This window comes from Clytia hemisphaerica, unplaced genomic scaffold (genome assembly GCF_902728285.1).
Source record: "Clytia hemisphaerica strain Z4C2 unplaced genomic scaffold, Clytia hemisphaerica genome assembly, whole genome shotgun sequence".
NCBI classification, from domain to species: domain Eukaryota; kingdom Metazoa; phylum Cnidaria; class Hydrozoa; order Leptothecata; family Clytiidae; genus Clytia; species Clytia hemisphaerica.
The window spans coordinates 1431923-1492870 of NW_027103633.1; the positions used below are offsets into that span (position 1 = coordinate 1431923).

The window sequence follows — 60948 nt, forward strand, 5'->3', positions numbered from 1 at the left end:
AAGCTTGTAGATTCCTTTGTCTGGGACGGAGTCTTCACAGGAAGGTAGAGTCTTTGATGAGTAGGAATTGGTGAAGAATGATAGCTTGATCTGTTTTGAGAAGTCTGGCAGGTGTGCACTCCTCAAACATCTTGCTTTGAACCGATTGAGGATGTCCTTGTTTTGCTGATCTTCCTTGTGGTCTTCACAGACGAGTACGTGACGCTTCATTGGATACATTTGATGACTGGGATGAGGGCATACAAATTCTCGTTGACACTTTCCATTCTTGTGCTTCTCTGATGTTGCATCTGCACCTGGAAGGAGGCATTGTGTGCAGAAGCCTTTGGCTTTGATAGATGATAGACGAGCAGCTGGTGTGCTTTCGACAAACTTGAGACAGGTGTAATATTGAATGATCTTCATACCATTTGGACCGTTGGATTGACGATGTTGATCAGGTGTTGGCGATTCCCCACAGAGTTGACAATTGTTTTGGTGTCGTTTAGGTTCACCATGATAAGAATCTCGTTTGTTTGGTTTGCTGGGTCCCTGTCTTTGGCCATCTGACGATTTCTTGTCGCTTTTTGGTCCTTGAATGAGAAGCTTCTGTTGGTTGAGATGTTCCTCTTTGTCGAGAAAGACAAGCAGTCTTTCCCATGTCTCCTTTTCGTTGGGCTTGTCGTCGATTGTTGCAAGGAATCTTGTGAATCGTCCATCACCAAGTTGTTGATAGATGTCCGATAGGGCATTGCTGAAGTAGTAGAGTTCTCGATGTTGAACTTCTGGCAAGTGACATGGCTTCACGAATGATGTTCTTAAACTTGCTTAACGAATGAACAAGTTTTTCAGGATCACGTGACGACTTGAGTTCGGATAGGGACAGAGTCTGGAGTTTCTTGTGAAGCATTGTTTTGGTATTGCCATAAGCATTCTCCAGTTTGGTCCATATTTCGTCAATGGTATCAAATGATTTGACAAGGCTGAGAGCTGGCTCGGATAGATAATTGTTCTTGAGCAGGTCAGGAAGCAGTCGAGTTGGTGTGTTGATAAGATGGAGCTTCTCGAAGTTGTTGCGAAATGTGTAGAAGTCAGTGGCTGAATCATAACCACTGAATTTATCAAGCTTGATATGCAAAAGCTTTGTGTCATAGTTCTTGTCAAGCTCTCTCTTGTTGTACTCTGTGCTCACTTTTGGATGCAAAGTCAGATTTGAAGGAATTTAAAGTCTCATAAAGTTTATCAATCTTTGGGACTTCTGCCAGAATGGTCTCATCAACAATTGTCAGTTGTAAAAGTTTCTCATACTTCAAGGCGATCTTGTCTAACTTGTCGAAAACACTGGGAATGTCTTTCTTGATTTGAATCAGTTGTTTATCAGTAACCTTGGTGATATCAGTGACATCTTGAGTAATGAAGGTTTTGACTTCTTTCAGGTTTTGGTTGATGTCTTTGATGATGAATGCAGCAGGAAGATCGTCGTTTGTAGACGGTAAGATGATTGGTTTGGTGTCAGCTGCGATGAGTGTATTCTTCTGGGCTTTGCTTTGGTAAGACATGTCCTGATATTGAACAAGCCTGTATTGGTCAAAACAGCTAGTGGATGAGTGTTGGCCACAAGATCGATCTTGGCAGCACGTGCTTTGTCTCGAAGAACCTTGCGAAGATTTTCAAGGAAGTCGATGGATCTCGAGATCTCGGAAAGAGGGCAGTCTTCGACTATGAATTCATCGATATGATCGTTTGCTTCGTCGATAAGACTGTGGATTTCGTTGCTGTCTTCTTCTGACATGTCGTTAGTTGGAGGAGGTGGGTCCTCAGTTGATGATTGAATGTTGGCGTCAGCTTCAGTGTCAGCGTCGGCTGCAACGTGAGTGATGTAGGTAACTTGACCAGTCCGGTGGAGCTCACGGTAATCCACTCTCTTTGTCTGACGTAAGTTGGACATACAGTGAACGGACAGTTGGTTTGGAAATGTTGAGTAGTTCCGGAATTATGATACGAGTTCCGGAGTGACGAGTTGTACGAGTTCCGGAGTGACGAGTTGTACGAGTTCCGGAGTGACGAGTTGTACGAGTTCCGGAGTGACGAGTTGTACGAGTTCCGGAGTGACGAGTTGTACGAGTTCCGGAGTGACGAGTTGTACGAGTTCCGAGTGACGAGTTGTACGAGTTCCGGAGTGACGAGTTGTACGAGTTCCGGAGTGACGAGTTGTACGAGTTCCGGAGTCCGAAGACGAGTTGATCCGAGTTAGTCCGGAGAGATGAGTTAGTCCGGAGAAATGAGTTGATCCGGAGAGAACGATGTTCCGGAATGAAGAAACGATTCGGACGAATGAGCAAAGTAGAAGAATCTGTTTGAATGTGGGCCTAGTGCATCGCACCTGGGGTGTGTCCGAAATAATCTTGACGCGAGAGGGTCGAATGCGAGAATAGATATATTCAAACTAAATGAAGAAAGAAAAACGAAAATTCATAAATATTTGACAAGACAAAATTTGATCCTAATTAGAGAAAATATGACTAATTGACTAATTAACGGAAATGATTAAACTGAGATAAATATGAGAAAAATGAATGACAAACTTACAGAAAATTCTAGAACTTAAATCCTAACTTAACTTAACCTAAAAATGTGTAAAACAGAAAAATGCCAAACAGAAAAGAGAAAAATGAGGCCAAACAGAGAAGACCAGAGGCCAGACAAAACCTAACCTAAAGCCTATGAAAAAGAACAAAATGAAAACAGCAGAAAAACTCACCAGCTGGCCACGAGTGAGATGCTGTGTAGATGCTGACCAGAAAGGTAGTGATAACTAAAGGCGTGTAATCACTACAACAAGAAGCTGGATAAAAGATACTTTGCCATAGGGAAAACGATAAATTTCCACTGAATTTCTTGAGAAATCAACTCATGTCAAAAACAACTTTCTCCCATCAAATCAAAATTAGAATGAATTCAGAAGTCACAAGCGTGAAAGAATCGGAGATAGTATGGCATAAAATAATTGCCTAATAATTAAAATTAATTACCCTAGTATAAAGAAAACGTAGAGAAAATGTCATTTGGGAATATGCTATATACAAACAAAGGAAATTAATACACGAAGGAGCGTCAAATTAAAAAGCTTGTGGAATTTTATATTGTCTGTTATAAGAACAGTTCGTAAGATTACAACTATTATATAGTGTCTTTATAAAATTTTTTTTTCATCACAATTTTTTGTGATATATTCTTGATTTTATTCTTAAAAAACGTTTAAACTTGAACGTCTAAGATGAGCAAATGATATTAACAATTCTGATCTCCATTAGCAAACTCATTTTAAAAGGATAAGAGAAGAATTAATTTCTTTAATGAATTATTCTCTGCTTTTTTCCAGACACACAATATTTACAGTATTTTTGTTTACTTTGCAGTAAAGATGGCTGACGAGTACGAAGAGTATAATTATGACGACAAATTCCATGCAGAATCTTCATCAAGGAAAGAAAGTCCAAAAAAGAAGCCAACCAAGGTGCAAAAGCGCAAAGTAGCTCGGGCGCCAAACCAGGTCAAGAACGCAAAGTTGCAGAAAATATTGCCAACTCGGAACACAAAACGAAAAGATGAAAATAAGCAATATAATTTTTTCAATGATTGGTAGATGTGCTAAATATGCAATCTTTCAAAGAAAAAAATTTATGCAGTAATTTTAATGATATTTATTTTGAGAAAAAAAACTAAAAAATGGATTTGATTTATTATTGTTATATAGGTGCATTGTAAAAACATATTTGGAAGTACTTTTTTCTTCCACATTTTAGTAGGGCTATGGAAACGAGCATATTCTACTATACAAACAAAGGAAATTAATACACGAAGGAGCGTCAAATTAAAAAGCTTGTGGAAATTTTATATTGTCTGTTATAAGAACAGTTCGTAAGATTACACTCCCCCAGGAGGATATAAATTTCAAGAACAATACCAATAAACGACAAACATAAACAATCACATCATTCCAGCCAATTCCTCGAAGACATCACTTTCGTCGATAGACTTGATCAAAACGAGATCTCGAATGGAACGAAACGTTTCACGACTTGTATTCTCACTTGCATTGCAGTAACGAACTGAGACTTTCCGAATTACACCATCTTTTCCAGGTTGGATGCTTGCGATTATACCGTATTGGTACGTCTTTGAGATAGATGAATCTGACTTTTTAAATAGCACGATATCTCCTATTTGAATGTTATGGTTACTGGTAAACCACTTCTGCTGGTCCATGAGGTTCGGTACATGATTTAGGAGCCACGATTCGAACCATGCATCGTAGATTTGTTGGTTTCCTTGAATCATTCTTGATGGTTTTGTGGTTACCATCATATCTCCGACAGGACTACGATCATTATTTCTTCCAAGTAGTAGACGATTGGGAGTGATGAGATCGAGAATGTCATTTTCGACTTTGCTGTTGACTCCAATGGGTAGATCATTGATGGTGTTGGCAATGACTGCAGAAAGTGTCTCCCACTGAAGCAATGATAATTTTTCTTTATGTACATTCTTTTCGATTGATCGGTTGATTTCTTTAATTTTCCTTTCCACTTTCCCATGTTCGTTGTGTCCTCCGACAGGACAAATCGAAAACTCGACCTTGGCTTGACGATGAATCTTGGATTGAAGATCTTGGAAGTCCAATTTCATGTTCTCACAACCACTGACGATTTGGCTACCTCCGTCACAGAACAACTTCTTTGGATAACCATGATTGGATGCAAAACGAATGAATGACTGTAAGAATGCATCGGTGGAGTAGTCGTCCATGACCTTGATTGAAACTGCCGACGTTGAACAGCAGCAAAAGACTGTTAACCAAATTTTCACTGTCTTTCTTTTGTTTTGAGGTGAGAAAGACAAATAAGGTCCAGACAAGTCGATCTGTGTTGAGTAAAACGCTGGAGCGATTGTGAGGTTTGCTGTTGACATTGGTCCCATAACAACTTGGATTTCCTTCTTTCGTAGATATCTGCACCGTTGACAATTCTTCTGATGTGCTTCACCAATGAACGACCCTCAATGATGTATACCCTTTTCAAGATATACCTGAGTGTAGTCTCGACACCAGAATGACGACATGAAGGATGATTCCAATGTGTATCCATGGCGATGCTGATGGCTATTGGGGAATCCTTGGTGACAACTGGCACGCAAAATGTATCTTGGGCAAGGTCTTTCATGGTTGAAGTAAACTTCCCAACAATGGTGATTTGATCAGATGGTAGGATTCGTCCAGTATAAATTAAAATGCCATCAGACGATTTGGTGAACTTTTCGTACTTTTTTGGCTTTATGAACTGATAGATTTCTTTTGTGGCAATTCTGTAGAAGTACAATTCTGAATTGATTATCTCGTCTTCAGTGAGGATTGGAATGGTGTTGAAACTTATGATTTTGGGAGATTGCATAAGTGGATGGGCACTGACATCTTGGTTAGTAGCTTCCAAGGACTTTCGGAGGTCCCTTCTGGCACGAATGATTCTTAAAAATCGATGAACATACGCCAGAATTCGAACGACTGTGGTGAACCAGAATCGGTTTGGATCGATTAGGTATGACGAGAAAGCATAATGATCTTTGATTTGTGATGATGCTGGAGATGTTCTTCCCACGTAGAAGACGTCCATTTCTTTCTTGATCTCAGCTGAATCTGTATCACTGAGTCTGATTTGGTCAGGTCGTAATGTTGGAAAGTTGTCTGAATGAAGGCTCATCCATGGGTATCCGTTGATCCACACAGAATCTTGGTTGACGTCCTTTATGGTAGCTCCTCGACGCGTTCCAATGTCAGCAACCATGTCATGACTTTCAACAAAGAACCATTCTTCGATCTTTGTGAACCTCAGGATTTCGATCACACGATTTCTTACCCATTGAGTAAGTGATTTTTCTGGATTGGTTATCCAGAAGAGAGAGATTTGATTGTCGGTAAATTTGAATTTCTGTTGAATGTTGAGATTCTTGAACGAGCGACGAACGATTTCTCCTGTGTATGTGCTGGTCAATGAAGCGAAGAGTTCAGCTCTGGGTAATGTCATTCCTTTTGGAACTACTTTTGATCTTCCCAGAACCAGTTGGCAGGAGTATGTTCCAATTCGACGTTTGAAACGCACGTAGATACAAACACAGATCATTCGTTTGCTTGCATCTCCAAAGTCTAGTGTTTGAACATCAAGGCTGGTTGCATCGATGGGAATGATAGCACGATTGAAACGTAGGTCTCCAAGCTCTTTAATCATCTCGAAATTAGACTCCCATAGTGGTCGTAGCTCGTCTGGAATTTTGTCGTCCCAATCCAACTTTCTGAGTGTGAGATCTTGCATGTCGATCTTCATTGAGGCGACGATTGGTGTGATTTTGCCCGTCAAGTCGAAGATTTCGCCAACTTTTGAGCAGCAATGACGTCTGGTTAGTCTTGACGGTATGATTCCTTCTGTATTGGTGGGTTTCTTTCCACGAGTTTTCTTGGCGAAATTTAATTCTCCAAGGTTGAGTGAGATTGTGTCCTCCTTTGGAAACCACTTCATACCAGCTACATGGATCGTCTCTCCATCGTCAGTGAGGCTTTCGTTTGGTTCTTCTCCAGAAAATGCAACACCTTTGAGTCGAAAGTTTCCTTTGCTGAGAACGACTTCGAGATTGTTAGCAAGTGAATGAGCTTGGGTGCGTCCCGTCTCCCCAGACAGGCAATCGTCTACGTACACGTCATTATGAACAACATCGTTGACTTTTGGATAATCCTCCTTTGACAGGTCGGCGATCTTGCGAAGTCCATGTTCTGCTTGATTCCCTGACGAACGAACTCCATAAATCAGGGTTTTGATTATCTTTTCTTCTGGAAGCTTTGTTGGGTCAAGGTTAGGTTCCCAGATGTATCTTTGGAAACACCAATTGGATTCGTCAAGTTTGATGGTATTGTACATCTTACTGATGTCGGTGTGTATTGCAACTTGATGTGTGAACCAGCGAATAACGACTTCTTGCAATTTGTTGAGATTATTTCTTCCTTTGGCGAGGAGATCATTTAAGCTGTATCCTGATGACGTGGGTTGAGATGCATCGAACACCACCCTGCACGGTGTGCTCAACGAGTTCCCTTTCCATACAGCACGCCAAGGGATGTAGTATTGAGTGGTATGGTCACGAAGATATTGTTGTGTTGCTTCAGGAAGATTCCTTAGGTAATCGACATACCCAAGTCTTTGGAGTTTCGACTCAGAATCCAAGATATCTTGTTTGTCCTTAACATTGATTGGTAGATTTAGCTTTCGTAGCTGTTGGTTGTAGACTTTTATTGCTTTGGTTTTGTTGTTTGCAAGTCTCTTTGGATCTGATATGAACGGTAGAATTGCGGTGATGGATGACTCGTCATGATTGAGAGTGATTGACGAATCAATGATGTGTTGTTCAACTTCTTCTCTCAAGCTGATTGTTTCGTATTCATCGTGGTTCTTGCATTGGTTGCAGGTTCTGCATACTGGGCAACGGTAGGTGATTTCACTTCCGGTTGTCTCTGCTAGCTCGAAGAGACGCTGTCGTGATGTAAGATGAGCTTGAGTGTCGCTGGAGTCAATTGATTGAGAAAAGTCGCTGTAGTAGCCAAGGAGTGGAACTTCGTTGTTGAAATGATTGGGTCCACGATTGATGAAGAATGATTGAGTTGTGAAGTATCCATCATGGATTTGGGTGAAAACCTTGTGTGGACCACCAACTACTCCACGTCCACCACCATCTGAATTGAGGAAGGGTGATTCGAACAACGATAACCCTGATTCCATCTGGTAGACGAGCTTTGGAAAGTAACGAAGGTACTTGATGCCAAACATGAGATGGGTGTCGCCACCAACTGCAGGAGGGAGTTTTGGCAACTCTCTCGATCCTTGAGAATGGTTGTTCTTGTAGTCTTGATGAATCTCTTGCTCAACGTCAATCAATGGATAGTAAGGAAAGGTAGAGGTGATTCTGTCGAGGCAGATACCAATTAAAGAAATGATCTCACCATCGTGCATTGGAAGGTTGACTTGGTAGGTACCACGTGTTGATTTGGTGACGGATTCTCCAAGTCCACCGACAGTGATCTGTTCTTGATTGACGAGTTTTGCTGCAGGGCCAAGTAACGTGACTGCTTTGGCTGAAATGATGAAATCGCTACATCCATCGTCGAAGAAAGCATTGATTCGATTGCCATTGACTGTCATTGTTTGAAGCTTGTAGATTCCTTTGTCTGGGACGGAGTCTTCACAGGAAGGTAGAGTCTTTGATGAGTAGGAATTGGTGAAGAATGATAGCTTGATCTGTTTTGAGAAGTCTGGCAGGTGTGCACTCCTCAAACATCTTGCTTTGAACCGATTGAGGATGTCCTTGTTTTGCTGATCTTCCTTGTGGTCTTCACAGACGAGTACGTGACGCTTCATTGGATACATTTGATGACTGGGATGAGGGCATACAAATTCTCGTTGACACTTTCCATTCTTGTGCTTCTCTGATGTTGCATCTGCACCTGGAAGGAGGCATTGTGTGCAGAAGCCTTTGGCTTTGATAGATGATAGACGAGCAGCTGGTGTGCTTTCGACAAACTTGAGACAGGTGTAATATTGAATGATCTTCATACCATTTGGACCGTTGGATTGACGATGTTGATCAGGTGTTGGCGATTCCCCACAGAGTTGACAATTGTTTTGGTGTCGTTTAGGTTCACCATGATAAGAATCTCGTTTGTTTGGTTTGCTGGGTCCCTGTCTTTGGCCATCTGACGATTTCTTGTCGCTTTTTGGTCCTTGAATGAGAAGCTTCTGTTGGTTGAGATGTTCCTCTTTGTCGAGAAAGACAAGCAGTCTTTCCCATGTCTCCTTTTCGTTGGGCTTGTCGTCGATTGTTGCAAGGAATCTTGTGAATCGTCCATCACCAAGTTGTTGATAGATGTCCGATAGGGCATTGCTGAAGTAGAGATTGGCAAGTAGCTTCTTGGCAAGTGACATGGCTTCACGAATGATGTTCTTAAACTTGCTTAACGAATGAACAAGTTTTTCAGGATCACGTGACGACTTGAGTTCGGATAGGGACAGAGTCTGGAGTTTCTTGTGAAGCATTGTTTTGGTATTGCCATAAGCATTCTCCAGTTTGGTCCATATTTCGTCAATGGTATCAAATGATTTGACAAGGCTGAGAGCTGGCTCGGATAGATAATTGTTCTTGAGCAGGTCAGGAAGCAGTCGAGTTGGTGTGTTGATAAGATGGAGCTTCTCGAAGTTGTTGCGAAATGTGTAGAAGTCAGTGGCTGAATCATAACCACTGAATTTATCAAGCTTGATATGCAAAAGCTTTGTGTCATAGTTCTTGTCAAGCTCTCTCTTGTTGTACTCTGTGCTCACTTTGGATGCAAAGTCAGATTTGAAGGAATTTAAAGTCTCATAAAGTTTATCAATCTTTGGGACTTCTGCCAGAATGGTCTCATCAACAATTGTCAGTTGTAAAAGTTTCTCATACTTCAAGGCGATCTTGTCTAACTTGTCGAAAACACTGGGAATGTCTTTCTTGATTTGAATCAGTTGTTTATCAGTAACCTTGGTGATATCAGTGACATCTTGAGTAATGAAGGTTTTGACTTCTTTCAGGTTTTGGTTGATGTCTTTGATGATGAATGCAGCAGGAAGATCGTCGTTTGTAGACGGTAAGATGATTGGTTTAGTGTCAGCTGCGATGAGTGTATTCTTCTGGGCTTTTGCTTTGGTAAGACATGTCCTGATATTGAACAAGCCTGTATTGGTCAAAACAGCTAGTGGATGAGTGTTGGCCACAAGATCGATCTTGGCAGCACGTGCTTTGTCTCGAAGAACCTTGCGAAGATTTTCAAGGAAGTCGATGGATCTCGAGATCTCGGAAAGAGGGCAGTCTTCGACTATGAATTCATCGATATGATCGTTTGCTTCGTCGATAAGACTGTGGATTTCGTTGCTGTCTTCTTCTGACATGTCGTTAGTTGGAGGAGGTGGGGCCTCAGTTGATGATTGAATGTTGGCGTCAGCTTCAGTGTCAGCGTCGGCTGCAACGTGAGTGATGTAGGTAACTTGACCAGTCCGGTGGAGCTCACGGTAATCCACTCTCTTTGTCTGACGTAAGTTGGACATACAGTGAACGGACAGTTGGTTTGGAAATGTTGAGTAGTTCCGGAATTATGATACGAGTTCCGGAGTGACGAGTTGTACGAGTTCCGGAGTGATGAGTTGTACGAGTTCCGGAGTGACGAGTTGTACGAGTTCCGGAGTGACGAGTTGTACGAGTTCCGAAGTGACGAGTTGTACGAGTTCCGGAGTGACGAGTTGTACGAGTTCCGAAGTGACGAGTTGTACGAGTTCCGGAGTGACGAGTTGTACGAGTTCCGGAGTGACGAGTTGTACGAGTTCCGAAGTGACGAGTTGATCCGAGTTAGTCCGGAGAGATGAGTTAGTCCGGAGAAATGAGTTGATCCGGAGAGAACGATGTTCCGGAATGAAGAAACGATTCGGACGAATGAGCAAAGTAGAAGAATCTGTTTGAATGTGGGCCTAGTGCATCGCACCTGGGGTGTGTCCGAAATAATCTTGACGCGAGAGGGTCGAATGCGAGAATAGATATATTCAAACTAAATGAAGAAAGAAAAACGAAAATTCATAAATATTTGACAAGACAAAATTTGATCCTAATTAGAGAAAATATGACTAATTGACTAATTAACGGAAATGATTAAACTGAGATAAATATGAGAAAAATGAATGACAAACTTACAGAAAATTCTAGAACTTAAATCCTAACTTAACTTAACCTAAAAATGTGTAAAACAGAAAAATGCCAAACAGAAAAGAGAAAAATGAGGCCAAACAGAGAAGACCAGAGGCCAGACAAAAACCTAACCTAAAGCCTATGAGAAAGAACAAAATGAAAACAGCAGAAAAACTCACCAGCTGGCTACGAGTGAGATGCTGTGTAGATGCTGACCAGAAAGGTAGTGATAACTAAAGGCGAGTAATCACTACAACAAGAAGCTGGATAAAAGATACTTTGCCATAGGGAAAACGATAAATTTCCACTGAATTTCTTGAGAAATCAACTCATGTCAAAAACAACTTTCTCCCATCAAATCAAAATTAGAATGAATTCAGAAGTCACAAGCGTGAAAGAATCGGAGATAGTATGGCATAAAATAATTGCCTAATAATTAAAATTAATTACCCTAGTATAAAGAAAACGTAGAGAAAATGTCATTTGGGAATATGCTATATACAAACAAAGGAAATTAATACACGAAGGAGCGTCAAATTAAAAAGCTTGTGGAAATTTTATATTGTCTGTTATAAGAACAGTTCGTAAGATTACAACTATTATATAGTGTCTTGTATAAAATTTTTTTTTTCATCACAATTTTTTGTGATCTATTTTCTTGATTTTATTTCTTAAAAACGTTAAAATTGAACGTCTATAGATTGAGCAAATGATATTAACAATTCTGATCTCCATTAGCAAACTCATTTTAAAGGATAAGAGAAGAATTAAATTTCTTTTAATGAATTATTCTCTGCTTTTTTCCAGACACACAATATTTACAGTATTTTTGTTTACTTTGCAGTAAAGATGGCTGACGAGTACGAAGAGTATAATTATGACGACAAATTCCATGCAGAATCTTCATCAAGGAAAGGAAAGTCCAAAAAAGAAGCCAACCAAGGTGCAAAAGCGCAAAGTAGCTCGGGCGCCAAACCAGGTCAAGAACGCAAAGTTGCAGAAAATATTGCCAACTCGGAACAAAAACGAAAAGATGAAAATAAGCAATAATTTTTTTCAATGATTGGTAGATGTGCTAAATATGCAATCTTTCAAAGAAAAAAATTTATGCAGTAATTTTAATGATATTTATTTTTGAGAAAAAAAACTAAAAAATGGATTTGATTTATTATTGTTATATAGGTGCATTGTAAAACATATTTGGAAGTACTTTTTTCTTCCACATTTTAGTAGGGCTATGGAAACGTAGGATGCAATTTATTAATAATAATTGAAGGGAAAATAAAGTTTTGGGATTATTCTCAAACTAATTTTGATGTTTCGTTTTTGTTACTGAATGTCTTTATAAAATACTCACCAACTGACGTGCAAGACAAAACACTTATTATTTTAAATCAGCACAATATAACAATAGGGAGACACCCTCCTGATATAAGATATGTGTCTGATATGAAACGGGAGCACACTTATGTGAAAATAAAACCTTTAAAAGTCTATTGAAAATTCCCTTTAAGGAATCATCATCTCAGTTGTTGTTTTTTTTACCAAAATGTACTATCGAAAATGTTTGTTATTTTCTAATTTTAATAATAGTAAAAAATAAAAAATAAGCATGTCATCCTTCTCAACTTCACATTTGGAGAAGCGAGTGAAAGCTTTAACCATGTCTCAACAGAGCATCCAAACACTCTCCTTGTGGTGTATCCATCACAGAAAAAGTGCAAAAATTATCGTCAAACATTGGTTGAAAGATCTCCTTAAAGGTATGGATATTATATATGCTTTATAGCACAAAGAGTAATTTTATTGAAAAAAAACACATTACGTTAGGGCTACATAATAAACTGTACAATGTATTGCCAGGCTTTTTCAATTTATTATCAGCTTGAGTAGCGACAGGGGGGGTCAGTACTAAAATGTAAGACATACATGAGTACTAAAAGGATTTTCGCTAATTTTTGACATACCACCACCTATTTTTCGAAAATGTTATTTTAGTACACATGTACTAAAATTATTTTGACCAATTTAACATAGATAACACCCATATTTTGCCCTTTGGCGGCTTTAAATTTACTAAAATGGGGTCATTGTTACAAACCTAGTTGAATTTAGTGCATCAATCTGCAAAATAATATAATTTTATTACTAAACTGTGCTGAACTGTACATAAAAATATTTTTAAAAAATATTTAAAAAAGTGGAAAAATTCTGAAAGATTTCTGAAGATTTTTTTGAAAATTCCTGAAAAAAAAAATCAAATTTTTTCCAAAATTGTTAAAAAAATGCTCCATTTTGGCTGATTTTAGAACAAAATACTAAGATTTTTCAAAAATTTCTTTAAGGGACCACTCTTTTTGGTATTTTAGTACACATGGTACTAAAATTATTTTTGAGCTTTTTTGCAGTACCACCACGTCACTAAATGTCATGATGTCTGAGATTTTAGTACTGACCCCCCCCCCCTGGTAGCGATATTTACAGAAAGAAAATTATTTACTGGTTTGCAAACCATATCGTCAAATATTTTGTATTGTATAGTCTAATGACAAAGAAAATGAAAGAACAAAAATCAATAGAATAATTCATACTTTAATTTTTGGCAGCCAAAGTCAAGAAGAAGTTAGCGTTGATGTATCTGGCTAATGATGTTTTACAGAACAGTCGAAAGAAAGGAACAGAGTTCAACCAAGAGTTTCGTATTGTCATGCTTGGTGCTGTCAACCATTGTATACAGTAAGTAGGCTCCTCTATTCTAAAATAGATATACCTTTTTTGTAAAGATGATTTCATTTTAAAAATGATTAAAGTTTAGGTGAACCAATAATAATCGAAACTAGAATTTAGTGCTTTGGGACCACTGCCTCCAACACCAAAACAACGATATATTCTGTATAGTTGATATAATAATCATATTGTAAATAGTAAGTAAGCTCCTCTATTCTAAAATAGATAGACCTTTTTGTAAAGAAAATGTCATGATGAAAGTCTAGTTGAACCAATCATAATCGAAAATAGACTTTAGGATAGTGCTTTGGGACCACTGCCTCCAACACCAAAACAACCATATACTCTGTATAGTTGATATAATAATCATATTGTATATAGTAAGTAAGCTCCTCTATTCTAAAATAGATAGACCTTTTTGTAAAGAAAATGTCATGATGAAAGTCTAGGTGAACCAATCATAATCGAAAATAGACTTTAGGATAGTGCTTTGGGACCACTGACTCCAACACCAAAACAAACTCTGTATAATAATCATATTGTAAATAGTAAGTAAGCTCCTCTATTCTAAAATAGATAGACCTTTTTGTAAAGAAAATGTCATGATGAAAGTCTAGGTGAACCAATCATAATCGAAAATAGACTTAAGGTCATGAGTGGAATACCACAAGAAAGTTTTTTGGGATTACTGACACCAACATCAAAACAATCGCTCATTCTGTATAATTAATATAATAATCATATTGTAAATATCTTCTTGGCATTGTACTGGTAATGGAGTTTTTCAACATGACATGGTCTTTGGAAAAACAGTGTCTCCCGAAAAAAGCAGACACATTTTTATGTATAAGTAAAATCCTCATAATTTATGCCAAATTTTGTGACTTTATACTTATTTTTTTGGGACACACTGTAGTGCTTAATAATTTTCAACTCCATAACCAAAAACCTCTGGATTTTTATTTAGTTATAGAACATTAGATTTTGGGAAGCTTGTGAAATTCTTTTGTTTGCAGTTCTAAAATAACTTTTAACTTTTTTTCCGGTTCCTTTCTCTTACCAGTATGATATAGGGGTCCGTAGGGAGAGCCTGGGGAATTTTTTCGTATCACCTAATTATAGGTAAATGAATATTTTCGAGGAGTGCTCATCAGTACAAGTAGATCTGCAGAGCCAAATATCTAAATTTATTTTCTTTTAAAAAATAAAACGCACTGACAGTGTAGTATAGTATCTTCTGATTTTTTAAGAATTAAATTTTGATAAAAAATTTGAAGTTAATGATAGTAACAGATAGTAAAAGCACTGAAAACAATGTCACTAATAATTTTTGACTCATTCTTTTTTTTCAGTACTGCAGACGATAAATTGGCTAATGCTTTGAAACGAATGCATGGGATCTGGACCGAGCGGAATGTTTTCGAAGAAGACTTCCTTTCCACTATACAACAAGCTATCGGTTAGAAGACAATCAATTTATACGTATGAAAAAGATACAATGAAGACTCTTTAATTCGAACCGCTATAACTGGAATGTCTCCTTAACTCTTTAACGACTGCGTCTTTTTATTTGTCCGTGCCTAAAATACCGCCGGCTTTTTCTACTGACTGTTCTTAAAATACCGCGGCTTTTTTACGTGCCATGCCAAAAATACTGATGACGAGATCTCTCATCATAACCTTGTTTGAGGGTTCGTGACTGAATGACGAAATATATCGTCAAAAAGTTTATTGGGGGCTCACTTCTATAACTTAAGAACGAAACGACTTTTTCGAAACCCGCACCCCCCCCCCACCAAATAATTGCGAGTTATCTCGTCATCAGTATTTTTGGCACGGAACGCGATGACGATGTATCTCGGCATCAGTATTTTTGGCACGGAACGCGATGACGAGATATCTCGTCATCGGTTGTTAAAGGGTTAACTCAACAATTTCTCTTGTCCCTTCAGTTAACTATACCTTATAAAGTTTACTCCATAACTCGAAACTTCCATAATTCAAACAAATTTGTGTCCCCCGTACGTATTCGAGTCATGGAGACACCAGCAAGGTCTTACCAATGACTTTATTTTTATTTACTGGGTTTTATACTTCTTGTAGCAACCTTTGAAAGTACATGCTTTTATGAGCGTAATGTTTAAGCATACTGAGACCTGTATGAAAAATTAAGCATATCATATTAAGCCTATAATTGAGTTTTGGCCATGGGTCATTCTTCTGGGTTGGTTGTGTACTTCATTTTCATTTTTATTTTCAGTTAATTCTAAAAGATAGGTCAGCATAACTGAACCTGTTTTTCAATGTGGGTACATTTCTTTCTTTTCTATCCTCTACAGGTGGTGGTGAAAAGCAAGATGCGAGCACCACACCTCCTTTGGATCAAATGCCAATAGATGAATCCGAATTCATGATGACCACTACTGATGAGCTCGCCACCGCCACAACTGTCGCCCCAATACACCCTCCTGACCACCCTCCGGACGTATGTTCATTTCATTTACACCTTTACTAAAAAGTATTTTAATGTTCCAGTTTTAAGACGACAACACTGAAGGTGAACGCAAGGTTGTGTGTTCAACCCCCAACCGGGTCATACCAAAGATTCTCAAAATGGTACTTGATGCCTCTCTGCTTGATTCTCAGCAATTAAGAGAAGGATCAAGGCTAAGTGGAGCAATCCAGGGAAAAAGAGTTGCGCCCTACCCTACCTTCGGGTAGATAGCTATCTAAAGAGAAGCCTTCCGGTCGCTTCCGACTGCAGTCGCAGACTTACTTACAGGTCAAAGATTTCCAGATTAATAATTACTGCGATTCCTTTTTGATTTGACAATAAAACCTCTAAAATGCTTCATTGGTTTTCGACATTTTACTCCTGACACGATTGGAACCTACCCGACTAGAAGCACAGTTGATGCTCTCTTATTCGACGTTCTACTATTCGATATGCTCCCCTTATTCGATGAAAATCATATTGCTCTTAAAAATCGAATTAGAGAGAATTGACTGTACATTAAAAATCTAAGATTACGGAAAATGTTTTAATATTTTTTTGTTCCAGCCGGATGAATTGGTGTTACGTCTACAAGAACTCGAACATTCGGCTACCCAGGATGCAGTTGTTCGTGAAAAGATTGCCAACTTACCGACTGAAGTCACTGATCCTACTTATATTGACAAAGTTGAAGGTATTTCAGGGATCGAATTAGCGTATCGCATTTCGCAATTCGCGATGCGTTTTTGGATTACTTACTAAAAATTGAAAATTGATCCAGTTTAGGATGCAAAATCATGCTTACAAAAAAATTACGATTCCTGTATTTGAAGTAAAGAAGACCTTTTCGAATTCGAAAATTCAGTCAAGTCTCTAGAACCGAAACCTCTGTTAGTAGAATTTCTACTTAATTCGAACAGTTTTTCTTGTCCCCTTCTAAATAATGCCTTATAAACCAGTCTCAATAACTCGAAAATTCCATAACTCGAGCAAATGTAAGTCCCCCGTACGTGTTCGAGTTAAAGAGCCTCTACTGTGATACCAAACTTGATTCGGTCATTCACAGTTCGAATCCTCCAAGCTAAGATTTAGCGGAAAAATGTGAAATAACTTTTTAAAGATATTCTTTTTTTTATGCTATACAATAGAAAGGAGGCGCCTTCTTATGCTGATGAAGTAGAAATTCTAAGATAGAATTCCTCAAAAAAGCTATTCTTCCTTTTGGTTAAGCTTTGTAAGCAAATGGTAGGAGATACCTTAAATGATTATCCTATAAACTTTTACCATAGATTTGGAATCAGCTCGACATTTACAGGAGAAGATCAACAGCGCATGCGCACTACTCCAAGAATACAATACACGTTTATCAGTGGAACAAGTTGATCGCGAACAAACGCGCAAAATGTTGCTCGATTATACAACAATGCAACGATATCAAATCTCACAAACCGAAAATAAAATTGATGTAAGTCGTCAGTCAGTTGAATCTTTTAAATCAAATTGTTCTTAAAGGTTTTGTTTTTTAAAATAAGAGTGATATCGTTTCCGGTCACTCATCAGTTTAAATTTACAAGCTTTTTCACATTGAATTGACACGGATGTGGAGCAAGATTGGTCAGAAAGAGGAATAAAATGAGATATGTGTCTGATATGAAACGAGAACGCTTATGTAAAAATTAAACCTTTAATATTCTCCATTGCAAACCAACCAACACGTCCAATAAGTTCACATAAAGTGCAATGGGTTCGCTCTGATGCATGCAATTTTAAAATTACACTCTGAAATATCAAAAACATCGATATTCATTTTAAACTTTGAAGGGGAATATTAGTAATATGAAACTTTTCACCTTTCAATCTTTTTCTTCTTTCTTTCTAAATTTGGACGAACCATAGTCCGTATAAAAAAGCATTGGTCTGGAAACATATTGTTTTAACTTTTTGTTAGCTTTTTCCTTTGCTAATATCAAAAGATAAAAATCGATTTGCTCAGTTTTTGATTGCTTTACCAAGTATTCCTCTTGAGATTGGTTTATGATTTAATCACATGTTCAAAAAGTGAGCAAAACAAACTAATTTCTCAAATGCAAGTTCAAGTAAGAAACAATGGAAAGAAACAAAGCTTCCAGACGAGGGTTTTTTCTACGGACTATGAACGAACCTAAAGGACGAAAATCTGTCTATTTTTTTTATCTCATATAATTTTGTGGTCTTTTGTTTCAGGAATATTTGGGCAAGCTGGAGAAAGTGAAAGCTGTGAGAAAAGAACTCAAATTACATTTACAGAACTTACCAGATCTAACGAAGTTACCGAGTCCAGTACCTCTACCATCAGCAGGTGATCTTTTCGCAACCAGGCGCTGATTCCCTCAATTCTTGGTCGTGATCAAAAGTCTTGTGTCACCATTTTTCCGTCAGCTCGCTCGATGTTTGCTACATTGCTGAATTCATGATGTTCATGACGTAATGTTTTCTACGAAAAGACTCCGGCTTTTGCCAGTAGTGGCAAATTTTATACAACTTTTGTCTAGTTTAAAGGCTGCCACTACTGTCAAAACCGGAGTATTTCCGTAGAAAACATTACGTCATGAACATCACTGAAGTGAAAGCCTCAAAAATGTTGATTTTCCTTTATGGAGGTACTCGTGTGATTTTTAACTACTTTCACAAATAATTGACAACAATAACGATTGTTATTAGGCCACCGGATAAAGTTCCTTGATTGATAATGCTGAAATAGACCGTGTCATCAGGCTGTTGAAAAACCCTTACTAGAACGACGGCCAAAGAGCTGGAGGCTAATAACTTGCCAAAGTCAAAAACATATATTTTGGAGTGCAGAAAAGTTGTTATTTTTGGTAAAGAGCTCTGAAATACGTAGTTGAAGTCAAATTATATTACAACTTTGCTGGACAGCTTATATCATATTTGGATATTATTTGGTAAATGCTGATAAGCTGAAATGACTAATCTATCATTTAAAACCAATTTTTTTCACTTTATTCTCATTTTTCTGAAGTAAGGAACTGGTTTGATGCAATTCTCGGAAAAACGCACAATAGACCTTATCAAAGTTTTTGATTTTTCTAAAAAAGCGATGTATTGTGGGATTGTTTCGAGTGTATTACAATAGAAATCTCTTAGGAATTCCTCGAGGGAATTCTATTGTAATACACTCGAAACAATCCCACAATGCATCGCTTTTTTAGAAAAATTAAAAATTCAGATAAAGTCTATTTGCCTACCACTGGATTATGGTCTCATACTCACATTAGTTTGTTTACTTTCAAAAAACTTTCCTAGATGAAAGTGCCTTTTTCATAACGATTCTGCAGGTTGCTGAAGATTGTCACAAAAGTGGTATGAAACTGCCAGTAGCAGAATAAAAAAGTGTCTTTTCTTTCTGAATGTATTCATTTAGTATAAATTTTATATTCATTTCCATGTCAAATAAAAGCGTACAATAATAGAGAATGTTAGCTGTCCTTATCTTTTTGCATTTTCAGACTAAAGTTGTCCAAATTCTGTTCTTATTTTTTGGACAAAACAGAAACATTTTGAATATTGTACCCAATTTTTACCAACTTGTCCCTAATTTAGATGACTGACCATTCGAAGGTCCGGATTGTTCTTAAAATTTTGTTGGTGAAATATTAATGATTACTGGCTTCTCCTTACATAGGATGCCAGATCTGTGACGAGTGGTCTAGGAATCGTCGCGTTAGAACCGTCTTAAGCTGTAGTTTTTACTGCCTGTCAGCTTGCGAGACACTGACACTCAATTTTTTTGGATTAAGTGCGTTATCCGGTGTAAACCACTAGGGCCAGCGCACTCTCACCTTATCCACGATGTATTGTAGAATCGATACCTAGCACAGTTATCGACATGCTTCTTGAGTTTCTGTCTACCCAATTCCCCTCACATGGCATCGTCTAGCCTGCACGAAGGCACATTCACTTACCAAGTGAATCACAGCACCGAGTGGGAACCGAACACCGACCTCCTAGACGGAAGTCAAGACTGATAACCACTACACTACTGCGTGATACAACATATCGAAATATTAGTTTTCTTATAACAAACGTCAACAAAGATTGCTTCACAGTTGTCATAAATACTTGTTCAAATAACCACGTTGTAATGTGTCATGCTCTAATCACACGATATACAAATATGACATTTAATCTAAGAGCAACAAAATATATACAAAGTGTTCACTCAAGAACGTAAAGATGTTTGTAGTAGAGTTAACGTTGATTTTGTTAGGTATATTTCATACCAACTATTTTGCACATGGCTATCAGACTGTGGTCACAGTGCATGGTATAGACTCAGATGAAGGCAGCTTTGACCCGATGGTTCGTCATATAAAGGATGTACATCCTGGGACAAGAGTTGTCAATTTGCCATATAGTCCAAATCAATACACATTGGATCCTTTATCTGTGCAATTGATATCATTTAGGCGTGCTATCGAGAAGGTGTTAGATGATTTAGTTGGAAATTTTCACTTAATTTGTCATTCACAAGGTAAGGCCTACTCTCAGAAACTAATACAGTCAACTTTTTCTAACTCGGACTTCTATTATTCAAATCTTTCTGTAATTCTAACTAAAATAATATCCCCTCAGCTTGAAAATGGTTTACATTACTCTATGTAATTCGAAGCTTTCTCTGATTCGAATAAGATTTTTAGTTCCTTGAAGATCGAATTAGGGGAGTCAAATTTTATAGTTAGTTCATGTATTTCAAACGATTTGTGATCGCTACAGATAACAAATCCATAAAATGACTTCATTTACCAGCAAAAATCCGATTGTGTAATTCATAGTCTTGATTGTGAATTGACTTTTATCGGTGAATGGACGACGCTGTTTTGAATTCCGTTTGTTAAAAACTCATGAATGAGGATCTAGGATTGACTTGATATATAATGAGTTTCAAGCCCGAAGGGCTAGAAGCAAAACTTTAACCCTTCACATAGACAAGAGAAATTGAAGCTACTTATTTCCCATCCAAAACGCGCATACAACGCGCTGTAGTCGTGAGAACGGATTGTCTAGCGACTCTTTGTGGAGGACTACATTTTTTGAAATCTAGCGATAGATTTTAGTTTCAATCCGGAGCTTGTGTAAAAACTACACGCAGGCGTTCTGGTTTCATGGTGACCTAAATAGAATTATTTGCTTTCACTTAATAAGCAAATCATGCTTGCATAAACAGAACATATAAATAATCCTCGTATTTCAAGGGTACAAGATCATGTTACATTTTAAAAAATTGCAAGAAAACATTCTAGTCTTATGATCATACGATTTAAAGCACTCAATTGCAGAAAATATAAAGGGTCTTGGAAACACAGGGAAACGAATTGTCTGAAAGAGAATAAAATAGAATCAGAACATGGAGCTTAGCCGGCTTATGTTGCTTCTAATAAACCTCAAATATTTTGTGGAAAGTTATAAGACAGTTGTTTGTGTTCATGGTTTAAATAATGATGAAGCAGACTTCGCACCCATGGTTCCACATATCAAGAAAGCGCACCCTGGAACAGACGTTGTCAATTTGCATTATAGTCCCGGCAGATTCACTTTGGATCCGATTACCGTACAATTAGAATGGTTTAATAAAGCTATCGATCACGTTTTAAATAATACTTCTGATAATATTCAGTTGATTTGTCATTCACAAGGTAAGGTCTGATTTGTTTGATGCAACCGTAGCATGAAGGTAGAGCATCCAGCTACGGTTCGCAAGGTTATGGGTTCGATCCCCAGCCGGGTCATACCAAAGATTCCCAAAATGGTACTTGATGCCTCATGCCTTTCTGCTTGATACTCAGCAACTAAAGAGACGGATCAAGGGTAAGTGGAGAAATCCAGGGAAATGAGTGGCACCCTCCCCTACCTTCGGGTAGACAGCTATACTAAAAGGGAGCCTTCGGTCGCAAAATTACTATCTTACTTGCTTAAAGGACTGAAACAGAAAGGTTAAAAAAACTTACATTAGACTCTCGTTTATTCGAACTTTTATTTTTCCAATCTTTGTTTAATTCGGACTTCAAGGAGAAACCCCTTTCAAAATACTTTCTATAGTTCAAATCTGGAACAAATAAAATACCCGTTCGAGTTCGAACTAGCGAGAGACATCTCTACATCCCCGACGGAGGTACTCCGGCGAAATTCGGAACGGGGGCGTGTCGCTGGTCAGGGTCCCTTTTTTAGAGCCTAATATCTGACAGGGTCCCTAATTTTCTAATTTTCAACATTTTTACCTAACAGGGTCGTTTTTTGGTGATTTTGGACTATTTTCAGGGTGGAAATTAGAAAATCTTTCAATCTTTTGTCTACATTTCGTCTTTTTGCCCCTTTTCAGGGTGAAAATGGGAAATCTGTTTTTGATTTTCCTTCCGACAGGGTCCCAAATTTACCAAACATTCATATCTGACAGGATCCACTTTTCAAACTCGATCTATACATGGAGTTTGTCTATCATATTTTTTTCCCACAATTCATCGCAGGAGGCGTGGTATGCATGGGTTATTTGATGCTCACCAAAAACCATCGAGTCGACAATTTTGTGGTGCTCTCTTCCCCAATCTTTGGACAATACGGATGTAAGTGAAAGTTGAATCTTGAACCCACTTGAATTTAAGGTGTTCCTAAAAGATTTTGGAAACTTAATGTGAAGTTATGAGATCCCTCTAATTTCAGGTTTTGCTTTAAAGATAAAAAAAGCCGGAAACGTTTTTTTTTTCAGTAACTGGAGATATATTAAACGACATTCCAGCACTGCGTCCTTTCAAAGATCTTGCTGCCGAAGCAATTACAGAGTAAGTTGTGTTAACAGTTTGATCCCAGCTGGTACACAACATTGTTTCAACGCTTATCTAATATTCACAAAGTCCACCATATAGCGCTAGATGAACGTTGAAACGACGTTGAATGCCAGCTTGGATTACTATGATTTTTTGATGAATCTACTTAAGATTGCTGGTCACGGAAGCCATTAGTCATAAATAATTTTATTATTGGAAAATTTAGAAAAAAGGGAATTAAAATGAGGGACTTTGAGATTCCCAGCTGGCACACAACGACGTTTTATCAATCCACCACGCCCAATACTTTTATCACATTGTAATATATTTTAGCATAAATTGGATTTGTGAGACAGGAGTGTAAAATAAATTAGTTTACAATTTTCAGATTGGTGTACACACCTTTACTTCAGAATTCTCTTTCCATCGCTAATTATTGGAGAGGTAATCTTTATCTTAGACCTTTCAGATATAATTCATCGCAAAAAGATTTTTTAGATTCATTGAAAAGTCAACAGAAAACTATTGAGGAACAATCTGTTTAAACCAACCTAGCAACAGTTTTTATAGCTCTTACGCGCACTCGATTCAAAAAAATGTTTATAACTGAAATAAGAATATTAGAATACGATGCTTAATTTTTAGCAAAAATTAAGAGCAAATTGAGAACAATTCTCCTAAAGCTCATATTTCAGAAATGTATGACAAGACGATACTAATTTTATAGCCTTTAAAGTAAAGAACTATAAATCTCTGATAACCACTATCAAATAAGAACATTGTAGCCTCAGTCAAAATTTACTGGTTCTTATAAACAACATGTACTCTTTATAAATGTCATTTTCAGATCCACGACCATCGACAAAAGAAGCGTATGAAAAAGTCGCAGTTTATTTGCCCCTTATTCACAACGATCCTCAATATCACCTCTACAATGAAACCGGTATCACAAATATTTCTTTATTTTTGAATAATAATATATACAGATAATTCACTCTTATTTGAGCCTCTATTATTTGAATTTTTCTGCAATTCGAAATTAACGGCTTTGACATAAGCCTTAAATTTGCCCCGCATTTAGAAACTTTGTCGAAAAACACACGGGTCACGTGTTCTGGATGGGAAATAAGTGGCTTAATTTCCCATCCTGGAGTTTCGGATCTAGCCCCTTCGGGGCTTTGAAATTAACGCACTGACCATAGGCCAAAAATTGATTTTAATATATGAACATTGAAGTTGTGTTTTAGGTTCCTTAACATTTTTAACAAAGAATTGCATTTATAAATTGCTCTTAAATCAAATCTCTTATAAGTAATTAAGAATTTAGTTGCAAAAAATGACGTTAATAGTAAGTTACATCACCCTCTTTAACAAAAAGTGCTTTAACTTTTAATGGGTAATTAACCTTTTTGCTAAGAAGTTTTTTCTAACTGTCCGAAAAGAATTTTTTAAATTTTTTGAAAACATTTTCTAAATTGATCTGATGCAGCAAAAGTTATGACTGTTTTTCTATGAAAAATTAGGATGAAAAATTGGTCAAAAAGTACTAATTTCAGGATTTTGAGACAAATAATTAATTAGAAAAATTTTTAAAAAGTCTTATTCTAGTTTGGTACTTTGGTAAATGAAACACCGTCATACTCTTCTTCGCAAAAGACTTCATTTTCTTCTTCGTCAAATTTTTTCATTGCAATTCTTAAATCTTCAGACTCAAGGATTAGTTGGCCTAACAGAAAATGTATAACATGTCAAAGTTTTCTTAGCTACATCAGTCAGAAATTTAACTTTTGCACGTGTTAAGTACACTCGTTAAATATTAAAAATTCCCTATGGTCGCAGAGCCCTTAAACTCTATGCTGGAAAATCATATAAATTATAGGGAGGGTTTATAATTCGAATCTCTCTCTTATTCGAAAACACTTTTCGACCCCTTGAAAATCGAAGTAGGGTGGAGTCAACTGTAATTAGGGTGGGATGGCGTTAGACGCCTGATCGGAAGATAGAACGTTAGATTTTCATGGCAATGAATCATGAACACCAAAGTGACAACTTGTGGGGCTAATCTCCCTGGATAACATGTCCCTTCATAACATAGGGAAAACTTCAAAATACACTCCTATTTCACAGACCTGCTAGAACCCAGCCCTACTGGAAAATTTGGCCAAAATTTTGTCCCCGGTGGAAAAAAATACCCTGGAATTTCAGCCCCCTATTGGAAAATTGACTTTGATTTCATCTCCACTCAAAGAAAAGAATTATACTTCAAAACCATCTCCATTGAAATTTTTGGTCTCAGAACAATAGAATTTCTATTCTATTGCGATTTCAGTAGGAATTTTCATCTCCACTGTGGGAAAAACTCACACCGGGGTTGTGAGACAGGGGTGTTAAAATGGATGTAACCTTACATATAGATTATCCTAAGTAAGATTATCGATCCAGTTTAACTAATGAAATGTGTTGTTTTTAGAGGCGATACAACGTAAAGCGAATTTTCTTGATTTGAAGAATTTGGTTTTATTTGGAGGACCAACAGATGAAATTATCAAGCCCTGGCAATCACCGTAAGTAATTTGATTCTTTTTGAAGTTATTTATGTATTTTTAAGCTGAACAGGATCATTAACTAAGGATCAGCTCTATAATTCCATGACAATTCAAACTAATTTTCAGCCCCCGTTAAAGAGAAACCTGCTTGATTGTTTATAATTCAAACCTCTCTGTAATTCGAACAAATAAAATTCCTCGTTTGGTTCGAATTAGCGAGAGTAGGCAACTGTATACCACATTAGCAATCTTTCACTGGGCGAAATAAGGGATTTCCAATCCTGGAAATATCTTGAAAATGTGATATCCATATACATTACAGTGCCGTAGAAAACATTTTCATATGGGGGGGGGGCTTAAGATTAGTGACATCGCGAGGGCCAACCATGGTTTCGCCCGAGTGTGGAAATTTTGAAAATTTGAGCTCTATATTGCTTGAAAATACACTCAAAACAAAATTATTGAGGACATAGCCCCCTTGCCCCCCCCCCCCCAGTTGCTACGGCACTACATTAGTAAATATGGAAACACGACTTTTCTATATTTCAAATGTTTAGGAAATATGATATTTCCTATCATATAAGGAGGCTTTGTAGGCATCAGCTTACACCAGGGTATTCTCTGACGCGAACTCTGACTTCCATCAGTAACGTATAGATAAAGCCTGGAATACACAGAGACGATGTTGAGTGGAAACATCAAAATACTTTATCTCACTTTCACTTTCGTTTTGACAGATTGTTTGGGTACTTTGATGAAGATCCATTATCAGGACACGTTGTCAACATGACCGACCAAAAGGTAAACACGAATAATGGCTTGATATTCAAAGCAGGGATATGTTATAGCGGAGCTGGATGAAGGACGAGAATTCCTTAGCGGGTTGCTCCTTTGTCTTTTCTATTGTAAACTGTTCATAATAGAAATCCATCTCTGTCCCCGAGAGTGTTCTGTTTTTATAAGAAAAATGAAGCAGACAAAGTATTCATGCAGTACGTTTGCATATATTTTGCTATGATGTTCCCGCTTTTTCATCAAAATAATATTTGCAAAAGATACCCCAAAAGCTTCTTTGTAAATGAAATCTAATTTTATCAGCGTGTGTTATGAATTTAAGAAGCTTTCACGATTTCTCTTTAAAAATTTCGAATGTAAATATTTTGACAAATATTGTTTCAATTGACTTGAAATTTTTTCCATAATCAGACATACCGACTTGCTATCTGAAAATATCAGTTAGAAAGTGAGGCACTCTGCGGTGTAGCGCGGTATTTCAAATTATAAATTTTATTTATAATCTTACAGAAGAAATTTCTTATAACTTTGCTAATGAAAACAATGTTTTTCATTTTTTTAAATTGTCATTCACCAATGTTTTACAGACCCTCTTGATAATTAAAAGTTTTTAATCGTGAACAATGAATGCAGCAGCAGAACCATTGGCTAAAAGAAATCCTAATTTCACGAATTTGTAATTAAAAAAGTTTAATTTCATATCAAATTTTAAGAACAAGGCTTTTTCAAATGTGCGTTATCCAGCTCCGCTATAACATATCCCTGTTCAAAGCAATGAAGTATAAGCACGAAGGGCTAGAATCGAATCTTTAACCTTTCTCAGGCAAGAAAAAGTGAAGCCTTAAAATATGCGCCGTATTTTTTATGACGGATTGAATCTAGCGATTCCTTTGTTTTCGAGTGATAAATTTTTCGAAATTTAGGTGTAAATTTTACTTTCAATCTGTCATTTATGTAAAAACCAGGCGGACCGCGCTAAGTCGCGAAACTTTGGTAGGGTTTGGTAGGCTTCAAAGTCCTACGAAGAAGATTCAATTCAAGCCCTTAAGGGCTTATACTTCATTGATTCAAAGGTTTTTCTTTCATAGAGGTTATCTTAAGTCTTTCATCTGAAAAGAGCTCAACCTTTTTACAACAAAGTAAAAAGTCAAAAGGCGAGGTCAAAGAATGAAACTTGAAATTTATTTTGAAAAATCGACATGTTGATCAATTTTAAACTTTTAGGATTTCCAAAAAAATACTTACTAAATGTTTACACGCTTTTTTTTTTATAAGTATACACTTTATAAGAATGTCCATGATGAAAATGGCCAAAAAATTAAGAATATGATAATCGAATATCACCATCATGAAATTTAGCAACTAAACCTAAGAATGCCATTTTTAATGCATTTTAACCTGTAGATTGCCAATTTCGACCTTGACCTAAGAATCCCGTAAGAATATTTTTGGACGATTTTTGCCAAAAAGTTAAGAATATCCATGATGAAATGAAAAAACACCATTCTTATAAAAAAAAAGCGTGTACTTATTAAATTTCCCCAAGGACTAGTAAGCAAACATAATAAAATATATAGGACTGTTTATTTTGCTCTTCTCACAGATCTATAAAGAAGATTGGATTGGTCTTCAAGCGCTCCACAAGACAGGACGTTTGCACTCGTATGTCGTTCCAGGACTTTACCACGAGGATTGGGTGAATAGCGAATCATTCTTCATGAATTATGTTGCTCAATGGCTCACTTAAACATTTTCTTAAACATTTTGTATATATTAAAATTTGCATTTGAGGTTTTAGGTAAAGTAGAAAATTTCTATGAACAGAAATTGCGTGAATTTTGAATAGTAACTGTGTGAATGCGTGAATTTGGAATTTGGAAAAAAGATTCGCGTGATTGTGTGAATTGAAGGTCCGATTGGGGAGAGGGGGTTCTCATTAACTTGAACCTTTTGAAACTGGAATTTTTCCTTAACTCGAACAAGTTTTCTGGTCCCTACAGCTAACAATGCTTTATAAATATTTCTCCATAACTCGAACAAACTTAAGTCCCCCCTTGCGTGTTCGAGTTTTAGAGACTACACTGTATCAATAATTGCATTTAACCCTTTAACTGCCGATGTCGGCATATGCCGACATGAGCCTTTTCGATTTCTTTGCCGATGTCGGGATTTGCCGACATGGGCACTTTCCGTTTCTTTGCCGCAAAATTTAACACTTCTACAAAGATTTTGTATTAGATGGTTTGAAATGAAAAAAGATAATAGTTAAAAGCTTTTCTATGTTGAAAAATAACTATTCAACAATGTTCAACTCAAAATTATAGTCCTTGGCTGATACTTCATATATTATTCAGAAAATGAGGTCAAAATCGCTACCTTTTGCCCATGTCGGCATATGCCGACATCTGGCAAATAGGTCGAACCTTAAAAAATACGAACGGCAGTTAAAGGGTTTAAATAGAAATTTAAAAGAAAATTAATCTTTAGATAATTTTAAAATAATTCAACTATGTAACATAAGGCTGGTTTTATCAGAAAATTTATCAAAACGTTATGTTAAAGGTTTTGTTTTTAATTAAGAGTGATATCGTTTGCTTACCCTATTCATACTAGGCTTTTAGGGGCGGTTCAGAACTAGGGGGGGGCTTTTCCTGTACCACCCCTTAACTTTTGATCTAGTGGGTCTTTTTGGATGAAATTTGGCATACAAGATCCTTGTGACGTAAGGTAACTTTTGACAAAAAATTTTTTTGATGACGTCACTCATTATGCCCAAAGTGAGCAAAAACCGAAAATTTCCTTTGTTCTTATAAATAGCTATTGTATTCTAACAAAGGCTTTAGAAAAAAGTTGCCTGAGTTTAAAATGCTTATTTTATCCTAAATATTCAATAAATTACGGTTTAAATGATATATTTGACAATGAAATTAAATTTGTATTGGAAAAGTGTCAATTTTTGTGACACCTTACTGTCAGAAATGTCATCATGCTCAAGGTGTGAAAATATTTAGGTAACAAATTTTTTTTTATTTTGAAGCTAAATAAAAGTTAGGAATTTACAGAAAATTTCACGGCAAAAGCTCTATTATTTCAGGAGCTATTAGCAATAGTTTGACCTCCGAACAGAAAGAGCCCCCCCCTAGTACGAATAGAGGTGGGAGTCACATGAAGGATTGAGAAAATTGAAATTTTACATTTTTCATCATATCTTTTGAAGCAGAAAAGATTTCTAATTGAAACTTTCCAGAAATGTAATATAACTATAGAGAATGTGAAAAATAAAAAAAAAATTCTAAAAATAGCTAAGACGGGGGTAATATCAGCCAGGGGGTAATGCACTATCAAAATACTATGGCAGCGTTTTAGAAAAATCTATAAAAGTTATTCCAAAAATTTTTTTGGAGGTTGCTATTATTTGGATAAGCTGTGGAATGAATGGAAATTTTTTTCAAAATTTCATTCCAGGGGGTCTGGAACCTAAAAAATGGAAAATTTAAGTTTTTTCAAGCTTTGAAATTGAAAAGTGATTTTTTCAAAAATCTACTCCATTCATTCCATAGCAAACGATAAATGGAGCAACTCCTGAAAATTTCATGATCATAGCTCTTTCCAATCCTGAAAAAACGTTGCCAAGGTGTGCGAAAACCCCCTGAAACTTATTTTGAGAAAATGGTCCGTAAAGTCAGAAGTGAGATATATATCTCTATTTCTCTGTAATAAATCGACCGTTTTACAAAATTCTTTCTGTGTTTGACTAAAATGGAATAAAGTACTACTTTATATACTTTAGAAAGGGCTTTGAAATACCAAAATAGTCCAGAAATTCCAAATTATCACTTTCACGTGATGCGCGCCAATCCTTAAAATTTTGCGCCAAACTCCATGTCAACATCGATTTAAGTCAATTTTAATGTGTTTTCACAACAAAAACCACATTTTCAATGTAATAGATCATCCTAGTATATTTTCCTCACTGATTCTGTCTGTTATAAGTTAATTTAAAGTTTATCTGTAGTAATACAAGAATCCACTTGGACGTGCGTTGGACATCACGCCGTGCACAATTTCTCCTTGTGAATGTAAATAATCCAGAGGGTGTCCCAGACCTTCAACAATTCATCACACACAATTGTTAAACCAGCCTCCAGGCTTTCAATATATTTAACACTTGGATCTTTGAATAGATACATCATTAAATATGCCTTCGATCCATTAAAGTTTTTAAGTTTGTTCTTCAAAGTTTTTCGGTGTTCATCAGAAACGTTGAGTTTGGGAATCAAGTCTTTGGTTTCACCTAGCTCAAACTACAATCATCAATTTTAATTCACAAGCTTTTTCACATTGGATTGAAATGGATGTGGAGCAAGATTAGTCAAATATTTTTTCGCTTATATCAGCATAACATAACAACAGGCAGACACTGTCCTGATATGAAATATGTGTCTGATTTGAAACGGGAACACTTATGTAAAAATAAAACCTTTACAGTATATGGCCCCAAAAACGGAGACGGCCCCCAAAACGGAGGTTTTCATTAAAATGAAGATTCTGACTTCTAGATTTATCAGAATTAAACGATTTTTATTTATTTTGAAAGAATGATGGTTACACCTAAAAATGAGCATGTTTTTGCTGGTTTGAGACAGATTCAAAATAACATATTTGCGTCTAAAGGAAATATTTTAACACCAAAATTAGATAAAAATTGCATATAACTCACTCTAGCTCCTTGGATATTGAAAATAAGTTATGAAAACGGGGTATAGGAAACTTTCTACACCTAATGCCGTTCAGAAAATGCAACTACATCTGTGACTTTAGAGGCTGGGTAAAAGATATAGCATCTTGAAGGTCAACCAGTATTTTGGAGCCCTAGAATCAGCATTGACAAAACCGAAAATTCTAAATATGAAAAAAAGCAAAAAATCTTGGAATTCTATTCCTATCACCTTGAGTTAATAGTTTATAACAAAAAATTAACATTATATATAAAAATTTTCGCTGAATCAGCAAAAACGGCAAATTCTGTCATTTTGCAAAATATAGGAGGAAAATATCTTTAAAGCTTAATATTTTCAGTTTCAGTTAAGCTTTTTTTCTAAAATTTTCACATAGCTTATTCCATACATGAATGGAACTATTTTCAAAAGAGATTTGTTTTCAAAAACTTGATTAAGACGTTGTTAAATCAAAATTGTCATTTTGAAAATTTCTAAATTTTCAGTTTGGACTTTGCAATATCGAAAATCTTGAAATATTTCATAAAAATCATAAATTTTACATCCATCGGGTCGTAAATTTAAGGGAAAACACAAATATGTTCAAAGTTTTTCCCGCTATTATCACTGGGCTTAATAATTTAATTTTAACTACACCTCCGTTTTGGGGGCCCCAAACCTGCATTTTGACAACCAGGGGTATACTGTAAAAGTTTTATCAAATAAATCTATGCCCAAAACCCTCTAAATCATATTTCAAAACTATAGTCAAAATTTTGTATTCATATCTTAAAGATATCTCGAGAAATCGCTAAAATTTCAAACCTCCGTTTTGGGGCCGTTAGAAAAAACCTACCTATCTTTAAGCGATTGAAAAATATTGTTGAAATTTCAAATTTTGAAAAAGAATTTCCAGGAAATAAAGTAGAGATGTTAAAGGTTTTCAACCAGCAAAAATTTTTGTAAAATCTCTTTTCCTCTAGATTTGAGAGAAATTTCAAATTTTATCGCCGTTTTGGGGGCCACACACTGTAAGTGATTAGGGGACTGTCATTCGAAAATTAATTGGCTATGAAACATTATTATTTCATTTGATTGAACTTTTCATCAAAGAAACCATGTTCATGAAGAAACATATCACATTTTAAAACAATACAGGAAAAATTAGCTTATAGACCACGAAATTTAATAATTTTTAGTAAATACTATTAAACAATTGATGGGAGAAAAATAAATTATTTTACATATAAATATTTCCTATGCAATCATGGATTATTTTGTTAGGGGCCACTCACATACCAATTTTTCTCAACACTAACGTCATTCCAACACTATTTCCAAGATTTTCTTAGCGTCACTGCCTCTGACCCCCACCCCTCGTGTCACTGTGACGGGAGTGGTGGAAAGCATCGATATGTGAGTGGCCCGTTATCAGAATTTTCAATTAATTAACTTCTCTGATACAAGCTACCTGAAGCATGAGAGTGAGGTAAATCACTCGATGAATAAATATTATATAACTTCTTTTGTCTAAATACACTATGATGAAATAGGGAGGAACTTGGTCAAGGATTACTTTCAAAACTGATAAAAAATTCTCGAGGCTATGCATCGAACTGACATGTCTACTCAAAGATATCAGTTCACTTATTTCCTGATATCATACTGGACATTAATTTTCAATTATTTTCAGGCTACAATCAGTGACGAAATACTTGGCACAAAAGGGAAATTTCCGAAGAAATTCTATAACCACAAACAATTTGGAAGCGCTCTAAATTAGGTTGGAAGGGTAAAGTTTAACTCTGAGTTTTAACGCTAGACTTAAGAACCTTAGGATCTGAGGATTCAAAAGATCAAAAATACAGCTTAGAAACCAATAAATACCTCCCAGATCGAAGTATTCGATGAAATCAAGTTGAAGGCCCGAAATTGACATTCTCGCTCGAACTTCAATTTTCAAAATTTGGTAAAATAGCCTAAATTGCCAATATGTTATGGCACTGATTGTAGTAGTTTTGCAAAGCTATCATTCATAAATTAACTAGCAAGTAGCTGTCGCTACAAATGCCCCGCGAACGCATTTATAATCGAGAATGAACGTTTGAAGGCCGCATTCCACCAGATATTATGCGCCGTCCCTTGTTTACTTTGTACCGGAAGATATATGGCCTTCTATCAAGAGTTATTGATTTAATTCTTATAGAATAGGTGCTTATAAGAAAAACAAATAAGTTCATATTATGCACCGTCCCTTATTTACTTTGGACGAACTAATTACCGAAAGGTACATGGCTGTTTATCAAGAGTTATTAATTTGATTCTTATAAAGTAGATGCTTATAAGAAAAATAAATAAGCTCATATTATGCGCCGTCACTTGTTTACTTTGTAAGAATTAATTACCGAAAGGTGTATCACCATCTATCAAGAGTTATTGATTTGATTCTTAAATTGGTGCTTAATCATGAATTTTGCCCTCATGCATTACAATATAGTGAATACAATCGCTCTCATGTTGTATTCTGACCAGCCACCAGAACAATGTGGAGATGGATTTCTCCCAATTCACTGTCTCTGACCAGTCAGTAGACAAGAATTCATTTCCATCTCTACTCAGTCCCAGTTGACACACAGAGCTGCACAGAGTTTGAATTTGTTGAAATCTCGCCATGCTTGGTAAAGGGTGATTTAAAAATTGCAAAAGGTGACAACATCGCAAAATCAAAACACATCAAAATGACACATCAATTCAGTCAAAAATCCACTATAACAAGCATTTAATTAGAAACTGTTTAAAGCAGAAGAAGAAAAGCAAAAACCGGATCACTACACTTTTTCTTCAAGTAACAACAACAACTTGCCATTTCAAAAAGAAAGCAGATGCAAAATATTCAACGAATTTCAAATGGGCAAATTTAATCTATTCCTACATTTAGAACTCTTCGAAACAAAAAGAAACAAAACGCATCGATCTCTAACCAGAGTGCTTAACCACAAACTAAATTTAACTTGACCTAACCATAATAAGACAGAGATACAAAGGTAATAAAAAAAATAAGAGCTAGGATCCTTTTTATCGAAGCCCTTTATCCCCATCTCTTTTAAAAGACTAATGAAGCAGCACGACGACAATCCCAACTACAGAAACGATGACAAGTGTCACTCCAGCCACAAATCACTCAGAATGCAGAAAATCTTTATGCGCCTTGAACAAAATTCCAGAATTTATCCTGATTCGAGAAAAAAGGAACAAATACTGATAAGATTGCCTCAATAACTTTACCAGCGTTAAAGACTTTAAGAAAACAATACAAAGATTCATACCGAAAATTAAAGGAGGGGTGGCAATCAGAATGGGTTAACCGTGGCAATGAGAGTTGATGGACGTTTTCACTCGTAGCGAGGCTACCATTATTGTTGTTGATCGCTCATGTGAGGGCGTTTGAGGCGGTAGTGGGTGAAGAGGTTGTCGTTCGTTCGTTATTTGAATGGACGAAGCCAGCTGTTGATTAAGGAGATTAATGTTACCAGGATATTGGTTCCATCGCCTACTGAAGAAAGTGGTGCTGTTGATGGAGTTTGGGCGAGCCGTTGGATTCAACGCTGGTGTTGTTGACGCGTATAACGGCAAAATGGTGGTCGTTGTTCGTCGTTGTTCGTGTTATGAAAGATTGAAGTTGTGATCAATTTGAGACTGAGATAAACTGCGCTGAAAAGGGGCTTGACGGTAGAATATATATAGACGAAGGAAAGAATAACCGGCAGCCGAAATATACTATTTCATAGCCACCTCGATGTGGTGGCGGGATGTACTTCATTCGACTTGGAATTAACCTGAGCTAAGGTTTAGCTCCAACAAAACTTTCTCATGAGACTTGAAGATCATTGGTACCCCTATATCCTCATATTTTATTATCTTTACTGCATATAAACCATCTTAAAAAGCTAACCCTGAGAGATTCATCCTGAATAAAATAGTAAAAAATTCGTGCACTTTGTAATATCCACGTTTTTATTTTACAGAAAGTTCGTGTGTTTGACATTTTTAATTGATGCAGGGCAAACCTCAGCACGAGTGAATTTTTGACCAGCAATCACTTTAACATTATAAAATTGTTTTGCTTGGGTATTGACGACAGAATGAATTTCTTCTTTATTGATGCGAATGAAATATCGATATTCACCGTTGCTTATGTATCGTTGATGAACTTCAACATCCATAGTTTCGTTGACTGCTAGGGTGAAAGGTATGTTCTGTCGATATGATTTATCTCCGTTGACGGGTGCATTAATTCTCATCTCGTTCAATGTTGGGTTTCCTTAAAAAAAATGAAAATTAACTATAATATAGATAGAGAGGTTTTTCATCTTTTCTCAAGTTACGTTTAACTTCTGCCACTAAGAAAGCAAATGTTTGATCTGCGAGGTGTTGCATCTACAAATTCAAAAGTTTGCATCCATAATGGCGGAAACGGACTTTGCTGGACAGCTCAATTCTTAAGAATTCTATATACTTGTTTATATTTATTGATAATGAAAAAATGGAGATGTTATTTACAGTGGCAAGATTTTATGGAAAACTTTTACTTTTCACAGCCTCAAATGCTTAAAAAACTACTCTATACCTTTAATAGAAATTTAAACCCTCGAGATATAAAAAATTGTTTACCCTCTACATCAAAATGCCACCCTCGTAATAGACAGGAGAACTGTCCTGTATTTTTATAATCTGATGTATATACATGACGGGTATGACCTGTGAGGCAGATTTCTGCCTCAAAATGTTTACAGTGGCAAATTCGAATTTAGTGCTGTCCTCACTTACTAAAATAAAAACAAAATTTCGGAAATTGCGCTTTCTCTAAGGGCGGAGTGTGACCAGTAAAAGAATAACAAAATTTGATTGGCTAAGTTTTCAACCGTTATTACTATATACGTTCTGGGAAATTCAAACTCTCAGCCCATACCATGCTATATATTTCGCCATCAGTATATAGAATAAGAAATCACAGCATGGATCTCCAGTCTACCCTCGTCTCAGACCAAAATCAGGTGCAGATTGTGATTGAACTTTTGGCACCTCCCCGGTCCGGGTGTCGGAAAAAAATTATACACTCAAGGTACCTTAAGGGAGGAAATTTTTGCGGAACAAATTTTCGCGGAATTTAATTTCGTGCTTTCTCAACAAATCTGCGAAATTAAATTCCGCGAAATACGAATTCTCATGATTAAAAAAATCACCTATAAAATTCGTCTTTCCAGGGCAAAATAGGACATCTTAAACAAAAAAATTTTCTCAACTGCGAAATTAAATTCCGCAAAACTTCCGAATTTTGAGAGAAGATTTCTTGATAAAAAATATAGTACCTGCGATCGCAATATTTGGGGTTCTATCCCCGTACACATCATTGTTTCCCCCTTGAGTGAGGTGAAGAAGTGTGCAATAAGAGAATGTTCCATCCCCGACATAATCCAACGAGTGAAAACGGATTGAGAATTTGAAAATCCATTCTGGAGATAAAACTGGAATAACTCCGAGTCGGAAGTGCTTTGGTAAGGCTATTTCTAAAACAAAATGCATACATAAAAAGACTACCAATAAAAGTGTATACCTTATTGGAACTAATTTTCGCGGGTTTTAATTTTAGCGTTTTTCGCGGTTTTTCGTCAAAATCGCGAAAATTTGATCCCGCGAAAAATTTTGAGAGTCGAAAACCGCGAAAATTAATTCCCGCGAAATACAATTTTTTCCAATTTTATCGAACAATTTGAAAAATCCCTAGGAAAATGAAAGAAATTTGTCCAAAAAAAGGCAAAACCGCGAAAATTAAAACCCGCGAAAATTCCAGAATGGAAATAACCGCGAAAATTAAAACCCGCGATATGCAATTTTTCAGATTTTTTTTTTCGACCGCGAAAATTAGTTCCCGCGAAAATTAGTTCCTATAAGGCATAGTATCAAACAGTGTTCACTTCGCGTGAACAAGATGTCAGTTCAAAGAACACTGAGAGATGGCACTGTAAGAAATGGATTGAGGAATTTCCTCATTCCAATTTTTAAAGATCGGTTCTACATAGTTTCTATTCGATGTTTATGGGACGTCGTTGAAAAAGATCTAGGAGTAGCTGCATATAATATCGATACAAAGCGTCTCGAACTGGAGAATATTGTTGACTCATTTGAAAATGTTGTGGCATACTTTTCTTGCACGTGTGCAATGGAATCGAACAATTTGAGAGAGGAGCTGAAGAAAAAACGGGATGTTGTTGGTTATGAAAATGACAATGAATTTGAAGATTACGATGAGGACGACTCGCTTATACCAGGTAACGAAGATTTCTCTATATTTCTTATTTTTTAACTGACGTCCATTAATTTCCTATAACGCCCTTTGAAATTTATTTCCTAATTATAATATTTTTTATCACTTCAGGGGTGGCATTTTGGATTGCTCTGTCCACGACAAAACATGGTGCCTCAAAATTTGAAACCGAAATATCCAAAAAGATCATGCTTGCTGGTCTTAATGTCACATCTTGCCGACCAATTCAAACAAGAGGTAACTAAAGCAATGTCATAAGACTATTTTTTCCAAAATTAAGCTAAATCATATCTGTAAAATGAAGAAATGTTAACTATCAATGTGAACAAGAAATAGTTTACGCAATGGTATTAGGCTATTTTTATTAAGAATTTAATTTAACTAAATTCTATCTGTAAAATGGGTAAATTCAAACAAGATTTCATTATAATATCACATTAGGGTTTTTTAAATTTTAACTAAATTCTATCTTTGAAATGGAGAAATCATAGTTTTTTTCATAGAAAACCATATTAAAGAGACTGTCAGGTTTTATTTCAAATTATGTAAATCAATTCTCTTGCGCTTTCTTTCAGGGCAAGGAAAGATCGGCACCGAAGAAGCTTATACAAGATCTTTATGTCAAGTGTTGAAAGATCACAATTCAACAAAACTAATGAACAAAGCCATGCATTTCTATTGGGAAGCCGTACGAATAAAAGCTTATAAGCGAGATCGGCTATCCTTATTGGAAAAACCAGTTTTCTCTGAATTCGAAGAAGGTGAACCACTTGCCAAATTGAAAATTCGTCCAACACTTCCGGAAAATATAAAAGAAGAAATACTGAAGACAATTGACGATATGAAAATCTTCAAAATCAACTTTTCACTGGACGTATCCGATACACTTGAATGTAAGACACTTTCTTATTCCAAATAGTATCTAGCTGTTTCTGCTTATTGCATTGATCTTAAGGAGAAGTACTTGCACCGGTAGGGTGATCCCACCTTCCTTATTCCCATCTTATTCCAAAAATTAAGGTTGCTTGTTCCTACTAGTGTATGGTAGTTACTTGTTATTACATGAAACTTAAGGAAAAGGTCAAGTGGCGGTTAGGGTGGTAGGGCGACCCCACCCTCCTTATTCCCATCTTATTCCAAAAATCAAGGTTGCTTGTTCCCAATAGTGTATGGTAGTTACTTGTTATTACATGAAACTCAAGGAAAAGGTCAAGTGGCGGTTAGGGTGGTAGGGTGAACCCACCCTCCTTATTCCCATCTTATTCCTAAAATTAAGGTTGCTTGTTCCCAATAATGTATGGTAGTTACTTGTTATTACATGAAACTTAAGGAAAAGGTCAAGTGGCGGTTAGGGTGGTAGGGTGAACCCACCCTCCTTATTCCCTTCTTATTCCTAAAATTAAGGTTGCTTATTCCTACTAGTGTATGGTAGTTACTTGTTATTACATGAATCTTAAGGAAAAGGTCAAAGTGGCGGCTTGGGTGGTAGGGTGAGCCCACCCTCCTTATTCCCATCTTATTCCAAAAATTAACGTTGCTTGTTCCCACTAGTGTATGGTAGTTACTTGTTATTACATGAATCTTAAGGAAAAGGTCAAAGTGGCGGTTTGGGTAATAGGGGGAGCCCACCCTCCTTATTCCCATCTTATTCCAAAAATTAAGGTTGCTTGTTCCCACTAGTGTATGGTAGTTACTTGTTATTACATGAATCTTAAGGAAAAGGTCAAAGTGGTGGTTTGGGTGGTAGGGCGAGCCCACCCTTCTTATTCCCATCTTATTCCAAAAATTAAGGTTGCTTGTTCCCACTAGTGTATGGTAGTTACTTGTTATTACATGAATCTTAAGGAAAAGGTCAAAGTGGCGGTTTGGGTGGTAGGGCGAGCCCACCCCCTTATTCCCATCTTATTCCAAAAATCAAGGTTGCTTGTTCCCAATAGTGTATGGTAGTTACTTGTTATTACATGAAACTCAATGAAAAGGTCAAGTGGCGGTTAGGGTGGTAGGGTGAACCCACCCTCCTTATTCCCATCTTATTCCTAAAATTAAGGTTGCTTGTTCCCAATAATGTATGGTAGTTACTTGTTATTACATGAATCTTAAGGAAAAGGTCAAAGTGGCGGCTTGGGTGGTAGGGTGAGCCCACCCTCCTTATTCCCATCTTATTCCAAAAATTAACGTTGCTTGTTCCCACTAGTGTATGGTAGTTACTTGTTATTACATGAATCTTAAGGAAAAGGTCAAAGTGGCGGTTTGGGTGGTAGGGCGAGCCCACCCTCCCTATTCCCATCTTATTCCAAAAATTAAGGTTGCTTGTTCCCACTAGTGTATGGTAGTTACTTGTTATTACATGAATCTTAAGGAAAAGGTCAAATTGGCGTATTGGGTGGTAGGGCGAGCCCACCCTCCTTATTCCCATCTTATTCCAAAAATTAACGTTGCTTGTTCCCACTAGTGTATGGTAGTTACTTGTTATTACATGAATCTTAAGGAAAAGGTCAAAGTGGCGGTTTGGGTGGTAGGGCGAGCCCACCCCCTTATTCCTATCTTATTCCAAAAATTAACGTTGCTTGTTCCCACTAGTGTATGGTAGTTACTTGTTATTACATGAAACTCAATGAAAAGGTCAAGTGGCGGTTAGGGTGGTAGGGTGAACCCACCCTCCTTATTCCCATCTTATTCCTAAAATTAATTAAAATTAATGTAGCCGTTGCGCAGCACATACTATTTTAGCAATTGAAAAGATAATGGATTCTACACCAAACAGCACCAGGGTCCGGGATCAATCGGTAGTTCTTCAGGACACGCCCTTGATCCCCGGGCAAGCCCCTGATTTTATCGATCATTTTTCTCTCTTTGATACCATAACGGGATCCAATGATGGAGAGATCTTCACCCCCAGTTCCTTGGGGAGGATTTCTTCTGACAAGAAAGAACCTGATCACCCAAAACAAAACAAATTACTGAGATGTACCAATCTCTTGAAAATTAGTACTTTCAATGTTCGAACCTTGAATGGACCTACACAAATAAACGAGCTTGTGCGTTCAATGTCTGAAAATTCCATAGACATGATTGCAATCCAAGAACATCGCATTTTTCACCCTGCTGATAACCTTATGTATTCTTCAAACTCTACTTTTCAACTTATTACATCTTCAGCAACCAAAAACTCTGTCAATGCTACGGTGGGAGGAGTAGGTCTTCTTCTTTCTTCCAAAGCTAAAAATAACTTGATTAAGGTAGAATCTATCACGCCTAGAATTTTGATTGCTGAGTTCTCAAGCAATCCAGTTTTATCAGTTATTTGTGTCTATAGTCCACACAATAGCGCCCCCAAAGAGGAAGTTGAGGAATTCTATTTGGAACTTAAAAATGTACTCGACGATATACCAAGACATAATTTCATAAGCATTGCGGGTGACTTTAATGCGAAGCTTGCATGTCCCGATGTCTCTTTCTCCTTTAATAAGCACACTAATCGTAATGGCGAATACCTCTTAGATCTGATTGATGAATACGGCCTTTTCTCCTCAAATAACTATTTCATGAAATGTGCCAATCACCTTTGGACATTCCAATATCCAAATGGTGATAAAGCTCAAATTGACTATATTCTCTTTCGTAAAAAATGGAGGAATAGTATTAAAGACTCCAGGGCATATTCCTCATTCTCCACTGTTAGCTCTGATCATCGTATTGTTTCCTCAAATATCAAATTGAGCCTTCGTGCATCAAAACACTCGAAGCCACACCCTCTGAAGAAAATCGATTGGAAGGAATCTTCTCTCAATTCTGAAATCCGTAACAGATTTACTGTCGAAGTATATAACCGCTTTTCTCATCTTTTTATTGAGGATCTAAATAAAGACAACATTGAAGATGCTTATTCCAGTTTGATTGAAACCACTGGAAAAATAGCTCTCGAGCAGCTTCCTAGGAAAAGAAAAGAAAACATCTCAAACTCGAAAGACATCCCGTCTGTCATTGAAGCAAGAGAAAATCTCAAACTTGCAGCATCTCTCTACAACAATGTCCCTACGCGCAGGCGAAAGGCAAATTTAGATTCTTGTAAAGCTAAACTTGACGAGGCCTATCTAGAAGCCGAAATATCCTTTATAAACGGCAAGATAAACTCCATGTCTGAATGCTTCTCGCATAACTCTCATCGAAATGCATGGAGCCTAGTCAGAGAGCTTAGTGGAAAAAATTCGAAACCCCCCATTCAATTAAAAGGCGGATCCACTGCGAAACGTCTAGATAATTGGCTCAATCATTTTAAAAATCTTCTTGGCAAAAAGCCAATTCTCTCTGAAAATAATTCTCTACCCAGGGAACAAATATCTCCGCCTTTGGACATTCCTCTTTCTCCTTTCACTTTAAAAGAATTAACAAAGGTCCTTTCCCAAACTAAATCTTGTAAAGCTTTCGGTCCAGATAACATTCCACCTATTATCTGGAAAGACGAAACTTCCACAGTTTTCCTTCTTAATCTCTGTAATATCGCGTTCGAAGAAAATGTTTGCACAAATCATTGGCTAAAATCTCATATCATTCCTGTTCCGAAAAAGGGAGACCTCACTCTTGCTACTAACTATCGTGGTATATCTCTTCTTCCAATAGCGGCCAAGATTTACAACAAACTTTTACTCAATAGGATTAGGTCTAAAGTCGAACCCATTCTTCGTAAAAACCAAAATGGTTTTCGTAGTGGGCGCTCCACACTACACAAATCCTATCCCTTCGTCGCATACTTGAAGAAGCCAGGAATTTCAATCTCGACGCTATACTTGTATTTGTTGACTTTAAAAAAGCTTTCGATTCAGTTGATCGAGATAAAATGTTTGATATCCTCTCACTATATGGCATTCCCTTGAAAATCATTAATGCCATCAAGCTTCTTTATACAGACACCAAATCTTCTATCCAGACTACAGACGGCGAGACTGATACTTTTCCCATCTTAGCAGGTATCTTGCAAGGTGATACCCTCGCCCCGTTTCTTTTTATTTTAGTTGTAGATTACATCATGCGTGTTTCTGTTGATAAAATCTCACAATGTGGTTTTCTACTTGAACATAAACTTGGGCCTCGTAGTCCAGCGACTTATCTCACTGATACAGACTTTGCTGATGATATAGCTCTAACCAGTTCTAAGCTTTCAGACGCTCAAAAATTACTAAATGCACTAGAATCGGCTGCAAATTCCATAGGCTTACATCTTAACGAATCAAAAACCGAGTTTTTCAGTCTCAATCCCATTGATCCTTCCGAAAGTATCAGAACTGTTGCAGGAATCAAATTAAAGAAAGTTGACGATTACAAATACTTAGGCTCCTATATTTCGTCATCTGAAAAAGATTTTAAGATTCGCAAAGCACTTGCCTGGAGTGCGTGTAACAAACTACACAAAATTTGGACATCTTCTCTTCTTGACTCTAACCTTAAGATTAAAGTTTTTAAATCCACCATAGAACCTATCCTTCTTTATGGTTCGGAAACGTGGTCCTTCACACGTAAATTAGAAAAACAACTCGATGGAACATACACACACCTTCTAAGAAGAGTTAAAAATCTTTCCTGGCGCGATCATCCCACTAAAAACACCATCTATGGTTCGATTAAGCCTATCTCAAACATCTTAAAGGCTAGACGTGTTCAGTTTGCTGGTCATTGCCTTCGTGCATCCACAGAAGTCATCTCCTCTATCTTACTCTGGAAACCCAAGCGGCTGGTTCAAAGATCGAGAAAGTTAACTTTTACTGACGCAGTTAGCAGGGACACTGGACTTCATTATAGTGACCTGGAGACTGCCATGCGCGACCGCGATTCTTGGCGCCAGAGGGTGGAATCCATCATCTCGACCGCGGTCGAAAGATGATGATGATGATGATGATGAAGGTTGCTTGTTCCCAATAATGTATGGTAGTTACTTGTTATTACATGAATCTTAAGGAAAAGGTCAAAGTGGTGGTTTGGGTGGTAGGGTGAGCCCACCCTCCTTATTCCCATCTTATTCCAAAAATTAAGGTTGCTTGTTCCCACTAGTGTATGGTAGTTACTTGTTATTACATGAATCTTAAGGAAAAGGTCAAAGTGGCGGTTTGGGTGGTAGGGCGAGCCCACCCCCTTATTCCTATCTTATTCCAAAAATCAAGGTTGCTTGTTCCCAATAGTGTATGGTAGTTACTTGTTATTACATGAAACTCAAGGAAAAGGTCAAGTGGCGGTTAGGGTGGTAGGGTGAACCCACCCTCCTTATTCCCATCTTATTCCTAAAATTAAGGTTGCTTGTTCCCAATAATGTATGGTAGTTACTTGTTATTACATGAAACTTAAGGAAAAGGTCAAGTGGCGGTTAGGGTGGTAGGGTGAACCCACCCTCCTTATTCCCTTCTTATTCCTAAAATTAAGGTTGCTTATTCCTACTAGTGTATGGTAGTTACTTGTTATTACATGAATCTTAAGGAAAAGGTCAAAGTCTCGGCTTGGGTGGTAGGGTGAGCCCACCCTCCTTATTCTCATCTTATTCCAAAATTTAAGGTTGCTTGTTCCCACTAGTGTATGGTAGTTACTTGTTATTACATGAATCTTAAGGAAAAGGCCAAAGTGGCGGTTTGGGTGGTACGGCGAGCCCACCCCCTTATTCCCATCTTATTCCAAAAATTAAGGTTGCTTGTTCTCGCTAGTGTATGGTAGTTACTTGTTATTACATGAATCTTAAGGAAAAGGTCAAAGTGGCGTATTGGGTGGTAGGGCGAGCCCACCCTCCTTATTCTCATCTTATTCCCAAAATTAAGGTTGCTTGTTCCCACTAGTGTATGGTAGTTACTTGTTATTACACAAAAGTCAGAGAAAGGGTGAAGTTGTACTCGAAGGCTTCAAGTTGACCTTAGTCGTTTTTTCAATACAAGTGGTAAAGAGCACATCTTGAATCTTTTTCAGCTTCTGAAGTGTCAGCCAAGTTTATTCCCACTGATCCCATATGCATTGCTGTTGATCATATCGAAAGGCACATGAGAAAGAAGAATTATGCCATTTCTCAAGGAAAGATATACAAGAAAGCTCCTGACAGCCAATTCACGTACGTTTATTGCATTACCGTACCAAAGTATCTTAAGAAACTTCTTGGAATTGCAAAGATTGCCAACAAACTTGCATCACACATTACAGCAGTCAGCAACTTGTTATCGGATCCTGATTGCGGACTTATCAAGCCCATCAAAATTTTTTATAACATTATTGAAGTTCTTCCAGAAGGTACAATTTTCCTGATATCAGAAAAAAGGTTTTACAAAATCAAACAGTTCCCCCAAGGTTGCACGCCGAGGGCATTCGTACGTTACCAGTATCTCAAAGACAGAACTCCATACCCAAGACCATTTGTTCAAGGTTAGTAAATCTTAAGTTTTTTCTTGTTGTTTTAAGTTGAAATAACTTTGGAGGTTACATTCAACTCTTTAAGTTTAACATTTCCAGATTCGATGTGTAATTATGGTTTTATTTTTTCAGGAATATTCAACAGTTTTCCCGATGCGAAAACTCGTACAGAATTTCTACAAAAGTATTATCAGCTGTTGCTACACCGTAAATTTCCCATGAAAGAGCCCAAGCTAATTCTCCAAGGCGAATCGGACTCGGGGAAGACCAGTTGGGCGGCACCATTTGATGGAATCATTTCTACAGAGAATATTGCGGGTGTTACCCAAGAAGGGAAGTTTGCTGGTCATCTTATCAATAACCAAACTGAATTAGTGTTTATGGACGAGTGGACCGTCAACTCTTTGAGCTGTGAAGATGCCAAACGAATTCTACAAGGTAAATAGCCTCAAAGTACTAAGTATGTGCAAAAGCTTTCTGTTCGGAAAATGTCAATTCAACTGTAAACCTTTAGCTTCGTAAGTAGTCTAACTCAAGGATATTTAATTTTTTCAGGTGTTCTTGTGATGCTAGCTCAAAAGCACACGTCAGCGACCAAAGTGATGTACAATTCGGGCTTCTTCATAACGACCAACGTTCTGCCAAACTTTGGAATCTCCCTAGACCATGACGCAGTGTATTCTCGTCTAAAAGTCTTCATGACAAAGCCACTACCAAAGAAAGATTCAAGTGTTACAAGTGAGTCGTGTTACATTAAAAAACAAAGAGAGAACTGTTAATTTCATACTTACTTCGATGCTTTCTTTACTTTTACTTGTACATTTTGAAAAGTCAGTTTATTTCTTTGCTTTTTAGAATGGCTCCGAACAAACTGCATGCAAGTGTTCCATTATTGTGCTGAAGTGTTAAAAGAAACGCCACTTTTCGAGACTTGTGACGATGCATATGTTTTTGCACCGGCCACTGGAGCCCCTGAAGAAGAAGGAGCGGTTTACAACGATTACGATGGTGCAGCCCACACTAAACTTGTTGCGCTTTCGGATTTCCACGACGAAGAGGATGAATTGGATAGTTCACAAGCGGCGATAAGCCAGATCCACGAACAAATCATTCGCGATCCACTTATTGATGATGAAGACATCGACTATTACTTTTTGGAATCGGATGAAGCAAATCCTGCACGGTGGTCAAAAGAACACAATCTGTTCAGTACCGAGAAGAATACAACCCATTACCGATTAGCCATCAACACGTTGACATACATGTCAGAAGACGATTGGAAGAAAGTGCCAATTCATTGTGATGACATAAAAAGGTAAAAATACTGTATTAGAAGTCTTAGATGTGCAGTGCGAGAGAACGTTACAACTCGTCCTAGTTAATGCTGAACTTTTTCTGGTTAGCTGACCTATAAACATATCATAACGCTCTCTTTGTTTTCTACTCTACAGATACCAAATCAGAAAGAGAAGGAAGTGGCGTGGTGCAGATACCTTCTACGAAGCCTGGTTGATCAGAGAATCAAGAAAGCAAACCACAGTAATACCCGAAACACCAGAAAAAGCAACAAGTCCAGAACCAGATCAATTGCTGTCCCCAGCCGTCACTACCAGCACTCCATTGAATAAATGCATTGGAAAGTCTTCAGCGCAGCCAAGAATAATCAAATTCAGTCCTCTAAAACGTAAACGTCAACATGGGGCGACGGCTGACAAGAGAAACGACACAAACAATGATAGTGATTCCATAAATTTCACTACCTCGACGAGCGAAGAAGAAATGCTCAACCAAGCAAAAAAGTCCAAAACAAACAGTTGTTCGCCAAGTGACTTGGATGGAAAAAGCAAAAAGTCATCCAAGAAGGGGTTGCCAAGACTATTGTTTACCGATTCGGACAGTGAGGATGAACTACCCGAGAGAAAACAGAAGTCCCAGAAGTTACCAACAGATCTACCGACTACCTCGACAGCTGTTGAAGATATAAAGCCTGATCTACGCCAGCCGCCATGCCGTAAAACTGCAAGTGAGATCTCAAATCCTATTGTTCTCAGTGACGATTCTGAGGAAGATGTAAAACCAACGATCAGGCGGCAGCCATGCCGAAAGACAGAAAGCAAGATTCTTAACCCAATCTCGCTGAGTGACGAATCGGAGACGGAAGGTGACGTGGAACCCAAAAAGAAAACTCTAGCTAAGCAGCTACCAATGCCATCTTCTGCTGTTCCTGGTGAAGACGAAGATATTTCGGACTTCGAAATAAAGCCTAAACTGCCGAGAATACCTCTACGTAAAACAAAAACAAAGATCAACAACCCAATCAGCCTTGTCAGCGATTCAGATGCTGAAGAAGAAAAACAGCCGAAGTAAAAAACGCAAATGCTGTATTTACTTTTTATGTGATTGTAATCCTATTGTTGTGTTTCTATTTTTAAAAATTATTAGAATTATTAAAAATTATCTTATCGTGTTTATTGACTTAACCCTTTGAGTGCCAGGGTCCTTTTTTCTAAGTTTTTTTTAAAAAATCGCTAGTTCAAACTTTAAGGGCTTATATCTCCTGATCTAGAAGGAATTAGAAGCTCGTATATAGCTCGTTGGATAGCTTAGAGTCTCTTCTTTCTTTTGGGCGCCTTCGGCGCCGCCCGATTTAGGAAAGGCGTGGTGGGCGGCGGCCAAGGGGGGGGGTAGGTTAGGGAATTAAAGCAGTCAGGCCCGCTGCGCGGACCTGACTGAACTGATGAAAAGGTGCCCAGTGGTAAAATTTCAAATCAATTCACTAGAAGACAGAATAAAGTAAAACAGGGCCAAATTTGGAGGTTCTTGGATCACTCGTTGACCAAAAATAGTCAAAAAACGGTCAGAATCTCAAAAAAGTGAATTTTTGTCAATTTTTTGCATTTTTTTGACTTTTTTGCTTAAAATTTCGCTGGAAAGACTCACTTTTGAATTTTTTTTTGCTTGACCATAAAGGACAATCTAATTCCTACGAGTTCGACCAAAAATAACGATTTCTAACTCAAACTGGGCATTACAGGAGGGCTTCGCCCTCCTATATAGCCCATGTCGTATATATACGACATCGGCACTTAAAGGGTTAAAAGATAGCTCAAATTCAAACCACTGTTGCCTTAATCTTATATTTAAGAGTATAATCGACATTAGATAAGTGACCACCCCAACCGCCACTTGACCTCTTCCTTAAGTTTTATGTGATAACAAGTAACTACCATACACTAGTGGGAACAAGCAACCTTAATTTTTGGAATAAGATGGGAATAAGGGGGTGGGCTCGCCCTACCACCAAAACCGCCACTTTGACCTTTTCCTTAAGATTCATGTAATAACAAGTAACTACCATACACTAGTGAGCACAAGCAACCTTAATTTTTGGAATAAGATGGGAATAAGGGGGTGGGCTCGCCCTACCACCCAAACCGCCACTTTGACCTTTTCCTTAAGATTCATGTAATAACAAGTAACTACCATACACTAGTGGGAACAAGCAACCTTAATTTTGGGAATAAGATGAGAATAAGGAGGGTGGGCTCGCCCTACCACCCAATACGCCACTTTGACCTTTTCCTTAAGATTCATGTAATAACAAGTAACTACCATACACTAGTGGGAACAAGCAACCTTAATTTTTGGAATAAGATGGGAATAAGGAGGGTGGGCTCGCCCTACCACCCAACCGTCACTTTGGCCTTTTCCTTAAGATTCATGTAATAACAAGTAACTACTACCATACACTAGTGAGAACAAGCAACCTTAATTTTTGGAATAAGATGGGAATAAGGAGGGTGGGCTCGCCCTACCACCCAAACCACCACTTTGACCTTTTCCTTAAGATTCATGTAATAACAAGTAACTACCATACACTAGTGGGAACAAGCAACCTTAATTTTGGGAATAAGATGAGAATAAGGAGGGTGGGCTCGCCCTACCACCCAATACGCCACTTTGACCTTTTCCTTAAGATTCATGTAATAACAAGTAACTACCATACACTAGTGAGAACAAGCAACCTTAATTTTTGGAATAAGATGAGAATAAGGAGGGTGGGCTCGCCCTACCACCCAATACGCCACTTTGACCTTTTCCTTAAGATTCATGTAATAACAAGTAACTACCATACACTAGTGGGAACAAGCAACCTTAATTTTGGGAATAAGATGAGAATAAGGAGGGTGGGCTCGCCCCACCCAATACGCCACTTTGACCTTTTCCTTAAGATTCATGTATAACAAGTAACTACCATACACTAGTGAGAACAAGCAACCTTAATTTTGGAATAAGATGAGAATAAGGAGGGTGGGCTCGCCCTACCACCCAATACGCCACTTTGACCTTTTCCTTAAGATTCATGTAATAACAAGTAACTACCATACACTAGTGGGAACAAGCAACCTTAATTTGGGAATAAGATGAGAATAAGGAGGGTGGGCTCGCCCTACCACCCAATACGCCACTTTGACCTTTTCCTTAAGATTCATGTAATAACAAGTAACTACCATACACTAGTGGGAACAAGCAACCTTAATTTTGGGAATAAGATGAGAATAAGGAGGGTGGGCTCGCCCTACCACCCAATACGCCACTTTGACCTTTCCTTAAGATTCATGTAATAACAAGTACTACCATACACTAGTGGGAACAAGCAACCTTAATTTTTGGAATAAGATGGGAATAAGGAGGGTGGGCTCGCCCTACCACCCAAACCGTCACTTGGCCTTTTCCTTAAGATTCATGTAATAACAAGTAACTACCATACACTAGTGAGAACAAGCAACCTTAATTTTTGGAATAAGATGGGAATAAGGGGGTGGGCTCGCCCTACCACCCAAACCACAACTTTGACCTTTTCCTTAAGATTCATGTAATAACAAGTAACTACCATACACTAGTGGGAACAAGCAACCTTAATTTTGGGAATAAGATGAGAATAAGGAGGGTGGGCTCGCCCTACCACCCAATACGCCACTTGACCTTTTCCTTAAGATTCATGTAATAACAAGTAACTACCATACACTAGTGAGAACAAGCAACCTTAATTTTTGGAATAAGATGGAGAATAAGGAGGGTGGGCTCGCCCTACCACCCAATACGCCACTTTGACCTTTTCCTTAAGATTCATGTAATAACAAGTAACTACCATACACTAGTGGGAACAGCAACCTTAATTTTGGGAATAAGATGAGAATAAGGAGGGTGGCTCGCCCTACCACCCAATACGCCACTTTGACCTTTTCCTTAAGATTCATGTAATAACAAGTAACTACCATACACTAGTGGGAACAAGCACCTTAATTTTTGGAATAAGATGGGAATAAGGAGGGTGGGCTCGCCCTACCACCCAAACCGTCACTTTGGCCTTTTCCTTAAGATTCATGTAATACAAGTAACTACCATACACTAGTGAGAACAAGCAACCTTAATTTTTGGAATAAGATGGGAATAAGGAGGGTGGGCTCGCCCTACCACCCAAACCACCACTTTGACCTTTTCCTTAAGATTCATGTAATAACAAGTAACTACCATACACTAGTGGGAACAAGCAACCTTAATTTGGGAATAAGATGAGAATAGGAGGGTGGGCTCGCCCCTACCACCCAATACGCCACTTTGACCTTTTCCTTAAGATTCATGTAATAACAAGTAACTACCATACACTAGTGAGAACAAGCAACCTTATTTTTGGAATAAGATGGAATAAGGGGTGGGCTCGCCCTACCACCCAAACCACCACTTTGACCTTTTCCTTAAGATTCATGTAATAACAAGTAACTACCATACACTAGTGGGAACAAGCAACCTTAATTTGGGAATAAGATGAGAATAAGGAGGGTGGGCTCGCCCTACCACCCAATACGCCACTTTGACCTTTTCCTTAAGATTCATGTAATAACAAGTAACTACCATACACTAGTGGGAACAAGCAACCTTAATTTTTGGAATAAGATGGGAATAAGGAGGGTGGGCTCGCCCTACCACCCAAACCGTCACTTTGGCCTTTTCCTTAAGATTCATGTAATAACAAGTAACTACCATACACTAGTGAGAACAAGCAACCTTAATTTTTGGAATAAGATGGGAATAAGGGGTGGGCTCGCCCTACCACCCAAACCACCACTTTGACCTTTTCCTTAAGATTCATGTAATAACAAGTAACTACCATACACTAGTGGGAACAAGCAACCTTAATTTTGGGAATAAGATGAGAATAAGGAGGGTGGGCTCGCCCTACCACCCAATACGCCACTTTGACCTTTTCCTTAAGATTCATGTAATAACAAGTAACTACCATACACTAGTGAGAACAAGCAACCTTAATTTTGGGAATAAGATGAGAATAAGGAGGGTGGGCTCGCCCTACCACCCAATACGCCACTTTGACCTTTTCCTTAAGATTCATGTAATAACAAGTAACTACCATACACTAGTGGGAACAAGCAACCTTAATTTTGGGAATAAGATGAGAATAAGGAGGGTGGGCTCGCCTACCACCCAATACGCCACTTTGACCTTTTCCTTAAGATTCATGTAATAACAAGTAACTACCATACACTAGTGGGAACAAGCAACCTTAATTTTTGGAATAAGATGGGAATAAGGAGGGTGGGCTCGCCTACCACCCAAACCGTCACTTTGGCCTTTTCCTTAAGATTCATGTAATAACAATAACTACCATACACTAGTGAGAACAAGCAACCTTAATTTTTGGAATAAGATGGGAATAAGGGGGTGGGCTCGCCCTACCACCCAAACCACCACTTTGACCTTTTCCTTAAGATTCATGTAATAACAAGTAACTACCATACACTAGTGGGAACAAGCAACCTTAATTTTGGGAATAAGATGAGAATAAGGAGGGTGGGCTCGCCCTACCACCCAATACGCCACTTTGACCTTTTCCTTAAGATTCATGTAATAACAAGTAACTACCATACACTAGTGAGAACAAGCAACCTTAATTTTTGGAATAAGATGAGAATAAGGAGGGTGGGCTCGCCCTACCACCCAATACGCCACTTTGACCTTTTCCTTAAGATTCATGTAATAACAAGTAACTACCATACACTAGTGGGAAACAAGCACCTTAATTTTGGGAATAAGATGAGAATAAGGAGGGTGGGCTCGCCCTACCACCCAATACGCCACTTTGACCTTTTCCTTAAGATTCATGTAATAACAAGTAACTACCATACACTAGTGGGAACAAGCAACCTTAATTTTGGGAATAAGATGAGAATAAGGAGGGTGGGCTCGCCCTACCACCCAATACGCCACTTTGACCTTTTCCTTAAGATTCATGTAATAACAAGTAACTACCATACACTAGTGGGAACAAGCAACCTTAATTTTTGGAATAAGATGGGAATAAGGGGGTGGGCTCGCCCTACCACCCAAACCGTCACTTTGGCCTTTTCCTTAAGATTCATGTAATAACAAGTAACTACCATACACTAGTGAGAACAAGCAACCTTAATTTTTGGAATAAGATGGGAATAAGGGGGTGGGCTCGCCCTACCACCCAAACCACCACTTTGACCTTTTCCTTAAGATCATGTAATAACAAGTAACTACCATACACTAGTGGGAACAAGCAACCTTAATTTTGGGAATAAGATGAGAATAAGGAGGGTGGGCTCGCCCTACCACCCAATACGCCACTTGACCTTTTCCTTAAGATTCATGTAATAACAAGTAACTACCATACACTAGTGAGAACAAGCAACCTTAATTTTTGGAATAAGATGAGAATAAGGAGGGTGGGCTCGCCCTACCACCCAATACGCCCACTTTGACCTTTTCCTTAAGATTCATGTAATAACAAGTAACTACCATACACTAGTGGGAACAAGCAACCTTAATTTTGGGAATAAGATGAGAATAAGGAGGGTGGGCTCGCCCTACCACCCAATACGCCACTTTGACCTTTTCCTTAAGATTCATGTAATAACAAGTAACTACCATACACTAGTGGGAACAAGCAACCTTAATTTTTGGAATAAGATGGGAATAAGGAGGGTGGGCTCGCCCTACCACCCAAACCGTCACTTTGGCCTTTTCCTTAAGATTCATGTAATAACAAGTAACTACCATACACTAGTGAGAACAAGCAACCTTAATTTTTGGAATAAGATGGGAATAAGGGGGTGGGCTCGCCCTACCACCCAAACCACCACTTTGACCTTTTCCTTAAGATTCATGTAATAACAAGTAACTACCATACACTAGTGGGAACAAGCAACCTTAATTTTGGGAATAAGATGGGAATAAGGGGGTGGGCTCGCCCTACCACCCAATACGCCACTTTGACCTTTTCCTTAAGATTCATGTAATAACAAGTAACTACCATACACTAGTGAGAACAAGCAACCTTAATTTTTGGAATAAGATGAGAATAAGGAGGGTGGGCTCGCCCTACCACCCAATACGCCACTTTGACCTTTTCCTTAAGATTCATGTAATAACAAGTAACTACCATACACTAGTGAGAACAAGCACCTTAATTTTTGGAATAAGATGGGAATAAGGGGTGGGCTCGCCCTACCACCCAAACCGCCACTTTGACCTTTTCCTTAAGATTCATGTAATAACAAGTAACTACCATACACTAGTGGGAACAAGCAACCTTAATTTTGGGAATAAGATGGGAATAAGAGGGTGGGCTCGCCCTACCACCCAATCGCCACTTTGACCTTTTCCTTAAGATTCATGTAATAACAAGTAACTACCATACACTAGTGGGAACAAGCAACCTTAATTTTGGGAATAAGATGAGAATAAGGAGGGTGGGCTCGCCCTACCACCCAATACGCCACTTGGATCTTTTCTTAAGATTCATGTAATAACAAGTAACTACCATACACTAGTGAGAACAAGCAACCTTAATTTTTGGAATAAGATGGGAATAAGAGGGTGGGCTCGCCCTACCACCCAAACCGCCACTTTGACCTTTTCCTTAGATTCATGTAATAACAAGTAACTACCATACACTAGTGGGAACAAGCAACCTTAATTTTGGGAATAAGATGAGAATAAGGAGGGTGGGCTCGCCCTACCACCCAATACGCCACTTTGACCTTTTCCTTAAGTTTCATGTAATAACAAGTAACTACCATACACTAGTGGGAACAAGCAACCTTAATTTTTGGAATAAGATGAGAATAAGGAGGGTGGGCTCACCCTACCACCCAATACGCCACTTTGACCTTTTCCTTAAGATTCATGTAATAACAAGTAACTACCATACACTAGTGGGAACAAGCAACCTTAATTTTGGGAATAAGATGGGAATAAGGAGGGTGGGCTCGCCCTACCACCCAAACCGCCACTTTGACCTTTTCCTTAAGATTCATGTAATAACAAGTAACTACCATACACTAGTGGGAACAAGCAACCTTAATTTTGGGAATAAGATGAGAATAAGGAGGGTGGGCTCGCCCTACCACCCAATACGCCACTTTGACCTTTTCCTTAAGATTCATGTAATAACAAGTAACTACCATACACTAGTGGGAACAAGCAACCTTAATTTTTGGAATAAGATGGGAATAAGGAGGGTGGGCTCGCCCTACCACCCAAACCGTCACTTTGGCCTTTTCCTTAAGATTCATGTAATAACAAGTAACTACCATACACTAGTGAGAACAAGCAACCTTAATTTTTGGAATAAGATGGGAATAAGGGGGTGGGCTCGCCCTACCACCCAAACCACCACTTTGACCTTTTCCTTAAGATTCATGTAATAACAAGTAACTACCATACACTAGTGAGAACAAGCAACCTTAATTTTTGGAATAAGATGAGAATAAGGAGGGTGGGCTCGCCCTACCACCCAATACGCCACTTTGACCTTTTCCTTAAGATTCATGTAATAACAAGTAACTACCATACACTAGTGAGAACAAGCAACCTTAATTTTTGGAATAAGATGGGAATAAGGGGGAGGGCTCGCCCTACCACCCAAACCGCCACTTTGACCTTTTCCTTAAGATTCATGTAATAACAAGTAACTACCATACACTAGTGGGAACAAGCAACCTTAATTTTGGGAATAAGATGAGAATAAGGAGGGTGGGCTCGCCCTACCACCCAATACGCCACTTTGACCTTTTCCTTAAGATTCATGTAATAACAAGTAACTACCATACACTAGTGGGAACAAGCAACCTTAATTTTGGGAATAAGATGAGAATAAGGAGGGTGGGCTCGCCCTACCACCCAATACGCCACTTTGACCTTTTCCTTAAGATTCATGTAATAACAAGTAACTACCATACACTAGTGAGAACAAGCAACCTTAATTTTTGGAATAAGATGGGAATAAGAGGGTGGGCTCGCCCTACCACCCAAACCGCCACTTTGACCTTTTCCTTAAGATTCATGTAATAACAAGTAACTACCATACACTAGTGGGAACAAGCAACCTTAATTTTGGGAATAAGATGAGAATAAGGAGGGTGGGCTCGCCCTACCACCCAAACTGCCACTTTGACCTTTTCCTTAAGTTTCATGTAATAACAAGTAACTACCATACACTAGTGGGAACAAGCAACCTTAATTTTTGGAATAAGATGAGAATAAGGAGGGTGGGCTCACCCTACCACCCAATACGCCACTTTGACCTTTTCCTTAAGATTCATGTAATAACAAGTAACTACCATACACTAGTGGGAACAAGCAACCTTAATTTTGGGAATAAGATGGGAATAAGGAGGGTGGGCTCGCCCTACCACCCAAACCGCCACTTTGACCTTTTCCTTAAGATTCATGTAATAACAAGTAACTACCATACACTAGTGGGAACAAGCAACCTTAATTTTGGAATAAGATGAGAATAAGGAGGGTGGGCTCGCCCTACCACCCAATACGCCACTTTGACCTTTTCCTTAAGATTCATGTAATAACAGTAACTACCATACACTAGTGGGAACAAGCAACCTTAATTTTGGGAATAAGATGGGAATAAGGAGGGTGGGCTCGCCCTACCACCCAAACCGCCACTTTGACCTTTTCCTTAAGATTCAAGTAATAACAAGTAACTAACATACACTAGCGGGAACAAGCAACCTTAATTTTGTGAATAAGATGGGAATAAGGAGGGTGGGCTCGCCCTACCACCCAAACCGCCACTTTGACCTTTTCCTTAAGATTCATGTAATAACAAGTAACTACCATACACTAGTGGGAACAAGCAACCTTAATTTTGGAAATAAGATGGAGATAAATGATTTTTCAATGTGTCACAATTCTATTGCTATTTTAAGCAAAAATAATTTAATAATAATTTTTTTATTATTTATAGATTTTTATGATATATTAGTGTTTGCTAAACAAAACTTTTCAAGCAAAGAAAATCACAATTGTTTTTTTACAAATTTTTTGAATGCTGCAGAATCGGCCCGTACTCTTAAAGAATCACGTGTCCTCGATTGATGAAAAATAAAACTTTTGTCTTTGACAATGGCAGCCCAACTTTTATCACCGTGCTTGGCAATTCCTTTCATCAATTGTTCATCTTCTTCAATTGTAAATTTAATGTTTTTTGCCTGCCTTTTCGGTTGCACCTTTTGCATAAGACTTTTGATTGGAGAGTTTTTAAGTGGAATACTTGGGATTGTAGATGCAGCTACGGAACTTGTAATCTCGTTGTCAACACCAGGAGAGTCATTAGAGTTTAGATCTTTTACAGAATGTCTGGACGAGCAGAGTTTTTGAACTCTTTGCATAATGTTGTTAACCTCGAGGGACTGGGCTTCCATTTCGTCATCGTCAAACATATCTTCATCAGAGTCGACAGTGAGAAGTGTTCCGGTGTCTTGCGTTATCTGAAAAGATGGGCCAGCTTGATCATTCAGCGACGTGTTTCTTGATAAATGTGCAAGGTCTTCAAATATTTCTGACACTGCCTCTTGCTGATTTTTACGTGCTGAACCGATCATTTTCTCCATACACCTTTTTCCCTCTGTTGCAACTATTCTTGATTGCTTCTTCTTGTAATGCACCTTGGCAACCTCTGAGCTGTGTTTTTGATCTTCCGAAATGATTTCTTGTTCTGAACGAGATAGCCTGTCAGCACTTGCAGTTTCTACAATCTGCCTATATCGGGTGGGATGTATGTACTTTCCGATGGCTTGATGTACCAATATTGTCATTGCACTAGTTAAAGATTGATATTGAGTACCTGCTGTCGATACAAGAAGATAGTCACTGGTTGGTTTCATCAGGGGTCTGATAAAGTCAACATAGGTGTCAAGTATTGTAAATATTTCTTTTGTTAGAATGAGCGTATCAAAGAGATACTTCCCTGTGGTTTTGAACTCCCGTTGGTCGATGAATCCATCCGCTTGTTTTGCCTTTGCAATCATTGGTAAAGTTAGAAACTGGAAAGTCATTGGCCTGCTACATTTAACACGTAAGAAAAGATACGTGGTAACAAAACGAGTACAAAATGTCAACTCCTGCTTATTTGGTAACGGTGCTTGTGCTTTACATTTATCCACAATTCTCTTAAAGTTTGTTATATGAAAAGGGATAACCTCTTCCATGTCTTCTAAACTTGCCCAACTATCACGTCCTATAAGAGTTTCTAAATCAAAATTTCTTGTTCCATCAAGACGCTTCTTTTTGCGTAAATTATCCTTCGCTCGTCGCAAGTATACTTCAGTTATTGCAAAAAAACGAAGCTCATTGTCATTTACTCCCATTGCCTTTCTGAAATCCATCAAATCAGAAATCGATTTGATATAATTCAAGGCTCCTGAAGAAGAAAGCTTCCAGTCTTCTTCCAAAACAGTTAAGAATTTCAGAATAATTGTTGTAGATCCTATACAACAATCAATCAACTCATTAGATAACGGAGCTTGTGTTTCGTTGTCTCCAGTACTGTTCATTAAAAATTTTAAAGCCCTCTTAGCAATCTGTTTGGCTTCTCTGCTATTTTTACCTCCACCAGCAGTAGTGTTTAACCAATCGAAAAATGTTTTCCCGATTCCTTCGTCCATAGAATAATAAGGTTTAGAATAGGTAGAGGCTTTCCTTTGTACAATTGGTTGGTTCTGTTCTATTATATTTCTGCTAACTTCTGGCTGTTCATCAAAGTAATAAAACCAAGGATGTTTATTCTCGATGTGTTTTCTCAACCCACGCTTGCTTCCGAAATCAGCATGTAAACATAATTTAGCAGGACAAGTAAATTTACCTTGATCATTCTCCTTGAAAATCAGTTTCCGTTTTCCATTTGCAGATCCATTGAGCGAATGCCAGTCTACGAAGAGCACTCTTCTGCGGGCCATGCCCGTCTTTGATATCTTACAAAGTTGGATTTAATTTCATTTTATACTTTCATAAACTCATAATTTGTACGATAGACGGGGGTCTGATACTTTCTTTCTTTGTAGATCTTATTGTTCTTTTTATATGCTCTTACTGGTCATTGGTTTGATTTAGAAAAGGGGGTAAGTCAAAGTAGATACAGATACAGATTTAGAGGAAGGATTCAGAATCAAAGGTGAAGAGTAGTAATACCCATATAAGTTAAAATGATAGGCGGAGGTACTCTCCATCCTTAACACCCTTTAAATCCGCAAAAGCATGGCGTCATCATGAAATTGGCGCTCATTTGAAAACAACCAACTAAATTCAATTTACATCAAATATTACTCATAGAAATGAAATGTTTTATATTAAGTTAGGTCTAACAAACCCAAACTAAACAACTTCTAGTTTCAAAATAAGAAATTATTCGTAATATATTAGGGAAAATTACTTACATCTATTATAAAAGAAATGAGTCCGTTAAGAATATGGATTTGTTCTCCATTATTGGGAATAATTTAGGTTTCGTAAAAGTAAAAAATATCAACGTACATTCTGTACTTTTAAAAACAAGAACAATATACCAAAAATGTTCTTACTCTTACGGAATGAATCTTTCATCCAATCGTTCTTTCATTTTAGGTAAAAAACTAGACTTACAGTATATAGAATATAAGAACACATTGAATAATCATCCCGTACATTTTGTTCTTAAAATTAAGAAAGGGGAATAGTAATTATTCTCATTTTTAGAGAATAAATCATTCTTTTGATTCCATAAGAAATCAGTCTCTTTAGAAATGAGAAGTTGTTCTTTCTCATTGGGAATAAACTAGGTAAAATATTGAACTTTACAACGTCCATATAACTTTAGATGAACGCGTTGAAGAAAAAATGATCGGGATTGTTATCATCCTTTCAATCATTTATCAAATAACAAACCAATCTCTTTATAAATCAGAAATTGTTCTTACTTTTGGGAACAATCAAGATTTAAAGAGAAGAGAATATAAGAATATGTTGAATTTTTTACGCGTACATTTTGTTCTTAGGAAAAGAAAGATGGATAGACATTGTTCTCATTCCTAGAGAACAAATCCTTCTATTCGTTATATGAGAATTTATTCTCTAGAAATTGTCAAATTGTTCCATCTCATCGGGAATAAACTAGGTTTCATGAACGCAGAATATATTCAACTTTTCACCTGTACATTCTGTTCATTTAAAAACAAGAAAAACGGGTCGAAATTGTTCTTATTCTTACAGAATGGATCGTACCATTGGTTTAATAACAAACCATTCTCTTTCAATACCAGAAAGTGTTCATTCCTAAGGGGAATAAAGTTTTTTCAAGAAAGTAGAACATAATGAGCTTTTTATATGAATGATTGTTTCAAAAAGTAACATTGAATGAGACAAGAAACTATAAAATCATCCACTATAAGGTATGTCAAAACTTAACTTGGTTGTTTTTTTAATAGAACCCAGTTTATAAGAGTTTTTAGCTCTAAATAGCTCTGAATTATGTCAGTTGTTTTCGTTACAACAGATTTGTTTGGAGAACAATTTTACGGTTTAGTAACCCAGACGGCACACAACGTCAAAACAACATCCATGTGATATTCATAACGTCCAAATAATGTTATTTGAACGTTAAAACAACGTTGTGTGCCAGCTGGGAATTGTAAGAACGCAAATACTCTTTTGACTTTTTTGGAGAAAAAATAATACTGGGGCATTCAGGAATAAAAAAAAAGATATGCTCCTCCGTCATTAGTATCAGTCAGGAGTTTTTGTGGTGTGTGTTTTCTGCTACTTTTACTGTCCTTGATTTTGCGGGTCAAAACTGAGTGTTTTTCAAAATCACTTAAGACACTCGGCCGTCCTCAAAAGTCCAAATGCATAACTCAATATAGACTGAAATATCATTCTTCAAATAAGAGGATATTTCTTACCTTGTTCACCAACAAAAGTAACTGCTTCCTGTCCATGATTGTTTTCTGGAATGCCCAAAATCTAAAACATGAAATGTAGTACATCCATTAGCAAAGGCTATGGGTTTGTTTGTCAAGCCTTTTTTCAGACACTATTTACTTTGACATGATCTCCTATTGGGTACCGTGAGGCCCACAGCTCAGCATTCTCCAAAATATAAGCTGTTGAGACGGACTGTAAAAATTTTATCGCGCATGTCTCAATCACATTAATCTCCAAAGAGCACCTATTCCCATTCACCCGGCATTCCTTCTTGATTTTTTAAAGGGGAGACAAGGAAATCCAAATGCTCTTCAGATTAGTAATTTTATTCAGGAGTTTTTCCAAAAAAGAGGTACGAAACGATCCAAAAAAACAAGTAGATAAACTCCACGTCTGAACTTTTCGATGCAGAGTTTTAAAAAGAAATCTTTAGTACCCATAAATCTACCCACCTCATTACACTTTGATTTGACGAATAATAGAGGAAGAAAAATCAAAGAGAAAACAAACCACATATTAGAAAATATGGAAATAAATTTCTCGAGCAGAAATTTCTCGCTATCTTTACTGGAAATCCTTTGACTGTTTGAAGATGTTTTTATCTCAAGAATTTCTGCTCTATTAACTGTTGAATCAAAATTCGGGACGAGAGGGAGTTTTTACGAGCTCTTATTTGATTTGGTTGGTCGTTAACCAGTAATAAAACAATTTTTTTCACTTTTTCTAGAGAACGCGTCATTTTTATTACTTCAAATGACCAATTATTTAAGTATCTTATAAAAACTCCATCTCATCTGCAAAATTGTGAAAAAAATATTTGTTACATTGAATTCTTTGTTTCTATTGGTCACTTCACCTTCAAGCTATTTTTGGTTCGATCTATTGAAGATTGGAACTGAGATAGCAAGACATCTAATTCAAAAACTGTAGGGAATTTTGATAGAATGTCAGACAACGTAGGAAATAAATTGATAATTTATTCAATATTTATGATGTTTTTAAATTTATACACGTTTTTTTTTATGAGCAAGTGTATGCCCCTTGGTCAGGCTCGTGTATACTTAAGTTT

General features: G+C 37.5%; 4 protein-coding genes across 6 annotated transcripts; 2 read left to right on the top strand and 2 right to left on the bottom strand.

The window, feature by feature from the left end:
• Window positions 1-3969: 3969 nt before the first annotated feature.
• On the bottom strand, window positions 3970-4788 carry LOC136802693 (uncharacterized). Its single transcript, XM_067059454.1, has one exon. The coding sequence runs from the start codon at window positions 4786-4788 to the stop codon at window positions 3970-3972; it is 819 nt and encodes a 272-aa protein (XP_066915555.1).
• Window positions 4789-12358: 7570 nt separating this feature from the next.
• Window positions 12359-18446, top strand: LOC136802662 (regulation of nuclear pre-mRNA domain-containing protein 1B-like). Its single transcript, XM_067059419.1, has 7 exons — window positions 12359-12542; window positions 13386-13515; window positions 14859-14965; window positions 15846-15991; window positions 16568-16694; window positions 17290-17465; window positions 18224-18446. Exons 1-7 carry the CDS (start codon window positions 12392-12394, stop codon window positions 18362-18364), a joined length of 978 nt encoding a protein of 325 aa, XP_066915520.1. The 5' UTR covers window positions 12359-12391; the 3' UTR covers window positions 18365-18446.
• Window positions 18447-20203: 1757 nt separating this feature from the next.
• Window positions 20204-28713, top strand: LOC136802663 (lysosomal thioesterase PPT2-B-like). Of its 3 annotated transcripts, XM_067059421.1 has the most exons (9): window positions 21306-21692; window positions 21969-21990; window positions 22522-22617; window positions 22761-22833; window positions 23207-23262; window positions 23666-23761; window positions 25289-25382; window positions 26102-26165; window positions 27763-28713. In XM_067059421.1, exons 1-9 carry the CDS (start codon window positions 21405-21407, stop codon window positions 27904-27906), a joined length of 933 nt encoding a protein of 310 aa, XP_066915522.1. In that variant the 5' UTR covers window positions 21306-21404; the 3' UTR covers window positions 27907-28713. The 3 variants fall into 3 exon arrangements, with proteins under 3 accessions (XP_066915523.1, XP_066915522.1, XP_066915524.1); XM_067059422.1 differs by lacking the exons at window positions 21306-21692; window positions 21969-21990 and adding an exon at window positions 20204-20531; XM_067059423.1 differs by lacking the exon at window positions 21969-21990 and having other exon boundaries at window positions 21307-21693.
• Window positions 28714-33926: 5213 nt separating this feature from the next.
• On the bottom strand, window positions 33927-60461 carry LOC136802704 (uncharacterized). Its single transcript, XM_067059460.1, has 4 exons — window positions 60332-60461; window positions 59858-59918; window positions 36247-36444; window positions 33927-35198 (listed from the first exon to the last, which is right to left on the bottom strand). The coding sequence occupies exons 1-4, from the start codon at window positions 60392-60394 to the stop codon at window positions 34897-34899; spliced, it is 624 nt and encodes a 207-aa protein (XP_066915561.1). The 5' UTR covers window positions 60395-60461; the 3' UTR covers window positions 33927-34896.
• Between the last annotated feature and the right edge of the window lie 487 nt (window positions 60462-60948).

Excerpts from the sequence above, each read along its gene's own strand:
- LOC136802693 (XM_067059454.1), bottom strand. The coding sequence starts at position 4,788 with ATGGACGACTACTCCACCGATGCATTCTTACAGTCATTCATTCGTTTT.
- LOC136802662 (XM_067059419.1), top strand. The coding sequence starts at position 12,392 with ATGTCATCCTTCTCAACTTCACATTTGGAGAAGCGAGTGAAAGCTTTA. Across the intron at positions 13,516-14,858 it reads GCTGTCAACCATTGTATACA|TACTGCAGACGATAAATTGG; the intron begins GTAAGTAGGCTC and ends CTTTTTTTTCAG. Across the intron at positions 14,966-15,845 it reads CACTATACAACAAGCTATCG|GTGGTGGTGAAAAGCAAGAT; the intron begins GTTAGAAGACAA and ends TATCCTCTACAG.
- LOC136802663 (XM_067059421.1), top strand. The coding sequence starts at position 21,405 with ATGGAGCTTAGCCGGCTTATGTTGCTTCTAATAAACCTCAAATATTTT. Across the intron at positions 25,383-26,101 it reads ATCAAGCCCTGGCAATCACC|ATTGTTTGGGTACTTTGATG; the intron begins GTAAGTAATTTG and ends TCGTTTTGACAG. Across the intron at positions 26,166-27,762 it reads TCAACATGACCGACCAAAAG|ATCTATAAAGAAGATTGGAT; the intron begins GTAAACACGAAT and ends CTCTTCTCACAG.
- LOC136802704 (XM_067059460.1), bottom strand. The coding sequence starts at position 60,394 with ATGTGGTTTGTTTTCTCTTTGATTTTTCTTCCTCTATTATTCGTCAAA. Across the intron at positions 36,445-59,857 it reads TACTTTTGTTGGTGAACAAG|AAATAGCCTTACCAAAGCAC; the intron begins GTAAGAAATATC and ends ATTTTGTTTTAG. Across the intron at positions 35,199-36,246 it reads CCCAAATATTGCGATCGCAG|GAAACCCAACATTGAACGAG; the intron begins GTACTATATTTT and ends ATTTTTTTTAAG.